Raw genomic sequence first — 60,948 nt, forward strand, 5'->3', positions numbered from 1 at the left:
CTAGATGTCACTGTATTGTATAGTGCAACCAAATGCAACAATGCACAATGAAGAAAACAAACTACAAAGACTAACTATTATTTTTCCTTTTTTTTCTACATGTTACGTAAATTAATACACATTTCTTGACTTAAGAGTATTTAGAAAAACATTTGTATGATGTTTCATGTATTTTTGCTTCAAAATCAATAAGTTTTTTTATCACTAAATAACACACACTGCCCCTTTTTTCTTTCTTATTTACTCGCCAATGAATTCAATCACAAATTAAAAAACTTAAAATCAGCAAAATAATTTGCCCATGTAAAAACAACATCCTACTTAGAGCGATAATACAACCTGATAAACTTATACAGCATGGCACAATACTGAGCACATCCATCACATTTCTGCTGATATTTAATTCAAGTATTTAGTAGAACAACACGTAAGAAACATCACTTTGACACAGTGAAAGGTAGTCTGTGTAAAGCTATTATAGCAGTGTAGTTTATGTTAACCCTCAAAAAGACAACAACAAATATAGCCAAGAGTAATTAAACCCCTTTGCAAAATAAGTGAGTACCCTCTAAAGTGAAAGTTCCTACAGTGTATGGTCTGAGTACTTCCAGGCTGACCCCCCCACCTCTTCAATCTCTGCAGCAATCCTGACTGCAATCCTGCCCCTATCTTTCTTAGATAGCATTTGGATCTCACGCTGTACACATTCACTCAGCTTCGTTGAACCAACACAACGAAGCTGTTATGAGCACATCCAGATTTTTTGAAATGCTCAACTTCAGGGTGTTGGCAATCATCTTGTAGCCTTGGGCAGCCTTATGTAGTGCCACAATTAATTTTAAGGGTCCCTAGAGAGCTCCTTGCCATAGTGTGCCATGTTGAGTTTCAGTGACCAGTATGAGAGACTGTACTTCAAATTGAACACGCCTGCACCCTAGTAAGAGACCTCGTAAGAGTAACAAGTCACATGGCATTTTGAAGGGAAAATGACAAGCAGTGCTTTGTTTGGACATATAGAGGTGTAGTCCCTTTGAGGTGTACTCACTTTTGTTGCCAAGGTTTTAGTTATGGATGGCTATATTTTGAGTTTTTTAAGGGGGGGGGATTACTCTGCAATATAAGCCTTACACAGACTTCTTTTCATTATGTCAAAGCTGTTTCCTCATTGTTCTATGTAACATTATAATTAAATCCCTGCAAAAATGTGAGGTGTGTACCTACTTCTGTTTTCTTTAATTAATTACATTATTTAACACTTGAATTTTTGCTTATTAGTTTTAAACTCAAAATAATGTATTTAAAACGATTTTATGTTTTCGCCTTTGGGATATTGTGAATTATTTGGTGCCTCCTAGTGGTAAAAAAACAACTTAATTGAAATACTCGGTTGTAAAAACTAATAAATAAATAAATACATATGTGTATATATATATATATATATATATATATATATATATATATATATATATATATATATATATATATATATATATATATATATATATATATATATATATATATATATATATATATATATATATATATATATATATATATACAACACAAGGCTTCTCAGGAACATTGATTGCTATTTATGACCCCTTCAACATTATTGATTCGAATAATATTTAAAAAAAAAAAAGTCAACTGTTGTGCCATCAAATTTGACAGCACAGGGTCGGATCGATACCAACATTCAGGTGCAGAGTTGCTGGTTGCTGGGATGTGCTGGTCAGTGGTAAAATCTTAAGCCCAAGCCTGACCCCAAAAGTTCAATCATTGCGGTCGGGTCGGGCCGGGCTTCTCTCTTACTGACTTTTATTTGTAATTATCCATCCAAATCATCCACCCATCGTTGTTCTTCTTTGTCTCTCTGCCTCTCACACTCTCTTAAAGTGATGCACTCTCGATTCTTAAGGACGTTCTGCTGCTGTAGTTTATGGTAGTTTTTCAACGTGTCAAAACGACGGGATGGCCTTAAAATGTTCCAGTCAACTCCCTAACAAAATCCGTGAATAAGGAAAAATTGCTCGTTAATGTAACATTTGCAGACACAGAAATATAAAAGATATAAATGTTTAAACAGTCTTGTTTAACTTTGATTCCATTACAAAGACAGGTTCAAATTTGTTATCATAAATCACTTCTCCTCCTCCCGAGTCTTCAGAAACCAAATATGAAATTTTGGGTTTGTTCCGGGCTCAGTCCTGCAAATCATGTTAATTTGTCAGGCTGGGGCTGGGCTTTAATGGCCGCAGGTCTGGGTCGGGTCAGATTGGACTTTTTTAGGCCCGATCTTACCTATTGTGCTGTTACTTTTTTACACAGAGACTTCACATTCCAATGAGGATCTCACATTTTTATGGACCAGGAACCAAAGGGCAGGGTCCTTAGCTTAGGTGTAGTTCTTTGTTTGGTTAAACTCTGATCTTTGACTCTATTTGGTAGACCACATTAAGGCAATACATGATACAATCATTTGACGCGGTTCAAAACATCCAAGTGAGGTAACTTTCTGGAACTCCTTGGAGCTACAGATTATTAGTACAGCTTCCATCAGGAAAGTGCTACACGAGTACCCGCACCACCACAAACAGACTGAGAGACAGCTTTTTTTACCAGAGCTGTCACGTCCTTCGGCCCCCCCAGCCCCCTCCTTTTCTGTCTCTCTTTCTCTCTCTGTCTTTCCTTTTTTTTTGCTCTCTCTGTCTTTCTCTCCCTTTTCTCTTTCTTTTCCCTCACGCTTTCATTCTCTGTCTTTCTTTTTCCTTCTTTCTATCTTTTATCTCTTATTTTCACTTGCAATAATTAACCCAGTAATAACATAGTAAAAACAAAGTAAGTAGTACAAGATACGTTTTTATTTTAGAAATGTATGACAAATTGGGTACCCTTTGCACTAATAAGTAGCAAATAGCAGCCTGACGCTTGAAAAAGATTGGAGACACCTGCAATTGACTGTAGTCTTCCTTGGGCTATGTCGCACGTGTATTTATTTGTAATAAACAATAGAGCATCATCGAGTGGTCAAACATTTCACAGTGTCCCTTTAAACCTTTAAAATTGGTCTAAAACCTTTTCCCATTATAACAGGTGTTTGGCGGTCTGGTTTGGATCCTGGTAGCATCCACTCGTGTGTATCCGGACCACCCTCTTGGCTGGGTCATGTTTGTGTCTGTTTTCTGCTTCGTATTCACCACCCTCTGGTTTTGCCTCTTCCTGTGTGGAGCCAATCAGAGCAGCGTCTGTCCCGCACTGGTAAGATAAGCCCCTCCTCTTGTGGTTGATTCAAGTGTTGTTGCTATTATCTACCCTGATCATATCCCTTGAGAGGGGTGACCGACAGCAGGGTAAACACATACACAAAAACAAAGAAAAGAAAAAAGGAAAAAAGTAGAAAAAAAACAACAAAAAATTGACCATTGCCAAACCAAATGCCCAAACACCCAAACAAGTTAAGCACCTTGGCACCCAAGTTGGTCATGCTTCCATCCCTCCAGATGAAATGGGACACAAGAAAGCGGCCTTGTCATTAGGGTCAGGGTGACACAACACACTCTTCTGTTCAACAGCAGGGCCCGACAGCTTTCACTGGTTTACCCCAGCCGTATCATGCAGGTGCCCTGTCCATCCCTTAGAACACATCCAAATACCCCACTATCCTTTCACAACACCTCTCCACTCATTCCTATCACCAACCAGAGCTCTAGCTTCCACTACATTTAGACCTCTTTTTTCCAGTGCACACATAACACCATCCATCCACGTCAATCGCGGCCTTCATCTTGGGTTCCTTCCATTTACTTCTGCTCTGTAGATCCTCTTCAACATTCGCTCCTCATTCATCCTCTCCATGTGTCCAAACCAAATAAGTACTCTCTCATCCACACACTTTCTCAGTTCTGCTATTATTCCAGTTCTGTCTGTCACAATTGTATTTATCAATCTATCCACTCCTAACATACTTTTTAAATACTTCATCTCAAAAACATTTAATTTCCTTCTCAAATCTCTATTCAAGCTCCAAGTCTCTGCGCCATACAACACCGTCAGTACAATAACACTCTCATATAGTCCTCTCTTAGCATCCATACTCATATTCTTGTTACTCATCACTCTCCTCAAAGCACCCAAAACCTTGCTTCCTTGATTAACTCCGTGCAATACTTCACACTCCATTACATCACCTGCAGCCACATCACAACCCAAGTACTTAAAGCTTTCAACTTCTTCCGGCACCTGTCCATTCAACCTTATTTCCAACGCTATGCCCACTCCATCACGTGAACACTTTATCACCTTACTCTTCCCAACATTCATTCAGAACTTGCGCCTATCACACACTCTTCTAAACTCCATTTCCACCCTTCTCAATGTTTCCACAGAATTAGCCACAAGCGCTGTGTCATCTGCAAACAACAGCTGACTTACCTGCCACACCGTTCCACTGTTATCCATTATCTCTACACCTCTGCCAAATACTCTTGCATTTAACTCTCTCACGACACCATCCATGCACACATTAAACAGCCATGGTGACCTCACACACCCGTCTCACACCAGTCAACACAGGGAATCACTCACTTGTCTCACTCCCTACTCTTACACATGCTCTGCTGTTCACATAAAATCGCTACAATGCTTCCAACAACTTTCCACCCACTCCATGCATTACCATCACCTGCCACAGCGCCTCTCTATCGAATCTGTCATACGCCTTTTCCAAGTCCTGAAAGCAAAACAAACATCCTTATCTTTTGCAAAATATTTCTCACACACCTGTCTTACTGCAAACACCTGACCCACACATCCTCTTTCTTTCCTGAAACCACACCTCACCCGTTCTTCCTGTCACTCTCTTAATCAAGACTCTTCCATACGGAACGGACAACAAAATGATACCTCTCGAATTGCTACATTTCATACTTATCACCTTTACCTTTATAAAATGGCACCACACATGCACTACACCAATCAACAGGAACCACACCACTTGAAAAGCATACATTCAACAGGCGTACTAACCAGTCAATCATAGCCGTGCCACCTTTCTTCAAGCATTCAGCAGTACAACAATCCAACCCAAGCACCTTCCCCGTTTCATTTCTTTGACTGCCCCGTGCACCTCCCATGTTTTCACAGGTTTCACATTTAAATAACCCAACAAGGGCATTTTCCCCATACCAACGATCACTTTGACTCTCACTTCTCTCCCATTCCCCACATTCAGCAACTCCTCAAAATATTCTGCCCATCTCGTCTTGACTGCACTACCACTGCCATCATTTCATTTCCGTGGTCTTTACCCTGTATTCGGTCTATCATCTCTAGCATCTCTGAATAAAACACAATAAGAGAAAAGAGACATTCATTTTGATTAGAAGATGCAACCATTTCAATTTTGGATTCTCCTCTCACCAGAACCTGAGCAGCTCCTCTATTATATTACAACATGTTCAGTCATATTAAGGTGGGGGCCTCAAACTATCATCCTGGGGGCCGCAATTGTCCCCCGGCTGTAAGTTTGAGACCCCTGCTCTACAGGCAAATGCTTGATTGACTTGAGTAGATCACGAGATGACAATACTTTTTAAAGTAAGGAAATACTTTACTCAACTTTAACATTTATGTAATGTTCCATATATGGAGTGAATGCATTAAAAAAATGTACAATACTCCTATCTCCCTGGCAGGACACATTCTACCATTTCTTGGCAGTGGTCTTCTACTTGAGCGCCTCTGTTGTCCTGGCCTACATCACGGTGCTCAAAGGCTGGGGATTCACCGTCAATTCGGGGGGCACCCTATCACTCGTGCCCCTCGTCGGAGAAGGCCTCAAAAACTACAGGCTGGACATAGCCGCCGTGGTGGGATATTGCACACAAATTCACACGAAACGTTTCTTTTTCAAATAAGGCCTAATTAAAGATAGCTCCACCCCTTCATTCAAAGTTCTTACTTGGGTTTAAGATCAGGTAATTGTATCATTGTAATCCTGTGCAGTCCTTTGAGACATTTTTGTGATTAAGGGCTATATAAATAAATTTGACTTGACTTGATTGGGTTTAGGATGCTGCAACATAATGAAAAAGTCATAATGATAAATGATAAAAATGTTCACATAATAAATGGCTTTCATTCAACAACTGAAATATGTTAATCATACCTGCCAACACTATCTCTTGAAAACACCTACAATGTATTCAAAACATTTTTGCGGTTTTTCAATTTAAGCAATAACAACTCGAGACTAGGAGTGCGTGATACTGGGAATTTTGGTATCGATCCGATCCATGTAAATACATAGTAGTACAGATCCGACCGATATATTTTTCCTTGGAAATGTCTTCTACAATTAATATTTAAAACCCCTCACCCCTTCTTAAATTAGTTTAAAATTATGATAAACAAATCCCAAAGATTTCTTTTTTTTTTTTAATAAAATAACAACATTGCAACCTTAAACAGTATAGGTCAAGTCACATTTATTTGTATAGCCCTTAATCACAAGATCTCTCAAAGGACTGCACAGGATTACAAGTACACCATCGCCTGAACAATACAAATTTTGCTGATAATATTGGTGCAGAACAAAGCCAAGAGGGTCAAACCAATAAAGCAAACAAAAAATAAAAACAAAAAAAAAATGGATTACAATATCAACTAGACAAGAGAAAATACCATCCACGGAACAATGTTTTAAAAATAAAGTTAGTAATACAGATAAAGTGTCAATTGTCTCACCTTTTTTCAAGTATTTATGTAAATTTGGGGAGTTGCCAAAGCTATTGGACCACTTGACCACAAGAATTACACCTGGCATTGTCCTTTTCTTTAGTTGAAAAAAAGTACAGACAACGCTGCGCCTCCTGTTTTCCTCTGATACATTTTGCTTCTGAGATTTGGCCCACTCTCATGCCTGGCAAGTAGGATGCGGTAGCAGGCAATGTATGAATTGGTGGCTGTCAATCACCACTCAGGATTAAACAAGGGCACTGTGTAGGAATGAAAAGGACTGCGGTATCTTTATAGAGAAACTGCACTTTAAAAAAATTGTGGAGGATATACAGTGAAGTAAACAAGTAGTTGAACAGCCTGCTAATTTGCTATTTCTCCTACTTAGAAATCATGGAGGGGTCTGAAATTTTAGTCGTCGGTGCATGTCCACTGTCAGAGAGTTAAACTAAAAATAAAAATCCAGAAATTACAATGCATGATTTTTCAACGATTTATTTTTGTGATAGAGCTGCAAATAAGTTTTTGAACAACTGAGAAAAAGAATGTCAATATTTGGTACAGTAGCCTTTTTTGCTATTACAGAGGTAAAATGTTTCCTGTAGTCTTTCACCAGGTTTGCACACACTGCAGGAGGGATCTTGGCCCACTCCTCCACACAGATCTTCTCTAGATTTGACAGGTTTCTGGGCTGTTGCTGAGAAACACGGAATTTGAGCTCCCTCCAAATATTTTCAATTGGGTTCAGGTCTGGAGACTGGCTGGGCCATGCTAGAACCTTGATATGCTTCTTATGAACCAATCCTTGGTTTTCCTGGCTTTGTGCTTTGGGTCGTTGTCGTGTTGGAAGACCGAGCCACGACCCATCTTCAATGCTCTGACTGAGGGAAGGAGGTTGTTCCCCAAAATCTCACAATACACGTCCCAGGTATCCTCTGCAGTGCACTCGTCCTATGCCATGCTGAGAAAAACACCCCAAAAACATGTTGCTACCACCCCCATGATTCACAGTAGGGATGGTGTTCTTTGGATTGTATTCTTCATTCTTTTTCCTCCAAACACGCTTAATGGAATTATGACCAAAAAGTTCCATTTTGGTCTCAACTGACCACAAAACTTTCTTCCATAGCTCCTCTGTATCATCCAAATGGTTATAGGCAAACTTTAGATGGGCCTTGACATGTGCTGATTTAAGCGGGGGAACCTTTAATGCCTTGCATGATTTAAAATCATGACGTCTTAGTGTATTACCTACAGTAACCTTGGAAAATGTTTTCCCAGCTCTTTTCAGGTCATTGACCAACTCCTGTCGTGTAGTTCCAGGCTGAATCCTCACCTTTCTTAGAATCATTGAGACCCCACGAGGTGATATCTTGCATGGCGCTCCACTCCGATTAAGATTGACCGTCATGTATAGCTTCTTCCATTTTTTTAATGATTGCTCTATCAGTGGACATTTTTTTTAACCAAGCTGCTTGGCAATTGCTCCGTAGCCCTTTCCAGCCTTGTGGAGGTGTACAATTTTGTCTCTGGTGTCTTTGGACAGCTCTTTGGTCTTCGCCATGTTACAAGTTAAAGTCTTTCTGATTGCATGGTGTGGACAGGTGTCTCTATGCAGCTAGCGACCTCAAACAGGTACACCTGGTTCAGGATGATACATGGAGTGCAGGTGGACTTCTAATGGGCGGACTAACAGGTCTTTCATGGTCAGAATTCTAGATGATACACACAAGTTCAAATACATATTTGCAGCTGTATCATACAAATAAGTTGTTAAAAAATCATGCATTGTGATTTCTGGATTTTTATTTTTAGTTTATCTCTCTCACAGTGGACATGCACCTACAATGACAATTACAGACCCCTCTAAGAAAGTTTTGAGTTAGTTAGTTTTAGGTCAATATATAATCTTTATGTTAACACACTTTTACATGAATATTTGATTAGCCAACCTGTTTTTGTCTCACAAAACTAAATTGATTCATGAAATTAAAAAAATCCTAAAGAGTAAAGCATTGACACGAGGCTGATAATGGTGTGTAATGTTTCCAGGTGATGTCACACGTAACCACGCTCCTCTACTTTCTGCACGCCATCTTCTCCGCCATCCGATGGAAGAGAACCTAGAGGGGACAAAAACAATGCTAGACGTCTCATACTGAGCACAGAACCACTTAATGATATTTTATACTTATACACACACACACACATATATACACACACACATATATATATATATATATATATATATATATATATATATATATATATATATATATATATATATATATATATATGCTGTTACAAATTTAAAATGTCACATGACTGAATGAGCGACAAACAAAACGTTATATGTTATTCACACGAAAAGTCATTTCTAATTTGACCCCACATTTTTTGAGACACAATTTTAAGATTGGTACAAAAATATTGAACAATGATACAATATGTTTTACACAATTTACCATGATGATGAAATGTAAGAAAAAAAAAAACTTCAGCTAATTAAAATATGAATTTGCAATATTTAAAATATTATAAAAGTGGATAACAGCAAAATATTTAGCGAGTCCCTAATATTCTATCATTTTAGCACAACATTTTAATAATAAATAATAATAAATATTAATAATCTCTTATACTTAATATAATTTTAGATATTTCATCAACCTACATAAAAAATACACACATCTTAAAATGTACTTGAAAAGAGGCAATATTTTTAATTTAGCTAATAAATTAAATGAGAAAAAAATGGAAATATCACATATCTATTGCTGCTTGAAAATAAAGGTCGAATGTTTTATTTTAACCAAGCAAGCCTAGTTGTATAGAGGAAAATTATGAAATATAATCTAATCAAATATAGCACAAATAGCAATAATTCTTTAAAAAATCCCATGCTCCCCTCTCTCTCTGGGAAATTCCTAACTAGTTTCCTAAAACATTTCACATATTAGTTTAGCATGTCTACCATTTTTACTTATAAACATTTCATTTAGTTTTAAATGTCTTTTAAATTGTCAACACACGTAACACACCATGACTTATTGCGCTTTATCATAAATACCAAGTGTCCAATTTTTGGAATAAGTAAATGAAAGCAAATGTCAGAATGACCTTGTGTGTTCACAATTTTTCACTATTTCATCTTTTTGTGTTTACAAGCAAGCTGTAAAGCATCATATACGTTTTTTACGTTTTGCAATCCTGCTCTGAATATCTTCCTTGGTATGAACGGATAAATGTTTCACTGCTACTGATTATTTGTCAAAAAAGCACCACTTTCTGTATTTACTTAATTGATGAGTTAACTTTACACGTATAAATCTGTAATGTGAAACCTAATAAAGTCCATACACTTCAAATGTGTCTACTGTTTATAAGTACACATTGTGTACTTATGTGAAGTGAACTCTGATGTGAAGTGTTTTTAAACAAATTCAAATAACGAAATGTATTAAAGACACATCGTGTACATTTTGAGCACCAAATACCGCTGTACTGTGAAGTGTAACTGAAAACGAGTGCTACAGAGCACAAGGAAAAATACAAACTAAGGAGACTCAAATACCACAATATTTTTCTTCTCTTTTTTTGCCCAGCCTTTTCAATTTTTTTTTTTTGCCTCAATTTATATGCTTAGTACCTTCCTATGGGTAACTCATGTTACATTTGATAATAGACTTAATAATAATAATAATTTGCAATGTATTAATATCCACCTTTCTTGTATGCATTTAGTCAAAAATTTTGATCGCAGGAGACATTTTAATTAAATGTTGTTCTAACTATATCTTTATATAATATAACCACAAACATCGCACTATGAGTTTTTTTTGTGTAAGCTATGCCTATGTATGGACTTATGGATCTCATTAGCTGGCAGCAGCTTTTAATTAATGGTTATGTTCATGTGCTCTATACAGGAGTGTGTAACACAAAACCGAGATAAGGGATTAGGCCAGGATATGTTTTTTTGGGGGCCTGAATTTAGCCTTAAATCGGGGGGTGCTGAACCCCATCCTTGCTACCTTCGAGCAGAGGGCAAGGGACACCCTGAACTGCTATTTTAATTTTATTTGAAGATAACATTGAATACATCTTTTTACATATAAGTGCTTCCCTTTGTTGTTTTCAAACAGTTTTTTTTTAAAAAAGGTTCTGATAATTGAAATGCTGAAATCCTGGAAGTATGAAACCATGATTCTGCGCTTCCGACAGGCCGGCCTCCCCGCGGAGGATTCTGCGCTTCCGACAGGCCGACCTCCGCGCGGAGTGCCGGACCCGCTCGGCTTGTCGCGGTGTCGTGCGTATCGAGCCCGAAAGTACCCGCGCCACGGGTTAGGGGCTCACTCGCGAATAATAAGGATAAGCGGTGCAGATAATGAGATGAGATGAGATTTTTTTTTTTTCTTTTTGAAGTGGCATTGCTACTTCGCAGATTTTCAGTTTTTGCGGGTGGTTTTGGTCCCCAATGCCCCATTAAACCGGTCTAAAAAATAATAATTAGAAAAAAAATTAAATTAAAAAAAAATGTTTTTTTTTTTTTTTTTGGAAGGTGCGCCGCTACTTCGCGGATTTTCTCTTATCTCGGGTGGTTTTGGTCCCCATTAACCGCGATAACCGAGGTCTTACTGTATTATCATCGGACTGCTCCTACAAAATTCGGCTGCATTCGAGTTGGAAAAATATACAATATAAATCTAATATAAGACTAACAAACAGAAAAACAAAGTGTCCAACTCTAATAACGTATTCACATCTGAAATAAAACTTATACACAACCGGGATAATGCACTTAAAAGTCAACATGACAACTGTAATACCTTACATTTGCACAAAGATATGGAAATTAAGACAATTGTAAATAAAGTGAACGATACAATGTAAAAACTTTTAACAGTATGAAAATAAAGTAAAAATACTTAACAGTACTTAACAATACTTAAAAACTGCAAATAAATTACTTATTGCCCAAACTGTTTAAGAACCAAAATGCAACATTTATAGAACCATAAGAATATACAACCTCTAAAAACATTTTTCCTCCTGCTTAGAAAATAAGTCAATACAGTTAATACAACACCCTAACAAACATATGCATTCAGAACCACATATTCCTATTGTAATTGGACTTTATTGCTCCAGAGACACATTAGTAATTAGATTACACGCCCACAAAAATTGTTTTGCTTCCTATTTCGTACATACTTTGATCATTTTAAATTGTGTATATGTGACATCGAAAATTATTCATGGTCACTCCAGTTGCACACATGCAGCCCCAAACCATGATATTTCCAACACCGTGCTTGACTTTAGGCATGACACAAACATGGTTCCTGCAACACATGCTTCACACCATTTGAGCCGAATAAATTAATCTTTGTCTCATCAGATCAGAGGATATCTTACCAGTAAGCCATGGCCTTTGTTGATATTTTTATTCATTGTGTCAAAGCGATGTTTCATAAGTGATGTTCTATTAATCATTATAATGAAATCTCTGCAGAAAAGTGAGGGGTGTACACCATTTTCTGACATAGTGTATATTATTGCTGTTTTTGAGATTCTTAAAAGGGACGAAATGACTTGCAAAGGTGGTATAAATCAAGTATTATATAAGAGTTTATTTTTTCAATGGTGGGCTGTCAGTGCCTGTAAGGCCTTCTCTGCTAGCCTACAAAATATCGGAATTATGTGATGTAAATTGTATTTTGTCTAAGAATACCTATCAAATAGTTCCAAATTGTCTGCCGGTTCCCCCTTAATTGCTTCATTGTTGCACTGCTTCCAGATGTGTGTTTTCATATTTAAGCATTTAACCAATCACATTTTAGCCATTACTTGTTGCAAGGGTCAGAAATCTACCTAAAGGCCTTCACAATTAATTCTGCAAGCCCTTAGCATACATAAGTTTCGATGAAGTTGTTTGTTTAGCCAATCAAATTTCGAGTTGACAAACCCAAGGCCCTCTAGAAGGTGTAAGGAAACGTCAGCATTTTCACAGTAATGCACCAGTGACGGTGCTAACCACTGTTAAATGTGAAGAGGAATATGAATGATTGCTTGTGATATATTGTACTATCCAGCAATGCCGTAGTAACTAATCAGGAACAACGGGAGATCATGTCAAGGTCGAGTTTGGGCTGCCTCGATGAGAAAAATAAATTCAACATGCAACTTTCTCTTGAACTATCTAACCTCACCTGTGCATTCATACTCTACCCAGCTATTCGGCCCAACATCATCAACATCGCCGATGAGGTGAGTCCGGCCATTTGGGGGAAATTCTTTCCTCCCAAATTTTAAATTTGTTTGGCCCAGCATTACTCTTCTTTTCTGTAACGGCAAAGTTAACAGAGAAAAGCACGGATGATATGAGTCGGTTACGATGGAGGACAGAAAGGTGCTAAGTGGAGACGAAAAAGCCAGGAAATAACATTAAAAAATGTGTTTAAAAAAGGACTGTTATCATTCATTTAATTCATCTTGAAGTTTTGGCCTGTCACTTGTGTGTCCCCAAGTGTGTATTCTGCAGAATTTAGCAGTTAACTGCATTTACCGGGCAGCTCCTCTCATTCAAATACGGTAAGCTCGTAGTGATGGATTTTCCACGTCTTTTTCAAGAAGCGTCTCTATCGACTCGTCTCACTAAAATAAGCCGGCTTTCTCGGCTCTCAAAATCTCTTTAGCTTGTTTTTGTTGCTTTTATCCATATATCAAAATAATTTATAACATTACGCACAAAATTGCTTTTGGCATACAAATAAGGCTAAGAAATAAAAAAGACAACAACGATAATGTTAAAAAAACACAATAAAAAAATAAAGGCAAAAACAGAGAAGAGAAAAGAATAATGGAAGAAAAAAATAGAAAAAGCAAATGAATACAAAGAAAATGAGAAAAGGGAAAGAAAAAGAAGAAAAAATAAAAGAGGAAAAATGCTAGAGAAAAGGGAAGATAAGGGCTGGGAAAAAAAGAAACAAAAGAAGAAAAGGGGGTAAAAGAAATGAAAACGTAGAAAAAAGCAGGTCCTCTCACAATTAACCTTATGACGGATGCCTATCATGTCATTGGGCCGGCATATATGTTCCTGTTGATCCTTTATTGTACTCAGGTTGTGAGCTGAGCTTCTCTGCTTTAAAATGTGGAAAAACTAGGCTGAGAAGCTCACTGTCTCAGAAATCTTTGGTGGCCCTCATGCTGATGTACATTGAAAAATAAATTCTCATGTCTAAAGACAATAATATTGTCCTCAATAAAGTTGCAGAGACTATTGCTTTGCTTGAGATGATTTAAATGTTTTCAGTAGCCTACTTAAAATATGTGCAGTGAGGCTACTTCTTAAGAGCCTAAAAATCTGTTAGGAAGGCAAATGCAATTTGATTTCAAATTACTGATACTGTAGATAGGTAAATATGTTTTCATCTATATCAGAATCTTTAAACCATTTTCCTTTGGATTAAAATTGTAACGTGTTTTCGGTTAATTAACATCTGCCTCTTCCCAATAAAAATGCATCAAATTGCTCCTTTAAAGCTAAGTGGGCCAACTTTGGGGTACAAGTCTCCCAGGCTGAAAAGGGACCCACTCTGGCAGAGCTAGCAAACGGTATTTGCAGCAAGCTTCACAAGCAAATATATTGTGTTGATTTATTGGCAGTTTTCTCATCCCACAATGGCTGAAGGAGAAGAACAAAAGGATTTGGTTGCAGATTTACTGTCCAAGCCATTTTCAAGATGGACTTTTCAAGAAAAGCTGGACATCATTAAGAAAGGTCAGAAAACTCAGAATCTAGTAGGCCTGTCACAATGGGTTGGTCCACCACTTTCAGTCCACTAACTATAGGCGGTATCTTTGGCTCACAGGTTTCGAGGAACACTGCAAATTGCATTGCTGGAAGTGTTTGGTATTTGCTACATATCAACATGGTGTTAGAAGCAACACTGGATTTGCAAAATAGACTTGCCAAACTAACAAGATAGCAACGGGACACCAAAGCACTGCTGGACACTTGCAAGCAATGGCGCTTGGGGAGCAACTGCGCAGGGGAAACAGGACTCCAGAGGACACTCGGCCCGGCCTCGGGATACTATATAAATATATATTATGCTTGAAGTACACTTAAAGATGCCTTATAACATTAACATATTTAGAGGCAGCCTCCTCCATATGGATAGAAAATCCAGTTTTATAACCAAATAATAGCTTTATAACCAAAGACATGAATTCAAATTCTCAGTGGTTTCTCAACAGACTTCATTATTCCTAAAATAGTAGAACAATAATAACGTATAAAAACTGGAATGAAATACTGATTAAAAAAATGCCTCGATCAACCTTGAACAAAATAATAACTGTCTTTTGAATTCTTACTGCAAAAATACTAATTATGTTCTAAATAAAACTTCTGTAGAATATTCAGCTTAAACAAAAAGCTATTTTCTCTTTTCAGTGAAAGAATGTTAATCAGGCATAAGTGGTGGAAGAGGTTGTTTACAGGACAGGAAGTACTGCCGATAGGACATCAGCACACCCAGACGTTGTTGATGCAGAACGACCCGGCGTTGTTTTGGGAAGCCAGACATCAAGGCGCTGTATTGTGAGATCGTTGGGCGCAAACAACAGCTTGGCACGCCCATGGGAGGAGCCAAGACGTCGTCTTGCGGGGAGGAAATGTAGGGTTTCCTGGTCATTTTTCTCTCAAGAAACAAGCGCGCATAATTGTTGGATAAATGTAGGTCGTGTTTGGTTAATGGAGTCAAATAACTATTTCGAACAATTTGGTAAACAGAACATTAATTCCAACACTGCCCATCCATATTTTGCTGTAGAGCTGGTATTTCCCAGTAGTTTTCGGTTGTTAAACAAATAAGCATGACAGTCTTTGCAAGAAGTGTCTTTGAAATCGTATTCCACAAATAGAATCCCCTTCAATGACTCAAAATATGCCTGTTCCTCTCATTGGTCCACTGACTCTGCATCTATGAGAAAACCTTCTTGACATTGGCGTTATGAGAAGGAAGTGCAAAGGCAAACTGTGCAATCTTCAGGAGTTCTGAATAATATGCAGTTCTTTTGGCCTTCTCAAAATATTTTGTCCACTTCTGGTGCACCTGCAAGCCACTGAACTTCTCATCACTGTTGCACCTTTCAATGAATTTCCTCAGATTGGTGAACTGGTCAAAACTCTTCACATCATCAATCGACATCCCCTTTTCTACTAGGTAATGGATGCAGGCCTCCCCATCATTCCAATCTGATGGCTCACTCAGTTTTCCTTTACCATTTCTTGAATGTGGGTGTGGAACACAGACCTGAGTGAGTGCATGGGCCAGAGGTAGATCTCACTGAAGTCATTAAAAAAAACTTTTTGATCACTATGGGTGGCTTTTGCTGAGACAGAAAGAATGCCTTTAAAATTTGGAAACATCTGTATCAACCTCTCAATGCCTGGGAACAATGACTGCCACCTTGTCTTGCTGTGAAAAAGTATCCACCTGTATAAAATGTCAAAAAAGTCACAGTAATCCTTCGGGTTCTCAGTGCGCACTATGTAAAGATGGAAGTGCTGGTAGATTTTGAACATGGCATTCTCGAGGTGAACATCTATTGTGTCTGCCCCATGATGAACACAATTATTCAGTATGTGTGCTGGGAAACCCACACCAATCAGTCTTGATGTGCATTATCCTCTTCAAACATGCAAACACATTCTTTCCCCCTTCATTACGCCAGATTCCTCCGAAATTTGTATTGCAATTGTCACCAGTAAATGCAATACATTCTTCAGACAATTTGTTTTTTGACAATGTTTCAATGAGATATTGTGCAATGGTTTCTGCTGTCTCATTTGGTGTGTCTTTAACCTCAATTAATTTTGCTTGTACACCACGCTTCTTCCAGGCAAAGTACTTGATTATAACGGAATATTTTCACTGCTCCATGGTTACTCCCGTCTGTAGAAACACCACTGTAGAGGACATCTTGGAGGAAATCATGAACGACTTAAACTGAGCGGGGCGCTGTAATGGCATTCACAACGGCTTTGTTTTAGTGCGATCATGACTGAACTTTTTGGCGGTGTTTGAGTCTGGAAATGTCGTTTTCAAACAAGGCATTCGTGAAATCCATGGACCTGTAACTGTTATGGTGTCTAACAGGGTGAAACACAAACACACCCTCTGCTTCGTTTACAGTATCCTCTGTTTTCCCAGGTCTTACAAGGAAGTCCCTCAGTTTAGCAGAAGAATTCTCACCCTGCACAGCTTTTATTGTGTTTCTCTGTGTGCGTGTGAGCTTGTCAGGTCTCCAGAACCTTTTTTAGACACCGAAACATATGTGCCAGCTTTGCACACGGTACACTCTGCCTCCTATTTGTTTCGACCGGGACAGTATGTGGGGAATATCTTTTGCAGTGAAGATGCACTTTCGCTTAGGCATTCTCGTTTTCTGTGTTACTGAGCACAGCAGAACCAAACACTAGGCAGGCTCCCAATGAATACGTCACAGGCACCCCAGTTCCGTCGTATTCCGTGCAAAGCGTCAGTCAATTTCAAAACACAGAAATTGGTCTCGTGAAAAATAATTAAAACCGGCCATTTTCATGAACGCCCCGCTGGACACCCCAGACGGGATGTAAAAAGTGGACATGTCCGGGCAAAAGAGGACGTTTGGTCACCCTGATTTAGATAGATACATGGGATTTAGACTAGATAAATGTTACATACATACATATTTGATAAGATTAAGATCAGTCGGGGTACCCAGGATAAACATGCCGATAAAAGACTAAAAAGAGAAAAAAAAACTAAATAAGTAAATAATTTCAGTGATGTGCTTGGAGAACATTTTAAGGGCCCGGTCACACAGCCGTTTGCGGCTGAATCACGGCCAGAAATTTCTGCCTGTGAGGCGGACGCTATTGGACGCTTTGAGATCGCCATACAAACGAGATACAGCAGTGCTTAACACGCGGTCGGAAATTCGCGCGCGGGTGGCAGCGCGAAAAAGTTTTGCGCTGCTCAATTCTTTAGAGCGCGGGTACACAGCCTTTCACGGACGTATCCAGGCTGAACCACGGCAGGGGGGGGCGGATTTTTTAAGGGTTATTGTTCTATCTTCTTTATTCATTATCCATTATCCGTTATCGGTCAGTTCATAATACGGCCAGAAATTTCTGGCCGTGAAGCAGACGCTGTTGGGCGCTGTTGGACTCTTTGAGACCGCCATATAGACGAGATACAGCAGTGCTTTACTCGCGGTCGGAAATTCACACGCGGTTGGCCGTGCGAAAAAGTTTTGAGCTGCTCAATTCTTTAGAGCGCGGGTACACAGCCTTTCACGGACGTATCCAGGCTGAACCACGGCAGGGGGGGGCGGATTTTTTAAGGGTTATTGTTCTATCTTCTTTATTCATTATCCATTATCCGTTATCGGTCAGTTCATAATACGGCCAGAAATTTCTGGCCGTGAAGCAGACGCTGTTGGGCGCTGTTGGACTCTTTGAGACCGCCATATAGACGAGATACAGCAGTGCTTTACTCGCGGTCGGAAATTCACACGCGGTTGGCCGTGCGAAAAAGTTTTGAGCTGCTCAAAACTTTGAGCACGTGTTAACCGCGGGCGGCACACGAGGTAATGACGCGGAAATGACGTGGAACGACGTGCTCTGGCCGCGGCCAGGGCGTGGTTACACATGGGTAGGACGGGAAATTTCAGCGGGTAATCGTGGGTGGAGCATGGTAATAGCATGTTCTGCGCCTGTATCGCGGTGTTATTACGTGAAATTAGCGTGTTACGCGTGTGACGGTCAAACGCCTTTCTCCGCGTATATACAGCGCGATTTGCCGAGCACACGTCAGTTGTGCTTGAGACGTCAAGGGGTGAACATCACCGTAGTGACCTCGTCTTAATCCATTTTTATTTCTTGACATTTCCTTTCATTTCATAACAAGATAATAAAATAAAAATGAAAAACTATTACAATAATAACATATTGGCTTCTTCGGTGCCATAGCTTGAAATCTTGATCTTCACGGGACTGTGTCTTGAGCGGTTATGATTTCTACAGCCCAGTGTTATGCCGAGAGGCAGATTTGGGCACAACACTGGCTCGGGAGCTTTTATACCCGTGGTCCACATGAGAAAATGACGCGGAAATGACGCGATGAGGAAGCGGAACAGTCGCCGGCGTCTGTTTGGCGGGCATACCACAGATGAACAGCGGGTTGGCCAATTTTGCGCATTTTCCATCGCGGGCAACCACGGGCAAAAAAAAAAAAGGAAAATTTTAGCCGTGATTCAGCCGCAAACGACTGTGTGACCGGCCCTTAAAGGGATTACATTAAACACTTGTTGTTTCAATTAAGCTGTCAGGTTCATCTGTCAAGACATTTTATAATTATCACCAAAGAAGGAAACAGACACAAATTTAGGTTTCCTTGAGGGGGGAAATACTAGCCTTTTTCTTTGGACGGCAATGCAGCATTCCCTCTGTAGTTAATTTCAACCGACATTTTATAGGTACATGGCATCAGATTAAATGTTGCAACTTCATGGTTTGACGCAGAAAGGCCCGTCAACATTCTCAGAGGAAGGCTCATTTGTTGCTATGTCATGGCTTGATGTCGAAAGGTTCGGCAACATCTTTATCAGAAAAAAAGAAAAGAAAGAAATGTAGGAAAAAAGTAAACAGAGAACAAAAAGAAAAAAAGTAACAGCTCGGAAAAAAATACACAAAAAAGAGATTTAAAAAAAGTAGAAAAAAACACGGAAAAAAGAAGAAAAAGTATGTGTTGCATTCAAATAATTTCCAATTATATCAAGTGAATCTTGTTGCCAACATTGTACTTCCACTAAAAAATGTGATTAAGTACAGTTCTGTATCTTGCAACACTAAATAAGCCCCCAAAATGTTAATATTATGCGACAAAATATATCAGGAAATAAAAAGAAATGGATATCTTGTGAAAGAATTGTAAGAACAAACGACGTTTGTAGGCCTTACAACCTTTGCAATAGTACATGAGTCATTTAATTCAAAAGAGAAAAATAATTTTGCATTGCCAGAAACTCAGCAAAATGTAACTTGATGTCAAGTTTTGGACATGTTTGATAATTAATTATCTTGCCACACTTGGGATTATGGTTGCTCACTGTTGTTTCAAGCGTTGCTCACCGACTTTGTGTGAACGCTCAGACCCGTGGAAAATTAGAGGGAACATTGGTCCTGATATACACAACCCATCTCTTCCTAACAAATTAACAGGACATTCAAAATTGGTATTTTATATTATTTTGCAAGGTGCTCTCTTATCCAAACAGGGTGTATTTCATTTACTGCTGCTAGACCCCCCTGGGCTCTTCTGACAAGTACCTTTTTATTCACTACAGCGCCTGGAACCGACTTGTTACAAACAGTTCTACATGTTCCTGTGTCACAACGAAAAGTTACTGGTTTGCCATTTACTATGAGCTGCACTTCCATTCTTGATCTGTCAAGTACTAAAATTTCTCGTAAATTTATTTTGCACTTTCGTCTGTAACTTGTTGTTTATTTATCTGTTGGGAGGCTGACCTTTCTAGTCATGCACTAGGACAATCTCGTGAGATATGTCCTGTCTCTCCACAAACCCAAAAAGTGACTGACTTTCGAGGGGCACAGCTCGTTGAATAGCCACGCCCTTTACCTAGAGGCCGTCCTTTGCCTCGGCCTCAGCCTTTTATTTTGATTAAATCCTCTTTCTCGTTTTTGAAAATACATCTGACCCTCCCCAGTTTCTACAAAAAACGTGTATACCTTTTTGTTGAGCCTGCATCGCTCCCTCAGCGTGTTTAGCTTGGTCAATGTATTGCTCAAGTGTTCCTGTTGCCTTATCTACCCAATGCTTTTCTATCCATTGATTAATAGTGTGGTGGGAATTAGCATGGACGGCATTTGTTAATTGTTCCTCAAAAACGCCACCATTTGCCTTGAAACATGCAGTCATCCGCACTCTATAATTATCAAACGATTCTCCTTCCTGTTGTGTTACTCTTCTTATGGCTGTATAATTAGGTTTTGGCTTAAATTTCTCCCTCACTTGTTCCATTAACCTATGGACACGATGTGCGAGCTCTCGGCTATCATGAGCCAGAACACCATTACACTCTTTTGGTTCCCAATCGCCTCCAACACTATGCCCATCCCCTTTTACGGCTGTCATCCAGACCTGCTGGACTTTGACCTCATTTAAGTGGTAAGACCTTCTGAGGTCTTCCATTTGCAACAGAAATTTCTCCACATCGACTTTATAGGATGTAATGCCTTCTACAGCCGTTTTGACATCCTCCTGAGTCCATGTGCGGTGCACTAAGATAGTTGGCGAATTGTCATTGATGTTCGGATTTGCCACTTCTATCATTGGGAAAGAATCTTGTACGTCTTCTTCCTATGGAAGAGATTTTACTGCCTTAGGGGAAAAGACTTTCCCCATTGTTTTTGAAAAGGTCACTTTTAAGTTTCCTTTTCCGCGTGTATCTATGCCATTATTCACAGTATCTGTGGGTGATGGCGGAAGAGGAGCGCTAGGAAGGCTACAGATTTGATGCAAGAGGTACTATCAGGGGTGCACCCGCTCTTCCGAAGTCTCGCTTTTTTCTTTAATTCCTATCAGTCGTGTCTCACAATCCTCTTTTCTATGAAACATAAGTCTTTTCTCCTCATGCTTTTTATGCTCTACTCCTGTTTTATTACTTTCATACTCTCTCCTTTTTTTGTGCCATTATCATCAAAAATTCTCTATCCTCATATCCATCCTTCCTCATTTTCTTATTCCTTTGATTGTTATTTTATCTTGCAAGTCATGTATTTTTTGTGTATAAAGCTGGCCGGCAAATTTATATTTAGTTATCCACAAATTTAGGTATTTTATTTTGGAAGAACATTGGTTTTCTACAAACTTCCAGTCCTTACATGTCAATTGTTGCTTCAGATCCTTTTTATCACCTTTTTTTGGTTTGATGTGCCCATTATGGAAGGCAGCGTTTCACTTGGGGTGACTCTGCTGATTCCCGGTTCCCGAACAGGCTGATAATTGATCAGTCTCAGGTAAATCCCAAGCTTCAACCAAAAGTGGCGTGGAATTCTTGCCTATGCTTCCCAGACAGTTGTCAGTCAATAGTCCTGTTCAAATGAGGTTGCGAACGACATACAGGACACCGTTGCCCCGTTTCAGTTCTAAAGACTCCAACTCTGTATTATTGCATGACATTGACTTAGCATTCTCTCGGCTTTATTTTATTCCTCAGTTTTATAGACTCCCTTCTATCTGTAACACTAGTCATTTATTTACATTTATTATAGATAATGACTCCTTCTATCCTCAGTTTTATAGACTACATTTGTCCGTATTTAGTTTTAAAAACTCACTCTGTCTATGCCAATTTTAAGTACTTACAGGACCTCGTCCTCTTTACTTACCCCATTCACTCATCTCAAACAATAATCAGCGACTCATCCAAGGTGCCTCTTGTCTCCTGGCTTCGCGTCAACCGTTCGGATTCCAGAGATGGAACCGAGGTCCAGTCCTGAAAAGGGTTTTCTGCCGCGGCCACAGTCTTCTGGTCGCCGGCTCCACCACTGGACTCCGTCACGTGTCTCGTGATCTGGCTCGAAGGACCAAGTAAAATGTCGGATACATCTGTAAAGACATTTTGTAATTATCACCAAAGAAGGAGACAGAAATACAAATTTAGGTTTCCTCAAGGGGGGAAATACTTTTAGCCTTTTTCTTTGGACAGCAATGCAGCATTGCCCCCGTGGTTTATTTGGATAGACATTTTATAGGTACAAGGCATCAGATTAAATGTTGAACCTTCATGGTTTGACGCAGAAAGGCCCGTAAACATTCTCAGAAGAGGGCTCACATGTTGCAATGTCATGGCTTGATGTCGGAGGGTTCGTCAACATCTTTATCGGGCGGGCGCACACTTGTCGGCATGCGCTGGGTTTGGAAACCACACCAAAACTGAAAACACTAAATATGGAGTTTATAAAACGGCAAATACATTGTGACTATGTATGTGTATCACGGCAATTAGAAATGTATATCAAGGCAAATGTAAATAAGAACGAGACGCAACAACATTCGAATACATGGCATAACGGAGGGTGCTGCGAACAACAATACTGTCGGCTCCATAATAGGCTTCATTAAGTCGAACATTCCAACAACACAACACATAGAAATTCGTATTGAAAGGGCACACCGCTCACTGCTGGCCAAACCTCACGGTAAAACAACACCGCCGCGAGCAATTATCGTGCGGTGCTTGGACTATAGAGAAAAATAATTTGTGATGAAGGAAGCAGGGAATCAGAGGAGAACATTGGAAGGCAAACCTGTTTACTTCAATCAAGACTACACAACGGAAACTCAAAAGAAGAGCAAACAAGTAAGGGGCGTCATCAAAAAGCTGAAGGAGAAAAACTTGAAGGCACAATCCCCATATCCTGCCCAGGTGAAGGTGTTTTTGGAAAAACATTTTTTACCCTGATGGATGCAACACCATTGTTGAAAGAAACGGGGATCGACGTGGAAGAAGCATGACGGAGACACTACAGGGGATGATGGCTCAGAACAAATGGACCACAGTGTCTGGATAGAGAGGAAGGCACAGGGACATCATTGCAGAAGGAGATTTACAGGCTCTCATGGAGTAAAACCAAGCTAAGTTCTGATTTGGGGTGCAGGAGTAATGACCATTTCGTACCTACGGGTAAAAACCATTGGAATGAACATATTACCAAGATTGTTATTTCTGTTTCAGTCTCTTCTTTGAACGTGTGAAATAACTTGACATCAAAATTCCTTTGGCAAAATAAGAAACCAAGAATTAAATACAAAACATTTTACTTCCAAAGAAAAAGGGGGCTTAGATCTACCCAATAATAATTTCTACCATCAGTTCGAATCCCGGCTTGTCCGTGTTACATGTCAAAGTGTCCTTGGGTAAGACATTGAACCCCCAATTACCCCCAATAAGCAGGTTAGCGCCTTACATGGCTGCACAGATCACGGCCGCTATTGGGAAATGTGAAGCACACTGTAAAGCGCTTTGGGAAGTCATTGACTTGAAAAGCGCTATATAAATGCAGATCATTTCATTTCATTCATTTCATTCATTTCTACCCAATAATAAATTAGAGCTCTTATTCTGTGGATTACTAGAGACAAATATACAATGCGGGTTGACATGGAACAGCGGTCTTGTCCTAATGTGCCTGTGGAATCCTTACCATTCCTATCAGTAGCAATGTGAAAGAAGTTAAAACTCCTAAATGAATAGATTAAGGGAAATTTAAAACATCGTCAACAATACAAAAATAATTAAAAATATCCGTGTTCCATGAGTAGGGCTATGAAAATGGCAAAAAAAAACAAATCTTATACCTAAGTTTATGGATTTTGAATTTGAAAATGGTCACCAAAAGGATTTATGTTGATTACCCAAATGTTTGAAGGACAAGTATTGAAATCTTTTGAACAACTTCAACAAGAACCTGTGTAAAAATGATTTTTAGAAATATTTGCAACTAAGACCTCCAGAGACATGATGAATAGGGGAAAATATGTAAAGACCCAACTAAAGTTGAGGAATTGGTAATATCATACTCAGAGTGACAATCAATAAAGGGGGTTATCTCAAAATTGTATAAAGCTCTGCAAATGGATCTCAGTAATGATGGATGGAGGTAAAGGAAAAATGGGAAGTGGAAGCTAATGTAGTGATAAAGGATGACAATTGGGAGAAAACTTTGAAAAAGGGACACAAAATAACCATGAGTCCGACATGGAGGGAATTTGAATAGAAAGTAAAAATATGATACTTCTAAGCACCCTCTATCACTTCAAAATATAAGAATACATTCAATTTATGATGGTGGAACTGGGGAAAGGTGGGGGATTTCTCGCATATTTTTTGGGATTGCCCAGAGATATTACATTTCTGGAAGAGAAATGGTCTATTCAAATAAACATGACTTGACTTGACTCCACCACCAAAGGTCCCAGCCTCTGCTCATCCTTCCTCTCATTTGGGTCCACCCATTCTGCCCTCTGTAGTTTAGGTTCTGTTGAAGACGTATTTTAAGTTTTGCCGCTAAGTGGTACCATGACTTTTTGTAGAAGAGAATTGTAATATGAATAAATGTACTGCCTGTATATAGCTCTTTTCAAGTCAATGAAGAACTCCCAAAGCGCTTTACAATGTGCTTAATACTTTCCCTTTAACACACTGACTAACCGATAGCAGTGTCAACCATGCAAGCCAACTACCTGCTCATTAAGGGCATTAGGGATTCAGTGTCTTGCCCAAGGACACTAACATATAACTCGAAGGAGCTGGGAATCCTAAGACGAGCGTTCTACCTCCTGAGCTACTGCCACCCACAATATTCAGACGGAAATGAAATGAATTTTTGCCTGGGAGTTGCGGTTGAACCGAGTGACCTATGTATTAAGAATTTTGCCAGAAGTGTTATTGACTGGTCAATATACCGTAAATTCTGGACTTTAGAGAGCCTGATTATAAGCCGCACCCACCACATTTTAAGAGGAAAACAGACTTTGTACTTACACAAGCCGCACCTGTATAAAAGCCGCATGCGCCCACATTAAAACATGTAACACTATCACAAAATTAACCCAAACCCGGCTTTGAGTCCCGCGACTGTAACTGAATATAAAGTACACAGTCCTTAAACCACAGCCGGCAAAATGAACAGAAAAATAGAAAAAACACACCGCACTTGTAGAAACCACAGTAAACCGTCATCATCTTCCTCCTTATACCTGACGTCATCAAAGTCGTCCTCCCCAGTATGGGAAAGAAACTTTGCCAGATGGACAACGTCAAACGCTCCCTTAGTGTAAAACACGCTAGCAACACGCTTGCAAAGTGAAGTTTACATGCAGTAGCTCTATTTCCTTCTTTATCGGACTGCTCGTTTGCCTTTAGCTTGAAAGCTACCTCATGTGCCTTTCATTTAGCAAGTTGCATGATGAGGATATGTCTACACTAATTTAATTTGTGCACAAGCTACGAAGTTGCAGCCTTCCTCGGTGCATATATTCCAAAGGTCTAAATCTTACCTTTAGTACTCGAGCGCCGCTGGCGGCTGTTAGAAAAATTACATAAATTGGCCGCATCACTGAATAAGCCGCAGGGTTGAAGGTTTGGGAAAAAAGTAGCGGCTTATAGTCCGGAATTTACGGTAACTATGTACTAAGGGTAATGTTTCTGGTATCAAAGAAAATGTCCTCGTTGAAACCACAAGCTCCTGACATAAAAACAATGGAGTGAAAAATTAAAGCAAATGTACATTATGTTTATTCAGTACTTGTTTATACCATTTAATGTCACGATTACAGGTGGACCCAAACACAGGGAAGCACGATCAGATCCTGGGGTGCTTGAATAAAGGAAGAGCTTTAATAACAAAACAAAAAAAACAAAGTAACACACAGAGAAATGGTCAAAAAGGCAATAAAATGGTCCGAACTAGAAAAATTAACTCAACCTCACAAACGATGATTGTACTGGAAAACTAGTGTACTACTCTCCGGTGTTCCAAGGTCTAAAATCAAGAGCCCGCAGTTGGTACAAAACGTTGCACTTAGGCTAATAACTAAGACAAGAAATCACATTACCTTGATTTTAGCCAACCTGCATTGGTTCCCTGGTAGCTTAAGATGTGATTTTAAGGTTCTGTTGGTAGTATACAAAATCATGCATGGACTTGCTCCCTCATATCTTTCAGATGTAATTTCCCTCTACGTTCCGGTCCGGAGCCTTCGCTCTGAAAATGGTGGTCTACTAGTGATCCCAAGAGCTAAGAAGAGATCCGCAGGTTCGAGAGCATTCTCCATTTGTTCTGAGCCATCATCCCCTGTAGTGTCTCCGTCTTGTCTTCTTCCACGTCGATCCCAGTTTCTTTCAATAATGGTGTTGCATCCATTCGGGCCGGTGCTGTGGAATGCTCTGCCCACTGAGATTCGATCTCCAACCTCACTGGAACTGTTTAAATCTAGGCTTAAAAAACACTTTGATTCTATAGCTTATGGATGACCTATAATTCACGTTGACGATATCTATTTATTATTTGTTATAGCAACATCCGTTGCAGACTGGCCATCCTGGAATGGGGATTACCTCCCTTACTCAAGGTTTCTTAATTTTTTTCCTTGCCCTCATGTAGGTTTTAGATCAGGGGATGGTGTAGTAATAAACTGTAGTTTGCAATAATCTATGGTATGTCCAGGTCTTTGAGACTCCTTGTGATTAAGGGCTATTCAAATAAAAAGGACTTGACTTGACTCCACCACCAAAGGTCCCAGCCTCTGCTCATCCTTCCTCTCATTTGGGTCCACCCATTATGCCCTCTGTAGTTTAGGTTCTGTTGAAGACGTAATTTAAGTTTTTGCCGCTAAGTGGTAGCATGACTTTATGTTTAGACTTTCACATTTGCACCGGGAAGAAGACAAAAATCAGGAAGTAATTTGATCTCTATAAAATGTTGACGTGCACTGAAACAGTATATTCTCAATTGTTTGAAGCTGAGAGAAAGCAATGGCTGTAAGTTTATTTTTTCTAGATGACAATTTTGGCAATCTGTCTTGAAATATTATTGACAAATTCTTCATAATACGTTGTTTGTTAGCCTGGAGAAAAACGCCATATTTTTGCCATAGTTTTATATGCTAAAATATGCTCTCTGACTTCATGAATGTTCACATTAAGGTCTAATGTCAAACACTCATGTTAAAAATGTACCTTTGTTTTATTTACAGTTCCATTCTTTGTTAATTGCTGAGGAATTATATTTTTAAACATTATTAGAGGAGCAAGTATGCTTGTTCCCTTGCTCTTGAAGAGAGTTTGGCTTGTTGTTTATCTGCGTTCTACACTTAAGAAAGTTAAACACATAGAGGAAACAGTACATCACCCAAAATCGTAACAATTTAGTGTGTTTTCATACTTTCCCCCCTCAGTTTTTTATATTTCAGTTTTATATATACTTTTCACTGCATTTTCATGCTAATCAGTCCAAAGAAAAGCTATTCAGATAGGCCAGACAGCATTGGGATTTATATCCAGTGTGTCAAAACAAACAATAGCCATATTCCACCTGGCTTGCCTTATGCCCAGGGGCCACAAAATTTCACTGAACAGTAAGAGGGCGTGTGTTTGGATGTGGGACGCCGCAACAATAGCGGAACAGGTTTGGGCGGCTAAATTAGCCTTGCTAGCAATTCAACCCCTTCGCTGCTTCTTCAGTCCCCCATCGGCCAGGACAGAGAGAAAATCTAGACTATTCTAGAATGGCGGCGACAACCACACAGTCCATGGGAAGTCTGCCCAGCGGAGTGTCAATATGCGTGACCGTTCCAGATATGTTCTACATGCCTGAACTGGTGAGTTACCTTTAACAATGACGCCATCCGTCCCTATCTTCAATTCCGTTATCTTCAATTCTTTTGACAACAGCCATTTACTGACTCCATGCAGTCCACAGATGCTTCAATACAAACACGCCGACTGTTACAGCACAATTACTTTATTTAGTAACAGTGTTGGGTACGTTACTTTAAAAAAGTATTTAGTTATAGTTACTCACAACTTCTTACAAAAAGTAATTGAGTTAGTAATTGAATTAATCTTTAGTAAAAAAAAAGATTATTACCAGGGAAAGTAACTAATTCTGTTACTTTAAAAATGAGTTGTTTGACATTAAAGAATTAGAACATTTCTGAGAAGCATTCGAGTCAGTTGAATAGAGAAGAACAGACATACCCTCTTATATTTATTGCACCTCACCAGAAACACACTTATCCTACACTTGAAGTGCAAAAACAAATAAACATTAAACAATATAATAAAATAACAATCCGTAGTAAACAATATAAAATATGTTTAATGAATTAAATCTTACAAACTGGGACAACTGGTCAAGTAGACCTATGCTACTGTACTTCAAGTATCTGCAAGCAACAAAAGTAAAGAGTACAAAAATAAATATGCGTTTAAAACAGCAGTGCAAAAGAAAATAAATCAAGTTCTCACAACCGGAGACAACTGGTCAAGTAGAAATAGGCAACTGCACTTCAAATATTTTGTTCACACCAAAAGTCAACAGAAAAACGATATGAAGTAATTATACGATCCCTCTATCTAACTCTTTCCATCCCTCTCTCTCTGTCTCTATTAGTGTTTAAAGTCAAGTCAAGTCAAGTCAAATTTATTTATATAGCCCTTAATCACAAAAATGTCTCAAAGGACTGCACAGGATTACAGTTACAAAATTACACAATTACCTGATCTTAAACCAGCATGCGGGCAAGGAAAACTCAAAAACCTCAGTGTGAGGAGAAAAGAGAAACCTTGAGAAAGGACCTCACATGTGGTAATCCCCCTTCCAGGAATGACCAGGGTGAATTACAATTAGCATTACTGTACACATAATAGTAAACATAAGGTAAGATGTTGAAAATGTCCGGAAAGTGCATGACATCAACCCCAGCCTGCAAACCAGTCCAGAAAGTCTATGACGGCCACGACGCTGCCTCCCGTCTCTGCCAGCCGGTAAATGCATGGGTTGACATGCTGCAGGTCAGACGCCGGTCCGCTGACCCATCCCAAATCATCCTTCTCCTTCGTATCAGCCAGGCAGGCGTCGGAAAAAGACAGGACAAAACAGAATATGAGGTGGGCATCAATCATATGCTTTGGAATAGAAGTGTGTCTTAAGCCTCGATTTAAAAACTTCCGTTGAGGTTGCAGATCTTATCTCCAGAGGCAGGGCGTTCCATAACACCGGGGCCCGGATGGAGAATGCTCTCGAGCCCGCAGACTTCTTGGTTCTCGGAGTCACAAGTAGACCGGCATTTTCCGAGCGCAGACTCCGTGCAGGAACATAGGGGGAAATCAAATCGGAGAGATAAGAGGGTGCAAGCCCATGCAAACATTTATATGTTAATAAGAGAACCTTAAAGTCACATCTTAAGTGGACTGGGAGCCAGTGCAAGTTGGCCAATACAGGAGTAATATGCTCAAACTTTTTGGTCTTAGTCAAAAGTCTAGCTGCCGCATTCTGAACCAGCTGCAAACTTTTAATGCTAGACATCGGGAGACCAGAAAGCAATACATTACAGTAATCAAGCCGAGAAGTAATAAACGCATGAATTAAAATCTCTGCATCTGATTGGGACAGCATCGAACGAATCTTCGCAATATTACGGAGGTGGTAGAAAGCTATTTTAGTAATATTTTTCACGTGTAACTGAAACGACAGATTAGGATCAAATATAACACCTAGATTTTTGACCGAGTCACTATGGGTGATATTACATTTGTCTAGGTTCAGGGTAGTGTTTGAAAACAACTGACGACAGTGAGCTGGACCAATAATCAACATTTCAGTTTTTTCTGGGTTAAGGCGTAAAAAATTATTTGACATCCATCTTTGAATCTCAGTAAGGCAAGCCTCCAGATTTCTAAAACTTAAATGTCCAGTTTTTTCCAGTGGCATATACAGTTGAGTGTCATCTGCATAGCAATGGAAACTAATATTATACTTGCGGATAATGTCACCAAGCAGGATCATATAAATACTAAAAAGAAGGGGGCCAAGTACAGAGCCTTGAGGAACACCACAAGGGACATTAGATTGTTTAGAGGTCAGACTGCCATAGTTAACACATTGCATCCTGTCTGACAGGTAGGACCTAAACCACGAGAGTACAGTTCCTGAGATACCAATGCGTTCTAGACGAACCAATAATATGTTGTGGTCGACCGTATCAAAAGCAGCGCTGAGATCCAGCAGCAGTAACATTGATGAGGCACCAGAATCCATTGTTAAAAGGAGATCATTGGTTACTTTAGCAAGGGCTGTCTCAGTAGAATGATTTGCCCTAAATGCTGACTGGACAGTTTCAAAAAGGTTATTTTCTGGCATGAAGTCATTTAGCTGCTGTGCAACGACCTTTTCAAGTACTTTCGCAAAAAATGGCAGATTTGACACTGGCCTATAATTACCTAGGCTTTCTGGGTCAAGGTTAGGTCGCTTAAGCGTGGGTTTAATGACGGCAGACTTGAAGGCTACAGGAACAATACCCGAGGATAGCGATATATTAATATTTAAAACTGAAGATCCTAAGATCCCAAAGACACAGGAACCTACGCTAGCTTCCCCCAAGTGAGATGTCAAGCATTGTAAATTTGATAGCGCTCTTAGCCGTGATATTATGTTAGGACGTTGTCCACTGTTTGACGTCATCGCACACGCACCACATTGTTTTGTGTTATTTTAGACGAGAGCCGCGTTCACATTTGCGTGTAGTTTGTAAAAAAAAATATGCCAAAAAGTTGACTGACAGCTGCTCATTTTCAAGAAGACTGCTCCGACATTCTTATAGCCTTAACATTCATCCATCCATTATCTGCACTGGTTATCCTCAGTCGGTCGCAGGGGTGCTGGAGCCCATCCCAGCTATCTTCGGGCAATGGGCAGGGGAACCAAACTGGTTGCCAGCCAGTCGCAGGGCACACAGAGACAGACAACTCACTTGCTCACACATAGGGACAATTTGGACCGGCCAATTAACCTAACATGCATGTTTTTGGATGTGGGAGGAAACCGGAGCGGCCGGAGGAAACCCACGCAAGCACGGGGAGAACATGCAAACTCCACACAGGACGTTCCATCTCATCACCTCAGAACTGTGTCACACAAGCGCTAACCACTGCGCCGCCGTACTGCTAGCCTTAACATGAGACAACATAATGATTTGTAATTGACAAAGTAACGCATTGCTTTTGACAGTCAATAACGGTAACAGCAGAAATAATAAGTTACAGTAGGCGTTACTGAAAAAAATAACGCCTTTATGTCACACTGCCGGATAACTATATACTTACCACATTATTTATAAAGTGTAACTCAACTGTCATTAGAACTTGGCCCGTTGCTCCGCTACTTTCAAAAACAGACCATGGAATACAATGTCAACTGCATTTCAGCGTTTTCACCTATGCTCATGAAGCAACTAAAAATCTTTATTATGCCAGAACACAATGCTGAATACAATACCAACAAGAAGGCAAGAATGGATTCTTCACTTCCGAAAAACTTGATACAGTTACGGTGGCGCCTTCTCAAGCGTGTCACCAGTAGAGAATGGTGGGCAGCGTATGGGGAGGTGGCATGGCTTATACAAAAACAATACATTCAATGAGGGAATGTAACAGGATTTTTGTAGTACACCATTCCTGAAAAAACAAATATAACATGTTGGACCAGGAATTACCCAGAAATTGAGAAGGAAATATTTGAGTGGGTTGAAGAAACAACACAAAACGGATATGGAGTGTCTCAACCTTTAGTTTGCCCACTTCAAGCATGGGGCTAACCAGCCAAGCAACCCACGAAGTTATAGCATTTATAAAACTCAATTTTCCATAATAAAGGCCAGAATAGGCCTAAATATGATGAAAATCTCAAGAAAAAAAAAAGAAAAAAGTAAAACGAGACAAAAATGATAGATAGATAGATAGATAGATAGATAGATAGATAGATAGATAGATAGATACTTTATTCATCCCCGTAGGGAAATTCACACTTCCTCAGTCTACCCCGTTGTTTATTAACAGATTAACATGATGCCCTGGGGGTGCTTGTAGCGGAGTGGATGACGTCACGCTAGTCCAAAAGTTCGACATCCCTGCGGCAGATGGAAATCTTTTCTATGTGAAAATCCAGGGATACACCACCTCATGTTAGCAAGTCCGCCTCCTCTCCTATTCCCCCCGGCTTTCGTGTCTCTGTATAGCACCGTTGAAGCCGGATAGCTCCGGGTAGCTCCGGGTGGCTACACGTTAGCGTCCGGAATGCTAAACGTGAGCCACATTTCCGCAAAACACAGCAACTGCGCTCCCTGTGTGCTTCGATGTTTTCCACCAGCACTCGATGATCTGATTTGGTCGTGAGTTCGCATTTACCATGATTACGGATGCTACCGATGACTTATAACGCCGCTAGCCGCTTAGCTAGCTCCTGCTCTTCTTCCACGATAGGCCCCTTCATCACGCCGGCACGAGAATTCTTCAGGGCAAGGAGTTGATTCCTTGAATACACGCATTTTTATGCGCTAAAACCCATGTCCATAGGATAGAAGTAATCCATAGTGTAGTTGTCAAAACGTGAAGAAAAAACACCGAAGATAGGAGCAGACAATAAAACAATAGGGCAGCTGCTGGAAAAAGCAGCCGCTCGTGGCATCGCCGCTTTGATCTTACAACTCAGTGTCAGAAATGCTCCATCGCCATGAAATGGTTCAAGCCAGTTGATTCCTAGCACACCTTTTCTAGCTAGCTATTCTAGATTTTTCTGCTTTCTATCTGGTTATTTAGTTGGCCCTTTACTATTTTTGCTACCGATCTAGCTCCCTTTTTGTTTACTTGTTTACCTTTCTACCCAACTATCAAGCTACGTTTTAGCCTTTTAGCAAGCCATCTAGCTAAGTTGCTATTTCTGAAATTTACACTAAAGTTGATGCCCTATGTGCTAATTAGTAACAGAAAGTAACTCAACGTTTGAAAAAGGTTGGAGACCCCTGCTATAAATAAAGTAACTAGTTACTGTAACTATTTCTTTTACTCAGTAACACACCGAATATTGGTTTCCACTTGGGTTTGAAATCAGGGCATCTGTTTCAAAGTGGGGTTTTAATGCCTTTTTAAGGTTACCAGCTAGGGTTTCAAATTAGGCGTTAAGCTTTATATCAGGGGCAATTTTGGGTTCAGACCTTTTGGGGGTGCTGAGCACCTCCCGCAGGGGTGGGCAAACAACGGCCCGCAGGGCCCCAAGTGGCCGGTCACATGGGGCCCGCCAAACAAAAATTGTAAAAATATAATGACCATATAAATAATAGCAAATATATTACTCAAATGATATGTTTTTGGGGTGTCAACTTTGTCCCTAATGTCCCTTTGTGTGTCTGCTACAGAAATACCACAAACATACTACAACTACAACAAACCTACTTTTCAAATTTAGTGCTTAAAAACAGGGACCTAATATCTCCATTCAGAAAATAAAGAAATACTATAGAAATACTACAAAAATACTAGTATGGTGATACTATGATACAAAAATATTATTATAGAAATATTACAACAAAAATACTACAAAAATACAACTACAGTAATACTATGATACAAAAATATTATTACAGAAATATAACAACAAAAATACTACAAAAATACAACCACAGTAATATTAAAATAATAAAGAAATACTACAAGCTCTTCCTTGATCTGCTACCTTATCGTGGTGGAAGAGTTTGTGTGTCCCAATGATCCTAGGAGCTATGTTGTCGGGGGCTTTAAGCCCCTGGTAGGGTCACCCATGGCAAACAGGTCCTAGGTGAGTGGCCAGACAAAACGCAGATCAGAAGACCCCTTATGATGAGAAAGAACATTGGTCCTCAATTTCCCTCGCCCGGACGCGGGTTACCGGGGCCCCCTTCTGGAGCCAGGCCTGGAGGCGGGGTCCGCACCTTTGCCCACGGGGTTCGGCCGGTTAAGCCCGAAAGGACAACGTGGGACCCTCTTCCCATGGGCTCACTAATGTAGGAGGGGCCAAAGGGGTCGGGTGCGCAGAGAGCCGGGCAGCGGCCAAGGGAGGGGTCCTTGGCGCGACGACATGGAATGTTACCTCTCTGGCAGGGAAGGAGCCCGAGTTGGTGTGTGAGGTTGAGAAGTTCTGACTAGATATAGTCGGACTCACCTCCACACACTGCTTAGGCTCTGGTACCAGTCCTCTCGAAAGGGGTTGGACTCTCTTCCACTCTGGAGTTGCCCGTGGTGAGAGGCGCAGAGCCGGTGTGGGCATATTAGTTGCTCCACGGCTCAGCGCCTGTACGTTGGGGTTCACCCTAGTAGACGAGAGAGTAGCCTCCCTCCGCCTTTTGGTGGGGGTACGGGTCCTGACTGTTGTGCTTATGCATCAAATAGCAGTTTAGAGTACCCACCCTCCTTGGAGTCCTTAGAGGGTGTGCTTGAGAGCGCGCCTCTTAGGGGCTCCTTTGTACTGCTGGGGGACTTCAACGCTCACGTGGGCAATGACAGTGAGACGTGGAGGGGCGTGATTGGGAAGAACGGCCCCCCTTGACCTGAACCCGAGTGGTGTTTTGTTATTGGACTTCTGTGCCCGTCATTGTTTGTCCATAACGAATACCATGTTCATATGTGCAGTTGGCACCAGGATGCCCTAGGCCGTAGTTAGATGATCGACTTTGTCGTCGTTTCGTCGGACCTGCGGCCGCATGTTCTGGACACTCGGGTGAAAAGAGAGGCGGAGCTGTCAACTGATCACCACCTGGTGGTGAGTTGGCTCCGATGGTGGTCCGACCTGGCAGACCCAAGCGTGTTGTGAGGGTCTGTTGTCTCCTGTCAGAAGAAGTTTAGATTTACACCTCTGGCAAAACTTTGCCCATGTCCCGAGGGAGACGGGGACATTGAGTCCGAGTGGACCATGTTCCGCACCTCCATTGTCGAAGCAGCTGATCGGAGCTGTGGCCGTAAGGTAGTCGGTGCCTGCCGCGGCGGCAACCCTCAGACCCATTGGTGGTCACAGGCGGTGGAGGATGCCGTCAAGCTGAAGAAAGAGTCTTATCGGGCCCTCCTGGCCTGTGGAACTCTGGAAGCAGCTGGCAGGTATCGGCTGGCCAAGCAGAATGCGGCTTCGGTGGTTGCCGAGGCAAAAACTCGGGCATGGGAGGAGTTTGGTGAGCCCATAGAGGCCGAACTCCGAACGGCTTTAAGGAAATTCTGGTCCAAGTCAAGTCAAGTCAAGTATTTTATTTGTATAGCCCTGAATCACAATTAGTCTCTAAGGGCTTCACAAGTGATTACATGTAAGAAGTTTAGGTTATTCGTATGCTATAGAGTAGAAGTGAGTTTTAAGCTTAGATTTAAACATTTCCACTGAGGTTGCAGATCGGATCTCAGGGGGAAGAGCATTCCACAGCACCGGTGCCCGGATGGAGAACGCTCTCGAACCAGCGGAACACTTCTTGGCTCTTGGGATCACTAGGAGACCGGCGCTCTCGGAACGAAGGCTTCGGGCCGGGACATAGGGGGAGATCAGATCTGAAAGATATGAGGGGGAAAGTCCATGTATGATTTTGTATAGTAATAGGAGAACCTTAAAATCGCATCTTAGGCTAACAGGGAGCCAATGCAGGTTAGCCAAAATTGGAGTGATGTGATCGTACTTTTTTGTCCTTGTTAAAAGCCTCGCTGAAGCATTTTGTACCAGCTGGAAACTCTTGAGTCTGGTCATCGGAAGACCGGAAAGTAGTGCATTACAGTAGTCGAGACGGGAGGTAACAAACGCGTGAATTATGATTTTCGCATCCAACTGAGAAAGTATAGGACGAATTTTAGCAATGTTACAGAGATGGAAGAAAGCGGGTCTAGTAATTTTCTTTACATGTGTTTGAAAGGACAGATCGGGGTCGAAAATGACACCTAAATTTTTAAGTGAGTCGCTCTGTGTGATGTGGCAGGGACGGGACTTAGATGGACCAATAACTAACATTTCAGTCTTTTCAGAGTTAAGACGCAGGAAATTGAGTGACATCCACTCTTTTATCTCAGTGAGGCAGGCCTCCAAATTTCCACAGTTTAGTGTGGCAGATTCCTCCATCGGGAGATAGAGTTGAGTGTCATCTGCGTAGCAATGGAAACTGATATTATACTTGCGAATAATATCACCTAGTGGAAGCATATAAATGCTGAAGAGAAGGGGGCCAAGCACTGAACCCTGCGGAACACCACAAGTAACACTAAACTGTGTACATTGTTACAAAGAATGACAATACAAAGGAAATTATTATTATTATTATTAAATGGCTCAGATGTCAATTTGCCATATTTAACGCAGTGTGTCCTATCTGAGAGGTAGGATCTGAACCATAATACGACGTTTCCATGAGAGACCAATCCATTTTTCCAACCGTTCTAGCAAGATATTATGGTCCACTGTGTCAAATGCAGCAAAAGTCCAGCAGCAGCAAAAGTGATGATGCGCCCGAGTCCATTGCCCGTAGGAGATCATTGGTTACCTTAATCAGAGCTGTCTCAGTAGAGTGGTTAGCCCTGAATCCTGATTGCATTGATTCAAAGAGATTGTTCTCGGACATGAAATCATTCAGCTGCTGTGCCACTACTTTTTCAAGTATTTTAGAAAGAAACGGTAGGTTTGACACAGGTCTATAATTACATAAGTTTTCTGGATCAAGGTTGGGTCGCTTCAGTGTGGGTTTAATGACGGCGGACTTAAAAGCGGCTGGAACTACACCTGAGGAGAGTGATGTGTTTAAAATATTTAAAACTGAAGGTGCAAGAACGCCAAAGAGACCTTTAATAAGTGAACCTGGAAGCGGGTCGAACTGGCAAGTCGTCGGTTTGGCCGTATTCACCATCTGTTTAAGATTATCGAGTGACAGTTCCCTAAAACGGGACAAAATCCCTGGACAGCCACCATGTCGTGCATCTATAGATTTGAGTGCTTTAGTATTTGTTGAATTAATACTGTCTTTATCAATTTCTTCCTGTATGCTTTGGATCTTCTTAGTAAAGAAGACCATTATGTCGTGGGCAGAATGAGTGGAGCTATCTGGGATAGTCTGTTGCCTTGTGAGCGATGCTACAGTGTCGAAAAGGACCTTGGGGTGGTTCTTTTGTGACGCAATCACCTTTGAAAGGTAGGCTGATTTTGCAGAGGCCAGGGCCGCTTTATACTTCAAAAGTAGTATACGCCAGTAGGTCCACCATCTGGCGTCTTAGAGGGGGGGGAAGCGGTGCGCCATCGACACTGTGTATAGTGCCGGTGGGTCGCTGCTGACCTCGACCCGGGACGTTGCGAATCGGTGGGTGGAATACTTCGAAGACCTCCTCAATCCCACCGACACGTCTTCCTCTGGGGAAGCAGAGTCGGAGGACTCCGAGTTGGACTCTCGCATCTCTGGGGTCGAAGTCACCGACGTGGTCAAAAAGCTCCTCGGTGGCAGGGCCCCGCGGGTCGATAAGATCTGCCCGGAGTTCATTAAGGCTCTGGATGTTGTGGGCGTGTCATAATTGACACGCCTCTGCAACATCGCGTGGACATCGGGGACAGTGCCTCTGGACTGGCAGACTGGTGGTTCCCCTCTTTAAAAAGAGTGTGTTCCAACTACAGGAGAATCACACTTCTCAGCCTCCTTGGTAAGGTCTATTTAGGGGTACTGGAGAGGAGGGTCTGCCAGGAGGTCGAATCTCGGATTCAGGAGGAACAGTGTGGTTTTCGTCCTGGCCGTGGAACACTGGACCAGCTCTACACACTGTGCAGGGTCCCTGAGGGTGCATGGGAGTTTGCCTGTCCTGTCTACATGTGTTTTGTGGACTTGGAGATGGCATTCGACCGTGTTTTTTGTTGTTGTATTTATTTATTCAGCCAGTATAGACCATAAACATGATATATACAAGAAATCATTTGACACGTGAACACTCAATAATGATAAAATAATAGATTTAAAAGAATAAAAAGAGTAGAGTAAAAAATATACTGTAGTATATAATACAAGGTAATTATATAGAATAGTTTAAAAAGAAAGAATATTTAAATAACAAGACTAGAGTAGAATAGGTCGGAGGAACGCCGTTGGCATAATAATACTATACATAATACATAAACCTAATCAATTCCCGTTGAACATACGGATAGTGGAAGGGTAAAACTCTCTTTAAGACGTGTAGTCTTGCTCGCAATGGAGCGAAGACGGCGACCTGACGACAGGTAATCAAAGTACTTGCGAGCAGGGTGACTGGGATCGTCTATAATTTTTAATGTCCGTTTTCTAGTTCGATCGATGTAGATACTTTACAGGGACGGGAGGCCAGTAGCTATTATTTCCTCTGCCGTCCTCACTACTGATTCCATTTTTGACAATTCTTTCTGATTGACGCGACCAAACCAAACTGTGATTGACCTAGTTAAAACGGATTAAACGATAGCACGATAAAAATTGACTAGAATGGATTGACGGACTCCGAATGATTTGAGTTGACGAAAGAAGTAGAGCCTTTGTCTGGCTGACTTTAGAATATCAGTAGCATTGACAGTCCATGTGAGGTCAGTTGAAAAGTAAGTACCCAGAAACTTGAATGAATGGACCAGTTCCACCTCACTACCATTAATTGACAGTGGCACATGCGGGGGAGGCTTATTACGGAAATATATTATTATCTCCTTAGTTTTACCTACATTCAATAACAGATTACTCTCATGACATCAGGTGGAAAGTGAATCAATTTCTGCTCTGTATTCAGTTTCGTCTCCATTTGAAATATAGCCAGTAACCGTGGTGTCGTCTGCATATTTAGCGAATAGTGAATGGTCAGAATTGGGTTGACAATCATGAGTGAATAGGGAAAACAAAGTTGGAGACAATGGCCATCCCTGAGGCGTACCAGTGTTGAGGACAATAGAACATGAATCTTTCTCACCAATGCGAACGGACTGTACTCTATTGAGAAGGAAATCTAAAATCCAATTTGAAAATAAAACTGGAAAATTGAGGTCATGAAGAAGTTTAAAAAGTAGTGTAGAAGGAATGATAGTGTCAAAAGCCGAACTAAAATCTATGAATAAAACCCTAACGTATGATTTCCTATGCTCAAGATGACTTAGAATCTCTAAATACAAATTTAAATTGCATCATCTACACTTCTATTAGCACGATACGCGAATTGGTACGGATCTAGATTCGATGGTAGAAAGGACTTCATGAATTTCAATACGATCTTCTCGAAAGTTTTCATGATCACGGACGTGAGTGCTATGGGTCTATAATCGTTCAGACATGAGACATTGTTCTTCTTCGGGACCGGTACAATTGTGGCGCGCTTCCAACATGAGGGTACAGTAGCTGAACTCAAAGACCAATTAAAAATACCAGTAAAGACAGGGGAAAAATGAGAAGCACAATCTTTGAGAAGGCGGGGTGAGAGTTTATCGGGGCCTGGGGATTTCCTCGCTTTCAACCTCCCGAAATCATGTCTTACCTCCTCTTCACTGATGATCAAAGGATTGTCTTCCTCGGTCACCGGGGCTGGCACTGGAGTACTACTATTGTCCTTGTCAAATCAGGCATAAAAGTCATTGAGCTGATCGGGTAGAGTAGCGTCCACATTACCAATAGTCTTCTTTGGTCCTTTGTACTGAGTTATGAGCTTCAAGTTTGACCATAGAGCTCTGGAGTCCTGAGTGTCGAATTGTACCTCTACCCCATGGCGGAATGAAAGTTTGGCGGCCTTAACACCCTTTGTCAACGCTGATTTCGCTTGGCGGTAAGCGTCGGGGTCCGAGTCCTTGTGTCTATAGGCGGCGTCCTTGGCAACGATCATTTTCCAGATGGACTTGTTGAACCATGGTTTTGAATTGGAGTACAGAGTTTTGGACGTAGTAGATAGACAAAGCTCCTGGCAGAAATGTACGTAATCCGACACCGTGTCCGTGTACTCGTTGATGTAATTCCCGTGTTTGAGTACTTCCCAGTCCGTGCACTCCAAACATCAACACAGTTTATCCACATCAGCTGGTGACCAGGTCAGATGGGTACGTTTGGTAGGTGGAACTTGCTTGAGCTGTTGTTTGTAGGCGGGTAAGAGTGGTACCGTGGAGTGATCGGAATTCCCCAGACTTGACCGCGAGGCCCTGTGGGGGTGCTTCGGGAGTATGGGGTACCGCACAGTTTAATCCGGGCTGTGCGGTCCCTGTATGCCCGGTGCCAGAGTCTGGTCCGCATTGCCGGCAGTAAGTCGGATTCATTTCCGGTGAGGGTTGGACTCTGCCAGGGCTGCCCTTTGCCAACGATTCTGTTCATAACTTTTATGGACAGAATTTCTAGGCGCAGCCTTGGTGGGCATGGAGTTCGGTTTGGGGGCCTCAGCATTGCGTCACTGCTTTTTGCAGATGACGTGGTGCGTTTGGCTTCCTCAGAACCGTGATCTTCAGCTCTCGCTGGAGCGATTCGCAGCCGAGTTTGAAGCGGCCTGGGATGAGGATCAGCCCCTAGTCCGAGACCATGGTACTCAGTCGGAAAAGGGTGGCATGCTCCCTCCGGGTTGGGGATGAGATCTTGCCCCAAATGGAGGAGTTCAAGTATCTTGGCTGGCTTGGGAACGCCTCGGGATCCCGTCGGATGAGCTGGAGGAGATGGCTGGGCATAGGGACGTCTGGGCTTCCCTTTTAAGGCACCTGCCCCCGCGACCCGACCTTGGATAAGGGGAAGATAATAGATGGATGGATGGATGGATACTACAAAGATACTAGAATGAAAATATCACACACAAAAAAAATACAGTCATTCAATAATAAAAAACTGCTACATAAACATTACGACAGAAATACTAAAAAAATTACAACTCCAGTAATACTACAAAAATTCTACAGATATAACCCAAAATTTTTATTATAGAAATTGTACAAAAATACTCTTGCAGAAATACTGCATATATGTATATATATATATATATATATATATATATATATATATATACAGTATATATATATATATATATATATATATATATATATATATATATATATATATATATATATATATACATATATATATATATAAATAAAACTGCAGTAATACAACACACATACAGAATTACTATCAAAATATAAAAAATAGAATTACAGTAATACAACAAAATTAAATATCAAAAGTGGTGCTAGGAATCAAATGGATTGAACCATTTTGTTGCAGTGGAACATTTCCCACGCACATCCAAAAACTGGATGTTTACACTCATGCTTGATATGAGGAATTTACAGAATTTTTCAGGTTTCCAGATAAGGTTACTTAATAAGATTTCGGCTCCTGTGCAGATGACAGGTGGGCTGGTGTGGATCCTGGTGGCGTCCACCCATGTGGAGCCCCCCAATCCTCTGGGCTGGGTCATGTTCGTGTCAGTTTTCTGCTTCGTCATGACTTTGCTGTGGGTGTTCATCTTCATCACCGGATGTCACAGGAACAGTTCAGCGTGGATGGCAGCTGTAAGTACAGGCCACCGGTTGGCTTCATTTAGGAATAACTCAAGTGCAGTGTCTTTTTAAGCCAGTGTGCAGGGGAAGACTGGTGTTAGATCAGAGGTCTTTAAACCTTTGTGGTATTAATTAGCGCAAAAAAGCACCAAGTTTTACATATTAGATGGATGGATTTCAAAGTAACTAAAAAGGTAGCTTGATAGTTGGCTAAAAGGTTAACAAGTAAAAAACTAAAAGGTAGTTAGATAGTCAAGTCAAGTCAAATTTATTTATATAGCCCTTAATCACAAAAATGTCTCAAAGGACTGCACAGGATTACAGTTACAAAATTACACAATTACCTGATCTTAAACCAGATAGCCCACTAAAATGTTTAAAAATCCAACTAACAGTAAATTCCGGACTATAAGCAGTTACTTTTTCCCAAACGTTCAAACCTGCGGCATATTCAGTGATGCGGCCAATTTATGTAATTTTTCTACCGGCCGCCAGCGGCGCTCGGGTACAAAAGGTAAGATTATAATGGTGGAATATACGCGCCAAGGAAGACTGCAACTTCTTGGCTTGCGGATAAATCAAATTAGCGTGAACATACCCTCATCATGCAAAATGCAAAAAGAAAGGCACATCAAAAAATCCACCATCACCAATGGGTTCCGAAAAGCCGGTCTGCTGCATGACGGAGAGGAGGGCACAGAATCAGGAATGGCTGAGACTTCCAGCGACAGCGACAGCGCGAGTGAGGCTGCGGGAGCGTAGGACGACGTCTATGTGACAAAGTTTCTATCCAACACTGAGGAAGACAACTTTGATGGCCAGATAGAAAGCTAGTTAGAAGGGAGGCCAAAATTTACCTTGATAACTAGCCCAAAAATGTAAAATGTTAGCTAGATAGCTATCCAAATAGCTAAATGGGTAGGAAGATAGCTATGTACAAAGATAAAAGGGTAGCTAGATATCAAGTCAAGTCATTTTTATTTGTATAGCCCTAAATCACGATGAGTCTCAAAGGGCTTCACAGATTATTTCACTATATTACACAGACTATTTTTCAGAATATTATTATACATTCCCCTGCTCTGGAGCCGACGAGAAAAGCAGGTTATTCATATGCTATAGAGTAGAAGTGAGTTTTAAGCTTAGATTTAAACATTTCCACTGAGGTTGCAGATCGGATCTCAGGGGGAAGAGCATTCCACAGCATGGAGAACGCTCTCGAACCAGCAGAACACTTCTTTGCTCTTGGGATCACCATAAGACCGGCACTCTCAGAACGTAGGCTTCGGACCGGGACATAGGGGGAAATCAGATCTGAAAGATAAGAGAGAGCAAGTCCATGTATGATTTTGTATAATATTAAGAGAACCTTGAAATCACATCTAAGGCTAACTTTTGCTTTATAAAACCCATGAATTGGAATTTAGTTTGTTGTATTTCCTATAAAAACCCTCAAAAAAAGATGAATAAATGAATGAAATGAATGTGTTTAATACATGAATAGATTCTCGTTCTATTCTCTTAATTGTTTGAAAATAATTTTCAATACTTGAGTAGATGTTTTTCTGTCCATTAGGCCTAGGAACTGGAATTTATTTATCTAAATTTCTGAAATAACTTATCATATTATTACTATGTTGTTACTCTGTTATACACATATAAACATAGCGTTGAATAGACTCAGTCAACCAAGAAAAATTATCTTGCTAGAAAATCATAATAACCCATATTAGGGGGGCACCAAGTTGGAGACCCCTGCGTACGACCTTGTCTCGTGTACTGAAGGAAATTGCCCAATTTTATCTTTGCAAAAGCATGCCACTGTACGATACCTTCATTTTATTCCAGCGATCAGCCGAGCAACTATAACATTCATCCAATTTGTCTTTTTAAAAACTAATTATTACGAATGGGCGATAGTGGAATTTTTGGTATGGATCCAATTCAAGTAAATATACAACACAGAGTTGTATTGATCAATACTGTTTCAATACTAATACTTTTTGCTGGGAAATCTCATTACCATTGAATAATTGAACCCCTGCCCCCTTGTGTTAGTTTATATTATTGTATAGACAAAGTTATATGCAGAATCTGAAATGCTTATCCTCAGTAGGGTCACAGGGGGTGCTAGAGCCCATCCCAGCTATCTCTGAGCAGGGGGTAGGGGACACCCTGAACTGGTTGCCAGCCAGTCACAGGGCGCACAGAGAGATTACTTGCTTGCTCATTCGAACCTAGGGACAATTTGGACTGGACAATTAACATGACATGGATGTTTTTGGAATATGGGAGGAAACAGGGGAGACTCACAGAGAGAACATGCAAATTCTGCACAAGAAGGCTGGTAGCTGGATTTGCAACCATGACCTCAGAACTGTACTGCGTGAGCGCTAATCACTCAGCTTCCGTGCCGCCTAAGAATGATCTATTCTTTTTTTTAATGAAATAACTCGAATGAAAACTTAGTTAAAGACATATATATATTCCTTCTGCTTAGAAATGAAGAAAAAAGCAGCTGTGTAACATAAATACAAATAAAACAAAACATGACAATTTTAATACCTTCTATTGCACAATATTTTGAAAAATAACAGAATGAACAATACGATGAAAAGAACATTAAAAAAAGTAAAAAATAATATTAATACAATACTTCAATTACAACAACTGTTTAGTCCGGAAAATATGGTTCCTTTCATTGTACAATATTTTGAAAATAAAATCAAGAGCAGCCACAACTGGATCTAATGTGAAAGGTATAATGTATATTTACTCTAATGAGCCACAAACAACATCATTATAGTGATGGTTAAAAATACATTATCGATCTTAAGCTGTACTCATTCTGTATCGATAATATCGATATTTGGATTGATTCGCCCACCCTTACTCATTATTTGCTCATGAGGTAGTACAGGAAAATATATTTTAAAAGTCTATATTGTTTTATGAGACTGTTTAAAATCGAACAATATTACCATTAATCGCGGATCTTTTATCAAATATAGCCTTGGTGATCCCATCCCTCACTCCGGTGTTTTCTTTTTGGGGTAGGGGTTTGCTCCCCCACATGAAACAGATAACATTGGTTTCCAAAGTTACCAGTAGCAGGAGAAGCTTCCTAATATGAATCAGATTCAGCACCTTCGTCATTTGGTCACTGTTGTTGACAGTGTCAAGCAGGGGTGTTCAAACTTTTCAGAAAGCTGGACAGATTTAGTAATCTGAAAAAGTGTGAGGGCCAACTATTCAGCCTGGCCTTCTTTGAACAGTCTTAATTTACTCGCTGTCATGGGGTTGCAGTGCTTGAATTGCAGTGTTTGCCAATGTAGCATTTACATTTGACTCGCAGGGTCCCGTAAAAAAAGCGCTACGTTAAAACAGCTTCTAGTGTCTTCACATTTTTGCAGCATTTGTTTTCAGTTAGCTTTTTGTAGTCAGCATGTTTCGTGATTTTTTTTTTTTTGGTACAGAGTTATTTTATTCCGAGGTCCACACAACTGTTGTGCCTTTGGATACACCTGGTGTAAAGTGTCATCCTAATCTTCAGAAATGAGTTGGACATTGGCATTGGCAGGCCTCCAAATTAAGTAAACCTCTCCCACATAATTTTGCTGATTTAAATCATTTTCTCATTCTGTGGTGAGGGGCTCCCTTTGGGAGTTGTGATAATTATCCCATCGTGGTCCGCTACCTGTCGTAAGAGGCAACTAAAGTGGAGGGATCCTCTCTTCTCTATTCCCTGAGGGACAGCAAGGCAAAGAAAGGGGGGCGTGAGACCGGAAGGTCTCTCAAACCCAAGTTAGAGGGTCACTAATGGTGAGAGGATGTGGAAGTAAAGCGACTGAGTGGAAGGAAGAAGAGATTGAAAGGATGATAACTAAAAGGAACGTTGATGTGTTAGCCTTTAGTGAAACAAAGATAAAAGGAAAGGGTGAATTACTGTTTAGGGGTATGTATGGTAGGAAGTCTGGAGTTACGGGTTGACATGCTAGAGAAGGAGTGGCTGTGCATGTGAGAAAGCAAAGGAAAAACTGGTGGAGTGGAAAAAGATATCTTCGAGATGATGTCGGCGTGATGAAATTGGGGTGTAGAAGTATGGATGTTTATAAGTGCATATGGACCTGGTTCAGAAAGAAGTGCTGAGGAGAGAGAGAGTTCTCTAAGGATTTGTCCATGTTTGTGGCAAGTGTGAAAGAGGTAATACTAGGTGACGTGAATGCTAGAGTGGGTGATGGAATGGTTGAAAATGTGGTTGGTAGATATGGAGTACGAGGAAGAAATGAGAGTGGGAAGAAATTGATTGAGTTATGTGTGGAAAATGAATTGATGTTTGCAAATACATTGTTTAAAAAGAAACACGTGAAAAAGCCAAGTCAAGTCATGTTTATTTGTATAGCCCTTAATTAGAGTCACAAAGGACTGCACAGACCACAGGTTATTGCAAACCACTATTATTACACCATCCCCTGATCTAAAACCTTCATGAGGGCAAGAAAAAAACTCAAAAACCTCAACATGACTCAAATGAAAAACCTTGAGAAGGGACCGCACATGAGGTAAGCCCCCTTCCAGGATGACCAGGCTGCAATGGATGTTGCAATAACAAATTATACACAGATACTGTCATAAAATATAGTTTTTTTTAAAATGCTATAGAATAGAAGTGTGTTTTAAGCCAAGATTTAAAAAGTTTAACTGAGGTTGCAGATCAAATCTCAGGGGCATTCCACAGCACCGGGGCCCAAATGAAGAACGCTCTCGAACCTGCGGATCTCTTCTTGGCTCTTGGGATCACGAGTAGACCAGCATTTTCAGAGCGAAGGCTCTTGACCGGAACGTAGGGGGACATTAAATCTGAAAGATATGAGGGAGCAAGGTCATGCATGATTTTGTATAATAGCAACAGTACCTTAAAATCACATCTTAAGCTAACAGGGAGCCAATGCAGGTTAGCTAAAATTGGGAGGTGCAAGAGGCAGCGAAAGAAATTAAAGGGGGGAAGGCGCCTGGGTTGGATGGTTGTACTGCTGAATGCTTGAAGAAAGGTGGCACGGCTATGATTGACTGGTTATTATGCTTGTTGAATGTATGCTTTTCAAGTGGTGTGGTTCCTGTTGATTGGTGTAGTGCATGTGTGGCACCATTTTATAAGGGTAAAGCTGATAAGTATGAATGTCGCAATTTGAGAGGTATCATTTTGCTGTCCGTGCCGTAAGCTGTCTTGATTAAGAGAGTAAGAGGTAGATCAGATGAGGTGGTGGTGGAGGAACAGAGTGGTTTAAGGAAATGTAGAGGATGTATGGATCAGGTGTTTGCAGTACGACAGGTGTGGGAGAAATATTTTGAAAAAAGAATAAAAAAAATAATGGAAATACAGGATGGTAGTCTTCCTGCTGGGCATTCTGCCTGATGTGTCTCCTCCAGCGCCTGTGGAATGCTCGTTTGCCCTGAACACTTGGGCCTAATTGGGTCATCAGCTGGGGACCACCGGTCATTGATGTTTCACTCCTTTAACCGCAGGACATCTCCCGGTGGCGGAGCAATGGCTGGGAAATCTCCCTGCCAACCCCACTGATGCCCTAGGTGTTACTTGAAGGCCCCCAGTTCCCGTCATTCCTCCGCAGCCACAGCCAGCAGCTCTTTAGTTGCTCTCCGGTTGCCAGCTCCTGTGCATCCAAGGTCTCTGAGCAAGTGGGAGGTTGAGGAGCCCACAAAACCCCTGCACCCCACCTCCACTGGGCATACTGTTGTTTTCCAGACCGCCTCCCTGAACTCGGCTGCCAGGTCTTCGTACTTCGCCCGTTTCTTCTCATATGCTGCCTCTATTCCCTCCTCCCAAGGGACAGTGATCTCAACAAGGAGGACCGCCTTGCTGGCTACAGACCACAGCACAATTTCTGGCCGCAATGATGTTTCTGCGATCTCCCTGGGGAACTGCAACTGCCTTTTGAGGTCAACTTTCATTCTCCATTCGCTGGCGGGCGAGAGGAGCCTTCCAGAGTGTAGCGGGCGAGGGGCATTGGTGTTTTTGCGAATGTTGTTGCCAGCCCTTGCAAACTCGATGAGGTGATTTGATGGAGGAGATGGCTGACTGTTTGCCTTCTGTCTGCAACCTTTGACTACCTCTGCCAGCTTCTTTAGGATGGCATCTTGCCGCCACCTGTAGCGGCCTTGGGAAAGCGCCATTTTGCAGCTTGAGTGGATATGCTGAAGGCTCGCATTGATGATACTACAGAGGGGGCAGATCGCATCAGTGCCGAACCACAGATGTAGATTTTGGGGGCAGGGTAGTGTGTTATAGGTTGCCCGGATCAGAAAGCTGAGCCTGGCTTGAGGGATCTTCCACAGGTCGCGCCATGACAAAGTCCTGTCCATGACCCCTTCCCAAGTTGTCCAGATTCCCTGTCTGTGCTGGGAAACCGCTTTGATGGTAGGTCGTTCCTGCTCAGTTCTGATCACTTCGGTCACCACCATCTCTTTCCTCTCCCGCCTGGAATGCTTTGACCAAAAGAGGGGCACGTCGCTGCCCGCCCTACTTGGACCCTGCCGAGCACTTTGTGATGTTTTAATCTGACGATTGCCTGGTCGATCTCTTCTTCTGCCTTCCACCTTCTTCCTGTTTGAACTTTGGTGCCCGCCGATCTAACAAGATCATCGGAGGACTCTCTCAACTCCAAAACCATCCAGCCCTGCTCATTCTTATATCCTAGGCTGATGGAATGCAGCGGCAGTTGGAGTATGTTCCGACCAAAGAGGCCCACGTCTGAGAGGCATCTTAGCAGCCCCAGCCACATCCTAATATAAGAGTTTGCCAGCCTATCCAGCTTGCTTGCCAGTGAGGAAGGGACCTCACTCACCTTCAAAGGCCACATCACCTGATCGTATAGTATGAGCTGGTAACACCATACTTTGTATTTGCCTGGGAGCTGGCTCTGATTGATCCTGGCTAGGCCATCCGCAAGCTGTTTCTTCACAGCCTCTGCCACCTGCTTGTCTGAGAGGTCTGCTGTGTAGGAGCGCCCTAGGCTACAGATGGGTTGCTTTGATAGTAGCAGGATCTGCTCTCCTCCTGCAGTGAAGATGGTATGGTCGTCCCTGATACCTTTCCTAAGGGACAGGCTTCGGGACTTAGATGGCTTGATCTTCATTCTTCCCCAGCCTACAAGCTCATCAATCCTCTTCAGAAGTCTTGATGTGCATGCTTCTGTCCGGAGAATTGTGGTGACATCATCCATGAAGCCTCGCAACGGTGGTAGCTTTCGGCCAGATGTCAGTTTCACTTCGCCAACCATCTTCCTAGCCCCGATGAGGATGATTTTGAAGGCTGCGATGAACAGTACGGGAGAGATCGAACATCCCATTGCTATCCCCACTTCAAGCTGCTGCCATCCTGTAGTGAAGTCCCGGTGAGCACAGCACATCTGCAAGTCATCAAAGTACTAGGTCACCATGCCTTTAATGCAGTCTGGCGTGTGGAAGAAGTCCAAGGCAAAGCTGATCAGCTGGTGCGGGACGAACCTGTACGCATTGGCAAGATCCAGCCACACAACATGGAGGTGGCACTTCTCTCTCCTTGCCCTTTGTATTTGCTCCCAAATTATTGCAGAGTGCTCCACACACCCTGAAAATCCTGGGACACCAGCCTTCTGGCAGCTAGTGTCTATATAGCTGTTACTTGTGAGCTAGCTGGTCAACCTCTTGGCCATGATGGAAAAAAAACACCTCCCAAAAGATAAGGATGTTTGTTTGGCTTTCATGGATTTGGAAAAGGCATGCGACAGGGTCGATAGAGACGCGTTGTGGCAGGTGATGGTAATGTATGAAGTGGGAGGAAAGTTGTTGGAAGCATTAAAGAAGTTTTATGTGAACAGCAGAGCACGTGTAAGAGTAGAGAGTGAGACAGGTAAGTGGTTCCCTGAGTTGACTGGTGTGAGACAGGGGTGTGTGATGTCGCCCTGGCTTTTAAATGTGTACATGGATGGTGTGGTGAGAGAGGTTAATACAAGGGTATTTGACAGATGTGTAGGGATGATGGATAACAGTGGAACGGTGTGGCAGCTAAGTCAGTTTTTGTTTGCAGATGACAGCGCTTGTGGCTGATTCTGATTAAAAAAATGAGAAGGCTGATAATGGAGTTGAAGAGTGTGTGATAGGCGAAAGTTATGTGTGAATGTTGGCAAGAGTAAGGTGATGAAGTGTTCACGAGATGGAGTGGGCATAGCGTTGGAAATAAGGTTGAATGGACAGGTGCTGGAAGAAGTTGAAAGCTTTAGGTACTTGGGTTGTGATGTGGCTGCAGTTGGTGGAATGGACTGCGAGTTATTGCACAGAGTGAATCAAGGAAGCAAAGTTGTGGGTGCTCTGAAGAGAGTGACGAGTAACAAGAGTATGAGTATGAATGTAAATAAAGGACTTAATGAGAGTGTGATTGTGCCGACTATGATGTATTGTGCAGAGACTTGAAGCCTGAACGCAGATTTGAGAAGGAAATTAAATGTTTTTGAGGTGAAGTGTTTGAGGAGTGCGTTAGGAGTGACAAGATTGGATAGATTGAGAAATGACATTGCGAGAGCCAGAACTGGAGTAGTCGTGGAACTGAGGAAGAATGTGGATAAGAGAGTACTCGGTTGGTTTGGACACATGGAGAGGATGGATGAGGAGCGAATGTCGAAGAGGATCTACAGAGCAGAAGTAAATGAAAAGAGACCAAAAGGAAGGCCGCGATTGATGTGGATGGATGGTGTTATGAGTGCACTGCAGGATAGAGGTCTAAATGTAGTGAAAGCTAGAGCTCTTGTTGGTGATAGGAATGATTGGAAAGGTGTTGTGTAGGGATAGTGGGCTGTTTGGACGCGTTCTAAGGGATGGGCAGGGCACCTGTTTTATGCGGCAGGGGTAAACCAGTGAAAGCTGTCGGGCCTTGCTGTTGAATAGAAGAGTGTGTTGTGTCACTTTGAACCGAGTGACATGGCCGCTTTCTTGCGTCTCGTTTCTGGAGAGACAAAAGCATGCCCAACTTGGGTGCCGAGGTGCTTAAGTTGTTTGGATGTTTGGGCATTTGGGTTGGCCATGGTCACATTTTTGGTGCTTTTTGCTACTTTTTTCCTGTTTCTTTTCTTTGTTTTTGTGTATGTCTCGCTGTCAGTCACCCCTCTCAAGGGATATGACCAGTGTAGGTAGGTCAGTAGGTAGGAAAGTAGGTAGCTAGGTAGGTAGGTACGGAGGTAAGGAAGTAGGTAGATGGATAGAGTTAGAACATAGTGACATTTTATTTGTTCTACTGGCAGATAACTTTTGCCCACTTTAAGTTTAATTTTTCTAGTGAAAAAAAAATATAGGAAAACTTAAAAGGATTGTGTATCATTTAGCACCTCCAACTGGTAAAAGAAAAGCTTTCTTCATAAAAAAACAATATTGATTTGAAATAAAAGTAGTGATGGAGAAAACGAAGCTTTCTATATAAGAGAATCAATGTGTCAAAATGGTTCAGTGTTATGAAGCATTTGCCACGAATCAGTGCGGTGAGTCATGACAGCACTTCACAGATGGTTTTTGTATGGTTGAAATGTGAGATGTGTTGAAATGGTTGCTTCGAGACATTTGACAATTCAGAGTAATGACTCCTGCCAGAATAAATTTGACACCAACTGCAGTTCAGATGGTTTTGTGTGTGTGGTTTGTATACTATGCTAAATGGGTTCGATCCACAGTCAAGTTCACTTTTGGGTTCAAATCCAGCCACCAGCCTTCCCGTGTGGAATTTGCATGTTCTCCCGGGTCTTGCGTGGGTTCCCTCCAGGGATTTCCACCCACATTCAAAACACATGCATGTCAGGTTAATTGGTCGGTATAACATTGTCCCTAGGTGTGAATTAGCTCGTGAGTTGTCTGGCTCTGTGTGCTCGGCAACTAGCTGGCAACCAGTTCAAGGTGTCCAACCCACTGCCCGAAGACAGCTGGGATGGGGTTTAGCACCCTTGGACCCTACTGAGGATAACCGGTGCAGATAATAGATGGATGGACTTCTGCTCGGCAAAAACATTGAACTTACATTTTACCAAAATGCAAAGTGTCATTATTGAAGCCCCGCCTGGGTTGACAAAGTGGTTACCCAATTTGCTTAAGAAACAGGCAGAAATGGGTTCAACTTCAGGCTTGACGTGAGTGAATTTCCCCAAATGCATTTAAAATAGGAGCTGTTAATTTTCTTTTACATGAAAAACTGAATACCTTTGTGAAAGGGGAACTCATGATGGTACATGTATTGAATGCTAGTGACACTGTTATATAGGTGTTTCACACATTTTTATTAAAAAACAAAATCTCAGCAGCATTTGGTTATATTTGTTTCTTTTTTCTCATGACCTCTCAGACTTTTGGAAATACACACATGGGACAGAGGTGGCAGGCTTAACTCTGTAAGACGGAGATAAATGGCTGCCTAAGAGTACCAATATTGTAATATTTAGTGCCTTCTTAGAGGTTAAAACCAACTTTCATTAATTATAAAGAAAACTCTTAAATTGGATAATAGTAAAAAATAAATTAACACTTGTATAAAAGTGCACAATTTTAAATTCTTGTAGTTTGAAATTTTCTTTATCTATTTGACATAAGATGAGGATCGCCTAGGGATCTGACGTTTGTTGTCTACTTTGCCGCTACGGGACCCCAAAAACCCTACTTTTTTCCCCTTTATTTCTTTAATCTTTTTTTTTGTATTTAACTTCAAGATATAGCAGCTGTAGAAAAAAAGTCAGTATTTTTGTTTTTGTTCAAATTTGAAATTTTATATATATATATATATATATATATATATATATATACATATATTTATATATATATATTGGGGGATAAAATATATCTTTTAAAAAAATTGGTAGGCGTTTTTAAGGGGAGAAAAGCAGTAGTTGGACGCATAATACACAAGTTTGGTGAGTATGCAATTGTTTGTTCCCTAAATAGCATGGCTGCAGACACTGATCTGATTGCGCCTGATAAAAAAATAAAAATACTACAATAGAGAGTGAAACTTTCTGGTTGTGTGTCTTTGTGTGCCAGGATTTTGCCTATCACGCTTTGGCAGCATTGTTCTACCTCAGCGCTGGAGTCAACCTGGCCTTCCTAACCTTTCTCATGAAATCAGGAAACTTCAGAATCTACCAGATTGACATCGCTGCTGTGGTCAGATCATTTCCACATACTAGCTTTTCTATCATTATTTTTTCTTTTAAATTTGAATTCCTTTGGTGCAGGGGTTCTCCAACCTTTTCAAGTGTCAAGCTACATTTTGTCACTAATTAGCGCGAAGGGCACCCACTTTGATAAACATTTCTGAAATGGCAACTTATAATTTTATTACTATGTTGTTACTATGTTATTCGGGTCACGGTTTACGGATCTCTTAACCACCTGGATTTAAGGGGCACCACTTCCTGTGGTGTCCTTTGAGCAAGTATAGCCTGGTGTCACACATCTCTCTTCAGACAGGTTTATTGGGTAGTGTTTTGCCCCCCACAGGATGACACCAAAGCTAGGCACCAACTTGCAAAGATGTACTGTTCTGCCTCCTGCAATTTGTTTTGTAGAAAATGTCAATTACGTTTTGACCACTAAGCGGTAGCAGAACATTTTTCACCGGAAAAAGACAAATCAGAAAGTAATGCGATCTCGATTGACTGTTTATGTCCACTCCTGACATTTATTAAGAAATTATTTTGAGACATCACAAGGTAGCAAGTGTGCCCGTTTCCTGGCTCATGAAGATAGTTTGGTTTGCCATTTATCCGCGTTCAACAATTAAATTAAACATATAGACTCTAAATTGTATAGGAAACGCTCCATCTCTTGTAGCTGTATTTGCAGACTACACTTTATCCACCAGATAAATTTTGAAGAAAAAACCCATCTCAATGACAATTTATTCAAAATATAAGTCAAGGATGTGCTGTTTAAGGCAAATCAATTGCACTTATACATGGCGCATGAACCTCTCTTTACAGGATAATTTGCCACAAAACTACGCTATTTTTCTTCATTTCTGGAAATATCAGTTTGCTCCTGGATTAATGAAATACAACATAAAAAAAAAAAAAATCCAACATGAAATCTAAAAGCAAAGTTCCCCAAATCAGATAAAACAATTTTATAAGCAAAAATGTTGTAAAAGTAGAAAACATACTTATACATTGTTAAATCAATCATTTAAATCAGGAGAATGCAGACATTTTGAGGCGTGGGCCTCATTTGGGTTGAAAATCTAGGGAGAGGGTACGGGCAGGAAGCAAAACAAAAGGTTGACTGATTTGATTTGTTTGTATCTGCTGATTGTCTCAATCAGATATAGCCTACATGAGGGAAAACGTGGTAAACCTGTCCAATTGTTTTTTTTTAATGTAAATTCAGGAACAAATCTACATACAGAAAACTTAATTCCCTCAAGCTCTGTATTTAAAGCCCTGCCTTAGAGCCTACCTGCATCAGATCGTCTGCAGAAGAAGCCCAGGCTCACTGGATGTAAAGGGAGTCCAACTGAGCCTTATGACTGTCCAGCTTTCTATCCACAAACCCCAACTGCAAGTTCGGCTCAGTCTGGCCGATTCAACTCACACTTTGGCTACCGTGGTGGACTCTGGCTCTGAAGCCAACACGATAGACCTTAAGCTGGCCCATCTCCTGTTTTCGCATGGGCGTTGGGTGGACACATGCTTGGCACCGTTAGCCGAGTTTCAGTCCCTGTAGCCATCAGGAAACTATTCAGTTTGCAGTTTCACTTACCAGGCCAGCCCTTTATCCTGGGTTGCCCATGGCTCTGCAGGCACAACCCCCACCTTGATTGGGAGACCGGAATGATCAAAAAGTGGGGTGTAGACTGCCATCAAACCTGTCTGCGTGCTGCCTCATTATCCCCTCGGTCAGTACTCTCCAGCTCCGCTCCTGACCTCTCTCGTCAGTTCCAGAAAGATGACCCGCCCTCTAAGGATCCTGCACCCATTGTACCTCGTCCCTGTGTCATGGCATCCCTGACATGGAAGGTTGAAGAGAAAGTTAAGGAGGCTCTCCATAATACGACAGGTCCTAGTACTTGCCCCGTTGATCGCCTCTTTGTCCCCGAAAACCTGAGTTCTGTCATGAGCTCCCTCTCTACCAGGAACCAGCACCAATCATCTCCCTGCTGTTACTGCACCCCGATCAGTTCCACCTGTCTGTTTACCAGCAGCTATTCTGAATTCCCTGCCTATCAAGCTCTGTATTTAAAGCCCTGTCTTACAGCCTACCTGCGTCAGATTGTCTGCAAAGCTGAACCTGTCTGTCTGTGCTCACCAACCAGTTCCCTCTTTGTTCCATTTTCAAGCCATCTTCCTTAAACCTAGTCCCACATCTCCACTTCAATATCTATCTTCATTCCAAGACCCTCTCCCGTTTCCCCCATCCCTAAATAAACTTTCTTAACATGACGCAAATGTGGTCTTCACCAGTCTGATCCATGACAAACATGGGTAATACAAATTTAAAAACTCAAACTGCGATACGGCTAACTCAGGTTTATTGCATGAAATTTAATATACAGTACACCTTCATAAGTAAATACGTAATTAAAAATGTGCAAGCACAGGAAAATGTAGCCAGCAATTTGAAAGTTAAACAGTACACATTGATGCTTCATTAAAAATATATTTTTAAGGGAAGGAAGGCAATATATGGGACACTGGGGACAAGAGTGGCAAAAAATCGACAACTGTTGTTATTAGTAGCACTTTATCTGGCATTATATACATAACCATGATATTTTTAGTAATTTTGCTAGGCGGGCCGGACTAAAAAGCCAACAGACCATGTGTGACCCTCACCCGTCCGTGATTTCAATCATTTGTGCTTAAATTAGTGTGCTAGTTCTGTCAGTTTCAAGTTAGTTTCCCCGGTAAAATAAACAGTCGTAGAGAAACAGGGTTTGTACACCTTTTTCATAGCAGAATTCAAGCACTTTCAAGGCCAACTTTTCAATTGTTACAGGGCCTTCAGAGGAAGATATCTAGTGGCAATAAAAAATTGTTGACATTGATGATTAAAATAAAGTCACTATATTTCTGCTAGCTCATACTTAAGCTATTTTGCACTGTTCCAATTTATGATCTGCAATCTTTTTTGTCAATGGGGTGGCTATAAACTGACATGAATTCTGCTATTCCGCTTTAACATGGCACATGCAGCTTCAATACGTCACACTAGTTTACAAACACAAAAAGGTCTCTACAGGTGTTGGGTAATAATTACGTTCAATACAGAAGGAAAAAGAAAATATTGTATGTATATAAAAAGAGAAAAAAATAGCCAAACAAGGACTCGTTTAGGTGATATTCTTTCAAAGCAGAGTGCATTAAATGTTTCAATCTTACAGACTGATGATCATATTTTTGTCTTACTTATTTTAATTGATATTTTTTGCATGTTTTTTGTTGACTTAGATGACTAAAAGTCGCTTTCTTGCTGCTAGCACTCATTTTGTGCAATTTTGAGCTGTTTTTATATTTGATCCACGATCATTTTGTGTCAATGGGCTGCTATAAACTGACATGGATTCTGTCATTCTGCTTTAAGGCACAGGCGGCTTCAATACGTCACACTTGTTTACAAACAGGGAAAGGGGCTCTATAGGGGTTGGGTAATAATTGAGTTCAATACGGAAGAAAAAAAAGAAAGTACTGTGTATGTACATAATCCGAAAAAAATATTTGGTCTCATTTTAATGAAATAGATTGCCCTTAAGCAGAGCGCATTCAATCTTAGAGACTGCTGATCTTTTGATTTTTATTTTAACTATTCTTGTTTATCTGTTTTGCATGTTTTTCAGAGGATTGGTGTCTAAATTGGTTAAAATTAAATTGCAGAGTTATTTTTTGCATTTTATCATTTATGGAGCGCAAAGGATCATTTTTAATTCATGTTTTATTGTTTTGCTTTTTTAGGGATTATGTGTTGTTGGCCTTTGAATATGTTCAGTGTGTACAAAGCTAAAATTGTGTTGTATTTTACAATTTCTTTGTAGATCTGTAAATATTCTAAATCATATTACATGTGTTTTTCAGGGATCACCTGCAAAAACATATGAAATGAATAATTAGTGAAAAATTTGGTGCATGTTTTATTACTATAGATATTATATCATTAAAAAAAACACAACCATTCTAAGGCGCCGTTTGGAAACCGAAAGAGTCGGCTCTTCTCAGTGAACCTAGCCAAAAGACCCTGTTTTCTAAATAGAGCTGTCCTCTTGAGTGTGACCACTAGGGGGCTTCACATGTCAACACTGCAATGACAATCCACCAGAACAAGGCACTTGAAATAATTTTCACGCATTAAAACAAATTTTTAATTTATTGCATGGTATGAAGTCAGACTGCCCCAAAATTGCAATGGCAACAATTTCAAGCACTTCACCCAAAATTCATGCATTTTTTTACCTTGAAAAAAAACTAAAAATTCAACCATTTTAAAGGATTTCAAGCAACCGTACGAACCCTGTAATGTATAATTTTGTCTGTTTGCTGCAGGTGTTTGCCTTTATGGCCACGCTGCTCTACTTCATTCACGCCATCTTATCGTCCCTGCGGTGGAAACACTTCTAAAAAGAACTCCAGCAATCTTCATAATGACCAACATTTCGATGATGTTTGTATTAGAATTTTCAATTAACCTTGCAACATTTTTATCTTACTTGCGTTTATAATTTCTAAAAATAAAACTTTTTTTTCTGGCTTTTTTTCACTTGGCTGCTTTCTGGTTGTATGTTGGTTACACCAGGCATGACAAATTCAGTTTGGCCCGGAAGCCAGATGCAGACCTTATGTTTTCAGGCGGGCTGGAGCAATAAAAAATGACAATCCCAAATACTTAACATTGTTTTTCAATACTATGCTTCTATCATTTGTAGCATACCCAACAAATTATAATCATGGATGAAAAGAGATCTCTTTTGGGCACAACACATTTATTCACATTTTCTTACTGTCCGAGAATAAAGTGCAATTGCACCTCTACTGCATAGGGGTCAGCAGTATCCTCATTGGCAGAGTGTGCGTTCGGTGGTAAAGCATCCGCACTTTGCTCATGCATAGCTGAGAAAATTAGTATTTAGTATGTAATGGAGACAAATGTGTGGCTAACCCTCCAGCAACCCCATCAACAATATTTCAAGGCGATGAGAAGACAGGCAGAGAGCAATGGGGGTGAAGAGGAAAATGAAGGTCTCCCAAAAGCTAAAACAAAGTGTTTCGAGGCACATGAAGCAATCAGCTTTATTGCAACCACTGTGTTAGATGAGGAAATACCTTTGTGTTTATGTTTATAAATGTTGGCAGTGGACAGCATGAAGCCGAATAAATAAAGTTGTCTATTAACGACATTGCACAAAAATCAGGCTGATAAGACGCTTCTTCAGAAAGAGACCTTGACAGAAAATAATTAAGAAGCACTGAGGTAACCGAAAAGTTTAACAGTTAAATAAATGCAGCTTACATATCAACCAACTCACCACACTAAACAACCTCATATAGGAGCTACTATAAAAATAAGATTGGCTCAGTTGTCATACTGCTTTCAAATAAATAAAACATTGAATTTTAGCAGTGAACAAGCAATAACATCAGATAGAGCTTCTTGATTGGGCCTACTAAAGGTGAGAAAATATTCTTACACAATATTGTCTTTCACACAAAACCGGATCAATTTTATTTTGAATGATTTGTGCTGAAAAGTTGTAGGAGAAAATGTAGGTTCGATAATCTTTTAAGTCTTCTTTCGTGATTGAATTAAGTACATCGGGAACCAGCCATGAGGGGGAGCCTTTTATTTCGTCATCCCAAAAGAACTCAAAGAACTCCAGACATAACAATGCTTTTATAGCTTCAGTTTGAGTACAACCCAAAAGGCGGCCCTAGTCCTCAGTAATCAACAAGGAAGACGCAGTCGTACCCTTATTAGGACATGTTGTTCGCCTCAGTTTGCTCAGAGAGTCCTTGTCCTTGTCTTGCCAAGGATCTTCTCAAATGATGTCAACATTCACTCATTACTGTAAGCAATGTAAGCAAGTCTTTCTACATTTCTAAATGTATGCTACTCTATTCTACAAATGCAAGTCTATTTTCCACAACATATCCCCCCTTTGGGAGTTTATACTCCCACTTTGAATGGAAATTAAAATTGAAAAATCAATACAGGGTAGTGGTAAAATATCTTAAATCATAGCTACACGGACAGAATTATCGGAATCAAAAAATAAAAATAAAATCCTGGCGGTCAGCCTGCTGCGATTATCCCAACTCTTGTTATTCATGTTTCGATAACAAAAACCCCCAACACTCCAAACATCTGACCCATGCACTAACCCCCCCTTCATTTATCTTTATCCGTACATACTGGATTATACACGTAGACCGTCGACGGTTGATCGGTACGTGATAAAGGTAAATGAATAAATGAACTGATAAGTGAGTGATAACAAATTTTGGTAACAGTCGTTGATACATTTCAAGATGAGTGCATGACTGGATAGTGATACAGTATACACATTGGCCTTTGGCCTGACCCCCGTGAACAATTTGAAGACCATGCATTGTTGTATTCGTCAACGGGTGTCGTGAAGTCAGATGTTGGAGTGAGTGTTCATCCCAGCAGGCATCACGCGCAGTTTCCATGCAGCCCAAAACCCGGAAGCGACGATGCATCCTGACCATCCTAGACAGCAGCATACTCCCCGGCAGTGTGACATACCAACAAGAGAATCACAATTAGAAAACAACATATTTGTAGCTTTTATTCCTAGCGCTATTGTGTGTTGTGTGTCAACCGAAAGTACTATTAGATATTTCATTTAGTCCAGATCATCGTATGTGTCCATTCCCTCAGATGCTCCATCATATAGTGTAGGTTTTCCCGACCGTTGACGCCGCCAGATAAAAATCATGACGTTCTCCTATTGTACTAAAGGCCTTGTTAGTGTAATAAATAAAACGTCGGTGGTTGTAATAAATTAATAAATGTAATTAATCCATTCTGCGGTCTTATCCAGAGTTATCCAGATAAATATTGAATATTGAATATTAACACTTGCTTTTTAGCCCATCAGTCCAAATGGGAAATTGACATATAACCATCCCAATTAATTTTACCTTATTCTCATTTTATTTCTTTACCAAACCAACTAAATCTACTATTTTAGCTTCGCCTACTTAATGTGAAATTGACGTGCATTGATCTTACAACCATGCCTTCATCTCACATTAATCTATCCCAATTCACTCAATTGGATTTTTTCCTCGTCTTTACATTCCTTAATTCTCCAATTCTTAACTGTAAAACGAAACATTTTTATTCATTTTCTGTCACTATTCCAACTTTTCATGGTGTGGTTCTGGCATTAACTTAATGCATCCAAAATAACTCAACATAATTTTTATAAACTTTTCACCCCTAAATTCATCGTTTTCCAACTGAAAAACATTTATTTTCCGGGAACTCCATAGGCTCTCGGACGTTACGTTGCACACCCTTAGCGTCAAAACGATTTCCCAAAAAACGAACGTTTTAGATTCCTAACGAGATGTGCTATCGTTTCCATCCAAAACAATACATTTCAAACCGTCATACTCTTTAAAAAACGTTTTTCTCGTTTCAATGAGCACTGTATTTCTTCCTTTTTCTTTTTCCTTCGATAGTTTTCTGTTATTTCTTTCAGTTACGTGGGCCGATTAAACGCCAGCGCTGGACAACCATATAAGACAAGAAAGATAAGAATACAGGAAAGGATACAAACACTTACAACATTGAACAAACATAAAACATGAGACAAGACAGATGGCCCACAAAATTTAATTTACTTAGTTTAATTAAGTCAGTGCACATTGAAGCCATGCGCCTACACAACTACCGAGTTTTGGTTATGGTTTTGTGAGTATTCCTAGTCTGAATTCCTGTTTGCCTGTAAGCCTGTTTTTGTTTTGTTTTGTCCCTGGGTGTTGGACAATTTTGCTAAATAAGAGTAACTGGTCGTTACGCGATTG

General features: G+C 40.8%; 2 protein-coding genes across 2 annotated transcripts in view; both read left to right on the forward strand.

The window, feature by feature from the left end:
* The window catches only part of LOC148353474 (myelin and lymphocyte protein-like), a 25,434-nt gene extending 16,479 nt beyond the window's left edge, over window positions 1-8,955 (forward strand). Inside the window, exons 2-4 of the mRNA XM_088351388.1 lie at window positions 3,094-3,258; window positions 5,694-5,867; window positions 8,788-8,955. Of these exons, the coding sequence (XP_088207514.1) occupies window positions 3,094-3,258; window positions 5,694-5,867; window positions 8,788-8,862 (414 nt within the window). The 3' untranslated portion in view covers window positions 8,863-8,955. The remainder of the gene's footprint in view (window positions 1-3,093; window positions 3,259-5,693; window positions 5,868-8,787) is intronic.
* Window positions 8,956-28,038: 19,083 nt separating this feature from the next.
* LOC148353475 (myelin and lymphocyte protein-like) lies at window positions 28,039-57,645 on the forward strand. Its single transcript, XM_088351261.1, has 4 exons — window positions 28,039-28,199; window positions 41,729-41,896; window positions 52,952-53,074; window positions 57,442-57,645. The coding sequence occupies exons 1-4, from the start codon at window positions 28,107-28,109 to the stop codon at window positions 57,514-57,516; spliced, it is 459 nt and encodes a 152-aa protein (XP_088207387.1). The 5' UTR covers window positions 28,039-28,106; the 3' UTR covers window positions 57,517-57,645.
* The last annotated feature ends 3,303 nt before the right edge of the window (window positions 57,646-60,948 follow it).

This window comes from Urocampus carinirostris, chromosome 13, assembly GCF_059441175.1.
Source record: "Urocampus carinirostris isolate Australia breed hairy pipefish chromosome 13, RoL_Ucar_1.0, whole genome shotgun sequence".
NCBI lineage: Eukaryota > Metazoa > Chordata > Actinopteri > Syngnathiformes > Syngnathidae > Urocampus > Urocampus carinirostris.

Coding starts and splice junctions, on each gene's coding strand:
- LOC148353475 (XM_088351261.1), top strand. CDS start 28,107: ATGGCGGCGACAACCACACAGTCCATGGGAAGTCTGCCCAGCGGAGTG. Junction 28,200..41,728: donor TGTTCTACATGCCTGAACTG/GTGAGTTACCTT, acceptor GCTCCTGTGCAG/ATGACAGGTGGGCTGGTGTG. Junction 41,897..52,951: donor GTTCAGCGTGGATGGCAGCT/GTAAGTACAGGC, acceptor TTTGTGTGCCAG/GATTTTGCCTATCACGCTTT.